Source organism: Gymnoscopelus braueri, assembly GCF_963280865.1.
Source record: "Gymnoscopelus braueri genome assembly, chromosome: 1".
NCBI classification, from domain to species: domain Eukaryota; kingdom Metazoa; phylum Chordata; class Actinopteri; order Myctophiformes; family Myctophidae; genus Gymnoscopelus; species Gymnoscopelus braueri.
The window spans coordinates 24,124,584-24,190,916 of record NC_137603.1 but is presented as its reverse complement, the minus strand read 5'-3'; the positions used below and the strand labels follow the sequence as shown (position 1 = coordinate 24,190,916).

The 66,333-nt window shown below is 40.6% G+C and overlaps 3 protein-coding genes across 4 annotated transcripts in view; 1 reads left to right on the top strand and 2 right to left on the bottom strand.

Annotated features, from left to right (window-relative positions):
- Positions 1 to 5,783: 5,783 nt before the first annotated feature.
- On the bottom strand, positions 5,784 to 17,624 carry nae1 (nedd8 activating enzyme E1 subunit 1). The gene is made up of 20 exons (XM_080435693.1): positions 17,506 to 17,624; positions 14,054 to 14,157; positions 13,629 to 13,689; positions 13,514 to 13,544; positions 13,242 to 13,313; positions 12,955 to 13,034; positions 12,541 to 12,650; positions 12,161 to 12,270; positions 12,014 to 12,076; positions 11,853 to 11,916; positions 11,552 to 11,643; positions 10,455 to 10,514; positions 10,117 to 10,250; positions 9,774 to 9,849; positions 9,647 to 9,686; positions 9,226 to 9,312; positions 7,778 to 7,870; positions 7,487 to 7,601; positions 7,284 to 7,333; positions 5,784 to 7,176 (listed from the first exon to the last, which is right to left on the bottom strand). The coding sequence occupies exons 1-20, from the start codon at positions 17,553 to 17,555 to the stop codon at positions 7,067 to 7,069; spliced, it is 1,602 nt and encodes a 533-aa protein (XP_080291819.1). The 5' UTR covers positions 17,556 to 17,624; the 3' UTR covers positions 5,784 to 7,066.
- A 1,786-nt stretch (positions 17,625 to 19,410) lies between these two features.
- ca7 (carbonic anhydrase VII) lies at positions 19,411 to 31,781 on the top strand. Of its 2 annotated transcripts, XM_080428521.1 has the most exons (8): positions 19,411 to 19,536; positions 20,205 to 20,402; positions 25,043 to 25,161; positions 26,462 to 26,557; positions 26,994 to 27,056; positions 27,152 to 27,307; positions 29,982 to 30,083; positions 31,120 to 31,781. In XM_080428521.1, the coding sequence occupies exons 1-8, from the start codon at positions 19,500 to 19,502 to the stop codon at positions 31,120 to 31,122; spliced, it is 774 nt and encodes a 257-aa protein (XP_080284647.1). In that variant the 5' UTR covers positions 19,411 to 19,499; the 3' UTR covers positions 31,123 to 31,781. The 2 variants fall into 2 exon arrangements, with proteins under 2 accessions (XP_080284647.1, XP_080284646.1); XM_080428520.1 differs by lacking the exon at positions 31,120 to 31,781 and having other exon boundaries at positions 29,982 to 30,494.
- A 20,643-nt stretch (positions 31,782 to 52,424) lies between these two features.
- cdh16 (cadherin 16, KSP-cadherin) overlaps positions 52,425 to 66,333 on the bottom strand; it is a gene marked incomplete at both ends in the record, with an annotated part of 32,038 nt that continues 18,129 nt past the window's right edge. Inside the window, 6 exons of the mRNA XM_080426342.1 lie at positions 52,425 to 52,525; positions 52,629 to 52,745; positions 54,521 to 54,637; positions 58,220 to 58,459; positions 61,081 to 61,211; positions 62,530 to 62,771. Coding sequence (XP_080282468.1) covers positions 52,425 to 52,525; positions 52,629 to 52,745; positions 54,521 to 54,637; positions 58,220 to 58,459; positions 61,081 to 61,211; positions 62,530 to 62,771 — 948 coding nt within the window. The remainder of the gene's footprint in view (positions 52,526 to 52,628; positions 52,746 to 54,520; positions 54,638 to 58,219; positions 58,460 to 61,080; positions 61,212 to 62,529; positions 62,772 to 66,333) is intronic.

Sequence of the window (66,333 nt, the reverse complement as noted above, 5' to 3'; positions counted from 1 at the left end):
AGGACAGCCTTAACGTGAGCCAACCAATGTTAGAATCTGTGTACAAGGCTCAGGTCGAGAGTGTGCACGTTTAACCTTACATCATGGCTTGGCAACATCAATTGCAGACTAAGGGGTAAGCTTGCCAGAATCATTGGCATGGCTGGACAAATAGTGAGGAATCCTCAGATCCAGCTGAGTGATTTAGACATCCTTAGAACCAGAAACAAAACCCTGAGCATTCTTCATGATAATTCTCATACTTAATTCACCTGATGTACTCAGGGGGCTGATATAGGGTGCCCCTGGGAACCAAAAAGTTTTTTCATTACACATACATACTGTAGTGATAGTATCACTGTTGAACTTTGATGTGGTCATAATAATATCTTTTGTCACAAAATTATAATTGACAGAAGCCTTGAAAGAACAAATGGCATAGATAACCTATTTCAGGAGTTCAGGGGCCATAACTCAATAATCTGCAAGGTAGCGCCATTGGTTTCATGTAGTGCAAAGTTTGAATGCAAGACACCCGCCTGCTTTTCAAGGGTTCAGTGTCTTGTTGACAGACATTTCAACACAATGGCAGAAGGAGCCATGGGATTGACCTGGAGACCTGTTGATGATCAAATGACTGCTCTACCTTCTGAGACAGTTAGTTAGAAATACAATGTTTAGGTGAATGTATGATTTCATTCATTTGCATTAAAACTGTCTGTAAATGTTTTTGTTCTTGTAGTATGAGCACTCTTGTCCATAACAAACTTTCCCATTATCTAATGCACCCATACCATATTGTGTTCAATTAGTGCTTATGTTTTCTATCATTATTATTATTTTAATTATCATTTATTCTGATGTATGTTTGACTGTGACCATTCATTAACTTTTAAAACACAAAAACTAATGAAGAGTCATTCCCAAACACCAACAGCAAACAGTATTCCTCAATAGTTCAGGGAAGACAGGAGCTTTCCATATTCTATCACATTTATTTATGGGAATGAAGGACTTATCAGTGTTTAATTAGATTAAAGAGGAAGTATATATCAAATCACACAGAGACACTAGCATAGGTCACCAAAATTGCACAAACATCATTGTTTCATGAAATCCTTATCCATTGGTTTCAACACAATGGTAATCTATGAAGTGCACTTTGCACTACTTTTAACCAATGGGGCTATCTTTCAGATTATGACAGATATTGTATTAAGGCCCTTGAAAGGCTGAAAAATCTTCTTTTTTTTCCTCCTTCACAATATTTGTTCTTTCAAGGCTCCTGTTAATTATAAAACTTGGACATTAATAAATGCACCAGTGTTCCTGAAGTCATCTTGTGACAAATACAACAGCAGTGATAGGTCTACTTCCTCACTGCATGTAGGGTTGTGAGTTCAAATCTCACTCTGTGAACAGCCAACTTAGGTTTTATTTTTTATTATGTATAAAATATATTTTTAAATATATTTTATTGTTTTTTTTGTGGGGTTTCTTTTCGGTTTCTTAATATCTTCACACAGTCATCATACAATTATCTAATCATTTTATTTGAATCTCTTATGCTCTTGTGTCCATGTCGTTTTGGACAGTTGTATGGTGTCATATCATAAATCACAGCCTCGCAGATAGCACCCATGGCTACATAACATTAACATGTATGTATTCAACTGAACAGCATGCAAACCTCCACTGAGGGGGGAGCAACTCATAAAGTTGTCACTGGATCAGATTTATCAACTGTTTTCTTGGCAAACAGGGTTCCCACATCAAAGACGTTTTGAATAAAAGAGCGGCACAGGATAGTTAATAACACATCGAAGGATATATTTTCAAAGTAGAACATGACAGATAAGAATATTGATGCATACTTGTCCATGCTGGTTGGATTTCTCAACAGAAATTTATGTGTGGTGTTTTTTTTTCATGTGACGCACCTAGCTGCATCATTTGTCATTTGTCACTTCTTTCTGTCACCTTAGTAATCACAGTGTGCGAAGGGGGCGGAAAATAAAACAAGCATCAGTCAAGAGACCTTGGCGAATGGCAGCGTGTGCGTAATAGGTTCTTCCTCTGTGAAGAGAACGTGTTCTCATTCCCCGCATCATGATCTTGTTGCACTGGTTATTGATTATTAAAGAGAGACTGTTCTGTCCGGCAGTCATGTTATAGCCATGTCAGTGGCCATGCCAATATGAACTTTACATCATCACTTAAGGCAGTATGCCTATTTTCCCTGAGCAACACGTTCATGTCACAGACGCCATTAGGCCACATTAGGCTAAAGGGCATAGCAGGGGCGGCCATTTTGTGGTGTCACAGATAGAAAACCCATTAATTTCCCCGAGAGATTTTTGAAAATATTTATATGAATTATTTTAAGCCTGGAACCAATAGCCATCCAGGCTCCTGGTGAATCATGAGCATAACATTTTATTGTCTAAAAAATATTTTTATATTTCATTATATTACATAATAAATACCCATTTTTTTTGCGGTTTTCAAATAATTATTTGACACAGAATCAAATGTTTTATAGTCATGATTCACCAGGAGCCTGGCTGGTTCCATAATTTATATACATATTTTCAGAAATCTCTATGGGGGAAATGAATGGGGTTTCTATCTGTGGTAACACAAAATGGCCACCACTGCTATGCCCTATCCACCTGTTTCCTAGGCTTTTCACTGTGTTCCACTTCCTGTCTTTTGATCCAATGAAATCCAATGAAACCGGTCAGATGACTAATGATATCCAATGAAATCCGACAGGAAGTGGAAAACACACAGCCAAGAAACAGGTGAATAGCTTAAAGTCTAATATACGTAGCCTGATTTAAACTCCATCATAGGCTACAGTGTCGCATCCCAACAAGAGTTGAAGAGCCGCTGTGACACCAAGCGATCAACGATGTATGGAGTATGGTGCAATATGGAGCCTCTGGGATTCAGAGAAATAAAATACATTCAATGCCTAAAACTGATTTTCCTTTTTTCAGGCACTGACATGGATGCGATGAAGCATTTCTTGACCATATGCCTTATTACAGCATGAATCAGCAGGAGTCTCTCTCTGTCTGGAGCTAATCTCACAAACTGCTGGAGTGATCAGCGCCAAATCTCCATTGCCAGTATAGGCCACGGAAATATACCTCCGTTGATTTCTTTTTACATAATTATGTGTTATAGGTTGTTAAATATTTAACTTTATTCGATAATGGAAGCCAATGGAGCTCTGATCGGGCTGACACCTTGCCCAATTTTTTTTGTCATAATATGACAGATTATTGCGAACGCGGAAGGAGGCGCGCCTCCGACCAAGTGGAGCTTACTATGTAACCGTGCTCGGGTTGTGTGTGTGTGTCTCTGTCCGTGTGTGTCTCTGTGTGCGTGCACTGCCTGTGTGCAGCCGCCAGAGTGCAGGAATGTAGACAATGCTCTGATTAAAATGCACAACAGCCTGCAACATGCCTATACCAAACACATTTCAACAACTACAAAGACAAAAAACATTCACACAAAAAAAAACACAACAAACAAACATAACCATTTAAAAAAGACAAAAACTGTACCACCCAGTTTCTTATTGTTATTGTTATTTTCGAGCTGCGTTCGCTTCCCGCGTTCGCGCGTCTTACTTGTGATATATGTCATACATAACTGACGTGACGTCACAGGTTGGCAACATGAAGTCATCTGGATGGTTCAATAAAGATCACTGAAAAAACATGACGAGTTTTAAGACAAAGCATTAATAGGCTTTGAATTCAGCACAAAGTGCACCATAACTCACATCTTTCACATAGCTCAACAACAATAGGACCTTGCCATAAAGAAGTTGTTGCTTCACAAAAGAGTGCCTCTTGTCTATTTTTCTGTTGTGTCTTATCAGTAACAATAGTGGCGCCTAAAGGGTATGGAAGCCTTTTGAAATAGTCTACATACACACTGTCAAGAGCATGATAGTATGAAGAAATGCTACACTATGGGTAATTAAAGCCAGTGTTTGCATATTTGTTGTGCTGTTGACACAGCTGTATATTATTATTGTTAGTTGCACACAATATGTCATGCTTCCCAGCTGGAAGTCTCAGAACACAGTTGGAAATGTCATTTTCTTAGAAAGGAAAAAGAAAATAAATAAAGAATCGTTGTTCCGGAGTCAAATTAAACACATTCAGCAGGACATGAAGTTAGTTAGTTGAGTTGGCTGGCAGACAGGTATTATACGTAGCTCTGAATGGCTGTGTCACTGGAGCAGAGAGTTGGAATAGGATTCAGGCCTGCATGCACCTGCACGCAACAGTTATCATTGTGGATTTGTGTGATTAGCAATACTAATAAGTAGAGTCTAGAAAACACAACACCGAAAATTCAGTTGTCATTATGGAGAAAACTAATGGATCCTGTCTTGGATTAGTGTATGACGTGTTCCAGAGAGCAATCTGTGTAAACAATATAATCAATAACATATTATGTTTGACAGTTTTGAGAACAGTTTTGTCTGTACTTCACTGTTTTTGTTATTGAGGATAAGGCTATGGAAGCTGAAGACTAAGCGTGTGTGTGTGTGTGCGGTACGTGTGGTTTATTTTACACACCCACACAAGATTTGCATGTTGTTACAGGTTTTTTTAATCAGATCTTTTTCAAGATTTCTGAAATAGCAGATCTACAAGCTCACTGTCTTTGACACATTGTGAACTTGTAGATCTGCTATTTTCAAATAGCTGATGTTTATAGGGTTAAAGTGGTTACATTGATTTTGATGCTATTCACAAATTTAGCTGGGGACCCCCTGGAGGACCCCACTTTGAGAACCACTGCCCTAGCCTAGACGACCACCTACATTATGTTGCCTATGCCTAGAAACACCCCTGAGAGAGAGACGAGACAAAATGGAAAGACAGCAGTTCTGACTTAATTAAAACCAAGACCAGTGGGGGTATCTGTAATGCCAGAGGTATGATGGGTCTTAATATCTACCCCACCTCTGAGCAAAACCTCATTATAATCTCATGTATTTCACTGGACCTTGAGATGTTTTCTTTCAACAGTCTTCTGTGATCCTTTTCCAACTGTACATGCAGACGCTCTAGTACCCTAGCTAATAAACCTGGCATTCCAGACATGATCATCTTAAGAGGCAGTAGATGAAATCTTCATTTAGGAAATGGTACAGAGTACTTCTTGGCAACCTGCTTTATCCTCAGACAGAAGAAGTGAAAGAAAGAGGGGAAGAGGGGAGATGGCAGGTCGGGAGGGGCTAGAGGGGCTTGGTTTGTGGGTGTCTTTCTTACAAGGAAAAATCTGCTGAGGGCAAATTTCCATTCAGCCAAATTCTGCAGGCAAAACAGAACAAATGAAAACCATGACAGTGCCCAACAGTTACATAACAATAGCCCTCTGTACACAAACATTTTCTAACAAAAGGACCCTGCAATAAGAATTCTGATCATATGTTAGCAATGAAATCCCCTCTGCATTACTGAGCAGCTGAGACTGGGACATTAAGAAACAGCTCGATGGTAACTAATCAACACAGCAAGCTTTTCATTGACATCCCACAACATATTATATCCCAGAAGCCTGTATGCTAGGGTCAGCATTCAGGAATTATTTACTCAGCAGTCAGATACAAACTGTGTGCTGTATGCAAAACCCATAAACACACAAACACGGAAAAGGTTGCCCTCTAGTGTTGGATATTACAACATGGCAAGAACTGTGTTTGTGTACAATATACATCTTTAAGTATTTAACAGTAGGAGCATGTATTGTTATCCGGTAAGTATACACATTGACATATAACCAATTAAGGGCACGGACACACCACAACACAAAACACAAAGACTTCCGGTAACAAAATGTACAGAGACATACAGTGTATTGTAGAAAGTCTACTTTAAATCACATTTCAGAACAAAATGTAATTCTTTACGGTCTCAACAGCCATACATTGGCTGTTGAGAACAGAGATGGGTTGCAATCAAAAATAGAAAACTAAACTTTACCTTTCGTGCTGCTCATTTTTATTTTGAACACGATGGCAGTGCATGGGGCCCATTTATAACATGACCATTCAACTCAAAAGAGTTGCATTTTCCAGCGTGAGAGGTGATTTCATTCAATTACAAAAAAGGGCCTCAACTTAGCAGTCAAACTAGAGGCAAAACATTTGGTACACTGCAACTTGTATTTCTCTGCTGTCGGGCAGAAACCAGCCATGTCCAAAATATGAACTTTTCAGGAAATGAAGAAAAGAAAACATGTTTTTTAGAATAACACAACTCTACCTCATCAAAGTTGGTATGGTGACTTTATACATTGTCAGATACTTGAACGTGTCCTTATATTATCATCGCTTTACCCAAATCTAGGCTTAAGTGGAGTTTTTGACCATTAATGTGGAGATTTTCTCATCTTTGTTGTCTCCAAAGTTGGAGTTAGGTGGTTTGACTGACAGTTTGAGGATCCAATGGAGTTAGGAGGTTTAGTCAGAAGCGCTTTTTAAAATACTTTTCATTGGTTCAATATTTGTATAGCTGGTTGCTGCCCGACAGCAACGAGTATAATGAAGACACAACAAAATACTCTGCAAGTCAGAAATTTTACTTTACAGGCTTGAAACCAAAACTAATCTCTGAGGTACATAATGAAAAAGAAATGACCCAATGACTAATTTCCTCTCCAGAATCTTCTGTTAGTTGTAGTGATAGCACACTAAAAGGATACAGAAATTGTGAACAAACGCAAGTACACAATTGCAAACACAGTAAGATACAGATACACATAACATTGTATTTCCTAAAATGCTGAATGGCTAATGAAACAGAGTCAGACTATTTGATTTTTCAACTAAGGATCTTCACTCAGAGATGGATGATAGGTGCATGTATTCAGAGGAAGTATCTCTATATTGTACTATCAAAATACTACTACTACTATAGTATCACCCCCCCAACGGAGCAGTGTATAATGTAGTTTATCATAACAACCTGTGACTCAAGTTTGTGCTACTCGCGTAGATAACCCTAACCCTTATTTCCCCAGCAGACAATGCTAGTGACAGTTTGTTTTTCTTCTATAGCTCTAAGGTAGCGCACGTCTGAGACATTGCGTTGTATATGAAGGTGTTGTTGAAGGGTACAAACTGGTGAGTGATGATCTTGATTCCTTCTTGAGCAGCTGAACCTAAACCAAGTGGTTAAAAAATAATAAATTTCCTGTGCATTGCCGCAAAAAGCGGTGAAGCCACATTAGAATCTTAGTTGATTTGAGATGAATACTGAAAGACCCACCTCCCAAAAACGCAGCGACTGTGTGTGGCTCTGCAGCACCATAGCGACAGCTACAGATTACAAAAAGAACAGAGAGAAAGGGGGGGTGGGGGGGTGACAATTTCATCAGTTTTGAGGATAAAATGACACAAAAGGGAATTTGCAACGTGGCACAGCCTACAAGGATTGCCCTATCCATAAATCCCATAGTGACAAGAACTCACAACTCGTGGACGTAATCATCTTTGATGTTAACGTTCAGGCTGTACTCCTGCAGCAGACTGTTCACGCACAGCTTCAGCTTGCTGATGTCCTCTTCCACCTGGTAATTGTAAACCCCTGGAAAGAGAGAACACATGTATGAACATCATAGCACAAATAAACAGCCAAAGTCTGACCCCTGAAGTTTCACAGTGTTGTCGTTGTGCATAGCAGCCCATATTTCTCCCTGTGTGACAATGTTGTAGGTGTGGAGTGGATATGTTTAGACATTAGACACAACACAGGAGTCTAACCTGGGTAGCGCGCATGCTGCTGGAAGAAGCGATCAACAGAGCGCAGCATGAGGTAGAGGACCATCTCACTGTCTGGATTGTCCATACAGGAGGCTGGGGAGACAAAACATACAAACATCACCCTATCCTGACAAAACAATATGTAGATATCTTCAGTGGTCTCTCTCAAACTGGTTAGGAGTAGGGTTGGGTATCGAAATTCGGTTCCAAGTAGGAACCGAATAAGAAATGGCGGGTACCGGGTACCCGTTAAAATAACTACATTTTGGTTCTGCATATCGGTTCCTAGACGCGCTAATACAAAGGCTTCATGATGACAAGTTGACTATCTGTCAGGGCCTGTCTGACTTACGTGACTATGTCACGCATTCACGGTGCGGTGCACTGCACACACGCTCTAAAGTGTGGCTTTACTATGAAAGAGACCCCGATTAAATGGGAAAGTGCAAAACCTGTGGAAAGTTAATTATGCTAAGACAGGTTGCACGTCTAATATGACAAAACATTTAAGACAGCATGGCATTCATCTGAAAGAGTGAAAGAGTTTGATGTGTTGCGGTCTCCGACCGATAACCGGAAGGCTCACCCCAAAACATGCTCGCCCCCATTTTTTTCCGCCGACCGCACGCTGGGGCGGTTCTTGTATTCTTGTATTTGTTTTACTGAGGATAAGGTTAGAAATACGTTTAGAGTTAGGCATAGTTTTACTGAGGTTAAGTTAAGGAATAGGGTTAGGTTTTGGCACGGTTTTACTGAGGTTAAGGTTAGGAATAAGGTTAGGTTTAGGCATAGTTTACTGAGGTTACGTATACCACGAAGAGAACGTTCCGAGGTCGCCGGATTTGCGCCCGGGGCAACAGTGTTTTGGGGCGAGCGTTTTGGTAATCCTCCGACCAATACGCCCATGTCTCAGAAAGAAGCTGACAAAAGAAAAAACGTAATAGTGTCACCAAATGGTCACAATGTTTGTTGTCAAAGGACTATGTTTATTTGGATGTAAGCAGCTGTTATGTACTGAATGCACTTTGTTTTATTCCTTGAATTATTTATTTAAGGGAAGACTATTTGCTGTTTTGCAGTGAATTTAGTTTACAGTAGATATTTGGCCCCAATGCTGCTCAGACAGGCTTTTATATCTGTTACTGTCAGTAGTAAGAGGTACAGCACTACTGCCCTGGGATGTTACTCTCTGTCTTAAATTGACTAAGGTTTAAAAGAATAAAGTTACTTTTGATAAATAAACATTTGACCGCTTATTTTTACCATTTTGGAACCGAAATTCCTCTCGATAAGCAGAACCGGAATCGGTGACATTAAAATCCTAACGATACCCATCCCTTGTTAGGAGTAATAGGAAGTGCAAAAACTAATGGACTGAAGCAGGATTGACTAAAAAGAAAGGCAGATGAACTGTGGAGGAGGGGGTAGGGGGTTACATTCCAACTTACTGATTTCATCTTTATTTACTGAATCCACGCTGTATTCCTCTGCAAGAGACCTGCAGCGCACCACCCTCAAGAAGGCTGCATTTTTACCTGGACACAAAAACATACTGTATGTACTATAGAGCCAGGCCACAAGCTGTTGTCTTCAAATGTACCGCAGCAGTTCTCATAGGAAATGTAAAACTTAAAAAAAAAAAAAACTGCGCCACTGCACTATGGAAATACCTGACTGAAATGGTGCTTTGAATTAGAGCTCAATCAATAAGATTTGATTTACATGCAAGGTGCAATGCAGTGGCAGTTTACATAATTCACAAAATGAACACGGTTGCGTGTGCATGCATGTCTGGAGAGTTTCTCTCCAAACATATCTGCACACACAAATGCAGGGGGTGGTTTGTTGGTGCATGCAACATTTCCTTACAAAATAGTTTGATGTCCTTTTCAGAGATGCTCTCCGGTGGCTAGTGAGAAAGAACGGGAAACCATTTCAATTGAAAATCATGTTTGTCCAAAACAAACTGAATCCTCAAAAAGGTCGGACAACATACCTTTCCCACAGACTGCAAGATACATTCTACATGCTTGGACACAGCAGTAGTATCCTGTAGGGCCTTTTCCCTGTAACTAGAAACACATGTCTTGATGTCAACACAGCAGCAACATATTACACACAAAGCATGTCCTGTGTTTGTCTAAGGGACACTGGCTAGTGGCTCCCCTGTCTAAAAAGCACAGATTTGAATCACTGGATCACTATTGCATATGAACTATGGCACTTCCCTCAACACAACTGTGGTAATAGTAATTTCTGTTCAATGATGATCTGATGCCTTCTGCAAAGGCTATCAATTGCTTTCAATCAGGAAAATATGTTCATTTGGACACACTTACACATTCTGGAGGTTGATGAACTTTTGGGAGTCTGCAATCATATCTGGGATGGTCCCTCTCATAGGCAGGTTACCAGTGCCTTCATTCTGAATGAACTCTTTGACCGCTCGCAGCATCACCCAGAAGGATGGGGTCTGGTATTTCCACATGCAAACATGCAAACAAAACAATACCTCTGCATTTACAATGTGCGTTTTGTGGTTCATTTATTGAGTAGAGTGGATTTCCCCTGCCAAAATCTTTATTTATCTACACTGTTATCTCAAGAGATGTGTTCATCCCCAGGCTGCTGTGGAATTTGTGTACAACTGAAAAATGTTGATGATCATAAAACGTACCTGTGATGTGATGCTATTACACTGCTCACTATTCAAGAGGTCATCCAAACCACTAGGAATCTGCAGAGATAAGATAAGAGGTTTGAGTGCACCGGTCTGATTTAACTTTAAGCATTAAAGAACTGTGACAACAACCTGGAGCCTGAGTTATACTTGATTGCACGGGCACTTCGCCGTGCTGTAAGCTTGTAGATCTGCTACCTTCTGTGTGCACCAACGGCGCGCAACCAAGTGCATGTCAGGATTAAGGAAACAGTGCATGCAAAGGTTTATGGATTGGTGAAGGGGAGCCATCCACTGTATATTGTCTGAAACATTAGATATTAGATGCTAATGCAGAGATGCAACTTGGTTAGTGGTGAAAAAGATGAGAAAGATTCATGAGCAAGGAAAAGACAGACGCTCCAGAGAGGTCCGGGGGTATCCTCTCTGGGTAGAAGGCTGCTGGCTAAATGGACATTATGGCTTAATAGACTTTCTTCCTGAGCATGTCGGTTTTGCAATATGTCAGCGAAGCATGGCTGCAGCACGATTGTTTGCATACCGTAGTTTATTTCTTTGTGGCAAAGAATGAACTTTGTATTAACTTTTTATGCATTTTCTCCATTCCCTACATAATTCAAATTCCCCTTTTCTTACCTCTTAGATTTTGTTTTTGTGTGTTTTTGTGTCTTAGTTTCTTAACCTTTTTAACTAGTTTTCTTTTCTTAATAAAGTTGTTTTTATTTTGTTTCTGTTTTGTAGTGACTTTGAGTATTTAGAAAAGTGTATTATTATTATTACTACCAATGCATAATGTTCTCTAAAATCACACATTCAGCATCCAAACACTCTTGTTTTGAGTTGGTACTGGAAGAAAGTCTATGATGTCATAATGACAAAGCCAGCCCAGCAGCCTTCTACTCAGAGGACAGTAGGCATGCATCTTTATCGCATCATCAGCTTTGTGTAGGCACACATCAGTCTTTCACTTTGATTGCCCCCCCCCCCCCCCCCAAAATAAATAAGGTGATGCATTTCTCATTCAAAACCGAGGATTTTGCCTAAAAGTGACACATTTGCCTGTCACCTAATGAAAAGGTATTGGATGTGGTCACCTTGGTAGGGTTTAAAGCGGTGTTGACGTTCTTTATAGCCTCCTCGAAGTTTTCTTCATCTTCAGGGACGCCATTCTCATTCTTCAAAATCCCTAAAGGAAAAGGCATATGCAAGTTAAACTGATTCAAAATACATGATACCATACCAATATGTGATAAATCCATGAACACGGCAATGCTGTGATGAATATATTAAAGTAGGAAGGAAAGATGGACAGAAGTCAACCTGTGTCACTATATTTTAGTGACACAAGTTGACAGCACCTAGGCAAATAAAGACTAGACAGAGCATTAACTATACCTCCCCGTATCAGCTTTTTGAAGGCATCCTTCTCTTCATAATTCTTTGGTGGTTGATAATTGTGCTAGAAGAAACAAAAGCAAAAATGACATGTCATTGTTGTATAAAGAAGAAATCAGGGTATCAAACGTTGATATGTTGCCACAGAAATATTACTATACCTCAGTGAGCCACTTCTCCAAGAATTTGGCGAAAATAATAATCCACGGAGTGTGACTATGATCCTATTGACCCAGAGAGAAATCATCAGTAATGTGATAAATTGTCCAAAATGTACTCAGACAAACACAGAAGACACAAACACATACCTTTTTTTCAAAGCTGTCCAGGTCATAGGATTGGATGTGGTTTTTTAAGGCAGCAAATGGCTGGACTAACCGCAGATCTTCTAAGGCATTGTCTGGGTGAGACTCAACAACTGAAGGAGGAGATGGAAAAATAAAACTTGGTGAACGCCAGTAAGATTTAAATACTCTAATTTGGTGAGTCAAAGATTAAGTTGATCAGGGAATGATATTCACCACTTTGAATGAATGAATGTAGTTTTCATGCGTTCATTGTATAAAGTGAATTAACCTTATGCATTTATATAAATAAGCAGTTTATATAATAAACTGAATATTCCATATCTTGAGACTAAAGATACCACCAAGAGTACCACTAGTGGTAGGTACTTAGAGCAACTCACCTGTGTGCTCTTGCACCACTAGTCTCATGTAGCCGATTAGGCCATATGTTTTACAAACTAGGAAAGGTACACTTGTGCTCCACAGAACTGAACCGAGCCTCAGGCATGTGCTGTTGAAATGATACGGACAAATAAAAAGTATTAACTACTCAAAGAGAACTTCATGTCTTTATAAAGCTTTCACAAAAGATTACTTACAAGATGACAATAATCTTCACTTTCATACATAGAATAAAATTATGTTTAAAAAAAGAAGGAAAAAAGAGCAGACACTCTTATCCAGAGCGACTTACAATAATAGTAAGTTGACAAATAAAAACAAACTACTGAGCTAGGCACTAAGGCACTTTCATTTCTCAAAGTGCATTGTATTAATTCAAATCATGAGAAGTATACAACAGATGTTTACAATACCTCTCTGGCAAATGAACACCAATAACCAGGCTGAACCTGTGAAAAAACTCTGGGTCATTGTCCAGGAGCTTATCTGGAGTCTGCAGGAGAAACAGGTTATAAACATGGCCATGAGTGTACAATAATTAATAAGCAAAATTGAAATTATGGTAACATGAAAAAGCCAATGAAGACATCTGCATAAAACAAATGAACGTGCATAAAACAATTTTCAAAACTGAGGATACAAAACAAGAGGGAGATGGCTGTTCACATTCATAAGTAACGACACAACAGAAACAACCAACCTCCTCTACAAAGTTTCCAGAGACGTCACTGTTCAGCTCTTGTAAGAGTTCAGTGGCAGCCTGTGCTCTGTTCTGAGAGATAAAAAGTAAGGTCGGCAATTAAACCAAAACTATGCAAATACTTATTGTGTCCCTGTTTTACTGATTATTACAAACAATGTTTATAACCAAGTCGTAGGAAATTAAGGGAGGAAGTATAGGAGAGAGACAGAGGGCAAAACAAAGACATGTTTAATTATCATAAAATGTATATTGATATCAGCAGAACATACCTTTCCTATACAGTTGTGGGTGAGGAAAAAGCTGAAAGTGAGGAGTGTAATACATATTCAGAGTCAGAACAACACACCAAAGTTGCAAAAAGTGACATCAAAACCACTGCCTTACTTGTTCCCAACATCTTCCCCGGAAACTATGTGTCCATCGACGATGGTGAAAGCTCCAATACCTGTGAACAACAATCATTTTACTGTAATCTTGCAAAAATAGTTGTTTTTTAAACACAGATGTGCATTTTGCACTTGATATGCATCTGCATTAGAAGGACAATATCAGTCACTAGAACCAGGGATGTGTGTTTTCAATGATTCTAACATTGTTGAAATGGAGTTTGGAAGTTCTGTGGGTTTATATATAATAGGAGGGGGAAGTGTCTGATGAAATGAATACAAATATCCAAATATTGAATCCAGCAACTTAACGACTGGGGGGTGCACACAAAAACCTGAGCAGTGCAGACCCTAAATGAACCGATAAGTGTTTTAAAGTGAAACACCCCTTTAAATGTATCATCAAATATAAACCACATTCACCTGGAAGAACAAGGTTCTTCAGTATCTCTGTCCCAGTTGCAGTGGCGTTGATGAGACACACGTGTGCATTCTCAAGGGCCTCTTGACCATGGTCACCCCACAGTCTGAAAGGACATAAAATATGTTATCATCAGTGATGGAAAGTAACAAAGTACATTTACTCGAGTACAGTACTTGAGTACATTTTTTGAGCATCTGTATTTTACTTGAGTATTTTTATTTTTGGATACAAAACTCCACAACATTTCAAAGACAAATATTGTACTTTTGACTCCACTAAATTTCTAGAAAAAGTATTTATGAATTAATCACTGAAGCCGCATTTCAAACACAAAGCGTCACTAAGTGGCACGTTGTGACATTGTAGATCTGTTAATTTCACTATATATTTTTGTACCTTTAAATACTTTATTTTTTAAAGCAAGTACTCCAGAACTTTTTTAACTCAAATACAAATTTGACAGAGCAACTTTCACATGTAGTGTAGTGATATTTGACAAGGAGTTGAGGAGTATCTATACTTGTACTGGAGTTAGTCCATTGATTGATTGATTGATTGATGTAGTTTATTTAGAAAGACATGAGAATAGTACATGACAGTACATAACAGTACATGGAAGTACAAATTCACAATACAAGGTCTACTAAACTGGAAACCCTCATTAAGCATTACGCTTGTTTAAGATGAGGACCCCATGCACACAAATCATGATGAAATATAAGAGGCAGGCAGATATACACACTACTATACCGAATGTCATACAATCAGCTTTCAGGTTACTGGTATGACGAGAGAAAAAAATATATATATATATATACAAAAGAGGAAAATGAAAGAGGGGGGGGGGGGGGTAGGGAGGGGTAGGTTAAGACTTAGACAGGGGCCATTTTCGAATTGCAGCCTCCTGAAGGTGTATCTTTAGGGCAGTTTTGAAAGTGAGTAGGGTTTTACACTCCTTTACTCCTTTTGGTAGGGCATTCCACATTTTTGATGAATAGCATGAGAATGAGTTCATACCCTTAGTTGAGCCAAATCTGGGTTGAACATGATCAGTGGAGCTGCCTCTGGTGTTATGATCATGGACTTCATTAACATTTTTGAAGTATTTTGACAAATACAGGGGGATCCCAATGTTGTGGTGTATCTTGAAGACCAGGCCCATAGCAAGTTGCTGTACTCTGTCCTCAACCCTAAGCCATCCAATCCTAGCAAAATGAGCAGGGGTTAGATGGGTTCTGTGATTGAGGCCAAGAAGTAGCCTTACAAGTTTGTTTTGGGATGTTTGGAGCCTTGTTTTTAAGGCCTTGGAGGTGTTGTGATACCATGAAGTGCATGCATAATCATAATGACCTTGAATGAGGGCCCCTGCAAGAATCTTCAGAGTATTCTTACTGACTAGGCGATCAATCCTCCACAAATAGCGTGTTGTTCGGTTGACATTTTTGATCACTTTTTCGGCGTTTTTGTTACCGGAGAGGTTTGCCTCCAAGATGGAGCCCAGGTAGGTAATTTCATCCTTTCTTTTGATGACATTATCACCCACTTTGATCGTGAAACTCTCTGCCTTGCTAAGGTTAGGACTGGACCCAAAGAGGATGGATTCAGTTTTACCCAGGTGTAATGAAAGTTTGTTGTCAGAGAGCCAGATGCAGATCTTGTTGAGTTCGGAGCTGAGAGTTTTCTCAACCTGCAGCCTGTCCCTGTCCGAGACTAGCAGGGCCGAGTCATCTGCGAACAGGAACAGCTTGCAGTCGCAGGCCGATGACATGTCATTCACATATATCAGGAACAGTAAAGGTCCTAGTATACTTCCTTGTGGGACACCACAAGTCACAGGGAGGGGGGGGGACTGGGTGCCGTTTACTTCCACCACTTGCTCCCTCCCTTCCAGGTAGGATCTCATCCAGTTCACTGACGTATCATCAAAACCTATTGCTTTGAGCTTATTGATCATAATTGGGTGATTGACGGTGTCAAAGGCCTTTTGGAGGTCCAGCATGACCATGCCGCAATATTTGCCCTTGTCGACATCTTGTTTGATAGAGTCGTTCAAATAGAGAAGGCATGTGTCAGTGGAGTGGTTTGTTCTGAAACCAGATTGGAATTTGTAAATTAGATTTTTTTCGGCAAGATACTTATCGACCTGTTCATAGACTATTTTTTCCATGACTTTCGAGATGGAGCTAAGAATAGAAATAGGGCGGTAGTTGCCAGGGTCTAATTTGTTTCCTTTTTTGTACAGAGGGGTCACCCTTGCTTTTTTGAAATCGTTAGGGACCCGTCCCTGTATGATGGAGAGGTTTATTATGTGGGTAATGATTGGAGCAATGGAGGCGGCCGAGTCTTTTAGAAATTTGGCGGGGATATTGTCGAGGCCTGTGGCTTTGTGTTGATGAAGAGCACTCAATTTTTTAAACACCTCTTCTGATTTCACAGGGGAGAGTTTAAAATCATCTTTCCGTACACCCTGTTTTTTGTAAAATGAGTCAACATGTTCTTCACCATAGCACCCAGAGTGAGGGGGAAGTTTTTCAACCAAATCTGAGGTTATGGTCGTGAAGAATATGTTGAGGATTTTACTCACTTCATGTTTGGATGTGATGAGAGTGTCATTCACCTTGAGGCTTATGTTTGTAAACCTGGTTTTACCATCATAACCATCACTGGTTGTTATGCATTGCCATCTAGTGACATGCAGTAGTTTGCACCCATCCATCACCATTATACCACAAAACACCTTCCATGCATCATACCAGGACTAGTAAAAAGGCCATCATGCTATTTGTAGTGCTATTAGTCAGAAATTGTCACGTTAAACTCATATGCAGTGGTGTAAAGTAAGTAAGCACATGTACTCAAGTACTGTACATAAGTACAATTTTGAGGTACTTTTACTGTACTGGAGTATTTCCAATTTTCAATACTTTTACTTCTACTCCACTACATCTCAGAGGCAAATATTGTACTTTTTACTTAATTATTTGAAGACTTTAGTTACTAGTTACTAGATTATTATTACAAAACATACATTAACCACTTCAGCCCCATATATACTTCGGCTATTTTCAAAATATATTTTATACATTTATGAACAAATGTGAAATGGGACATCCTGCATATTGAGTACTTTTACTTTTGGTATTTTAAGGACATTTTGATGCCAATACTTTTGTACTTTAACTCAAGTACATTTAGAATTCCGGACTTTTACATGTACCAGAGTATTTCTACATTGCAGTATTGATATTTTTCCTCAAGTAAAATATGAGTACTTCTTCCACCACTGATGAATGATGGCAAACCTAGCTAGTCATTCATAACGACGGTTAGCTAGCTAGACGTTGTCCTGGGCTGTCAAACCAAATGTCCAGCAATGGTAACGTTATTTAATGGGAATGCTTAGTACATTCATCTAAAAATACATCAAACCAACCCCGTTATTTAATTGTACCTCAGTTGTCTGTCGTATTTCTGTTCTTTTGATGCTTTGGTGGCTGCCATGGTAAGCTCTGCACAGGGAAGCCTTACAGATGCATTTTACCGTTCAAAACGGTGGATTCGACAACCAGCGTTGCCAGGTTTTGCGAGAGAAACAAGCAACCAGGTCTAGGAAAACAAGCCCAAAAGAAGCAACTATGACATGAGCACTGAAAACCTATATGCATCAGATATTTGATGCGACGAGTTATGAGCTTGTGGATCTGCTATTTTCAAAAACTCTTGCAATAAAATAACCACTGTTTAAATAATAACTAAAACATTTGGAAGCAAGCCTAAATAAGCAAGTACACTTAAGAAACAAGCCCAAAAAAAAACGAACCTGCAACTAACCAATTTTTACAAGGAACTTTACAGAAAAATAAGCCAAAAATCGCTTATAATAAGCGGACTTGGCAACGCTGTTCGACACAACATGTGTTTCTAATCCGTAATTTCGACACAAAGTTTGGCCACTAGGGAGCGTAGTTAGACCGTTTTTAGAGTCAGTATATGAGACCGGATAAGACCATAGGATGAGACAGGTATCATCAGTGGTGGAAAGTAACTACTAGTACTACTAGTAAGTACATTTACTCAAGTTTTACAGTACTGTACTTGAGTAACATTTTGAGGTATTCTTACTTTACTGGAGTATTTCCAGTTTTCAAATATTGTACTTTTACTACACTGCAATTATTTGAAAACTTTAATTAGCCTAGTTACTTTGCAAATATAAATGATTATATTATAAAACAATGCATTTACCTCATCTGCACATGACATATTTGTTTCATAAGCAGAAAGTAAGTAGGCCTACATAAATATCACATCATATCATTATCACATCACATCACATCACATCACATCACATCACATCACATCACATCACATCACATCACAGTCACAGTCACTGTCATGTCATGTCATGTCATGTCATGTCATGTCATGTCATGTCATGTCATGTCATGTCATGTCATGTCATGTCATGTCATGTCATGTCATGTCATATAGGCTAATGAATTATTAACGTTTTAATGTGGGTTGGTGGTTGAAAGTTCATTTGAGTCTTCTTTTGTTTTCTGTGTCATCTTTCAAATTTTAATCTGTTCTGTATATATATTTTCATTTCATTTATTGTAATTCTGTTTATTTTGCTCTGTATCATGACGTCTTAATGCTTAATGTTTTATTTATATAAAGCATTGTGAATTGTCTTGCTGTTGAAGTACAAATAAATGTGTCTTGCCTTGTTACCACAAGATGTGTGCAGTGGTGGAAGTATACTCACATTTGTTACTTAAGTAAAGTATCAATACCACAATGTAGAAATACTCTGTTACAAGTAAAAGTCTGATAATTAAAATTCAAAGAGTAAAAGTATAAAAGTATTGGCATCGACATATACTTAAAGTACCAAAAATAAAAGTAGGCCTACTCATGATGCAGAATGTCTCATTTCACAATGTATAAAAATCATTTGAAAATAGCAGATCCAACAAGTTGTGAGCTTGTAGATTTTCAAATAGCCAAAGTATATAGGGCTGAAGTGGTTAATGTATGTTTTTTTAATAATAATCCAAATCTACAAAGTAACTAACTAAAGCTGTCAAATAATTGCAGTGGAGTGGCACAATATTTGCCTCTGAGATGCAGTGGAGTAGAAGTAAAAGTACTGAAAATTGGAAATACTCAAGTAAAGTAAATATGTCTCAAAATGTGTTTTTAAGTACAGCACTTGGGTAAATGTACTTAGTTACTTTACACCAATGGGTGTATGAGCAACAGCAAGGGTCAGATCAGGATTTAGATAAGGGAATTACAACTAAGGGGCGTGGCCATACAGCCTAATTGGCCGTCCCACTTCACCACCACTAAACTTCATTCATCAATAACAAAACGCACGACGCGCGTCAATCAACCTGTGAGTGAGATCCGCACAGATCAAGTCATTTGAAACACGCTACTATGACAGGGAATCACTGGGGATACGGAGAGGAGAACGGTAATACGGTTTGATCAATCCTAGATATAATATGCAGATCTGGTACTTTATTGCTTAATTGTTTACTTTGCACTCATGCCAAGTTACTGTGGAAAAGAGCGTCTGCTAAATTCAAACAGCCGTGCATCATTCATTCATTCATACATTCAAGCTGCTATGGTTGTACGGTTGGGTGCTGTAGTGTAGATGTTAAATGTTAATGCGAGATTAGCCCGATTATCCTTAACAAATCCGGTCGACTTCTAAGGTCTCAGGCAACGTTTGCAACGCAACCTGGTGGACCTAATTTTAGAATGTTTATTTTCTGTGATAAATTCAAAGCTTACAGGCTATATTATCATACAGCAATTGTCATTTTTGGGGGTTTTGATTACTTTTTTTTTATGACCATGTATGAAATCAAGAAGAAAATGTATTGAGGTACCTGCAGGTCTTGTTGGTAGCCCTAGCTAGAATATCTGTGATCTTACATACATTTCATGTATTTGAAATACATGAAATGTATTTTAGATCACAGACATTCTAGGGCTAGTGCTTTTTGTTTTAATATTTGACCAGCTTACTGACCTTTCTGATGATTTCCTTTTAAAACGGAAAGATGTGGCATTACTAAACATACACAGATGTTAATCAATATACTGTTCATCACTGACTCTTCTCATTTAAAGGTCCATCAGCATGGCACAAAAACTTCCCCATTGCCCAGGGGACAAGCCAGTCTCCCATTGACATAGTCCCTGGTGAAGCTGTGCATGATGCCACCCTTACACCAGTTGTCCTGTCCTATGACCACTGTACCTCCATCAATATTGTCAACAACGGACATTCTGTAACAGTGGATTTTGATGATTCGGATGACAGATCAGGTGAGCAGAAATATTTATTTACTTTGTGTGTGTGTTGACTTGTATGAACTACTCAACAAGATGCAACTTTTGTCTGTCCTCTGAGAAATACCACTGAATGGTTATTGCATCCCAAATCTTAAATACGATTTTTTAAGGTTACGCTATTTCTAATTTCAAAGTTGCTTCATGACTAAGGTAGTTGATATTGGCTTGTGTATTCTCTGTGATTAAGAGTAATTCCTTGGAAATCCCAAACGTTTTTTATCCAGTCTGTTCATGCATGTGACAATTTGCACATCAACTTTAACATTTTAGGCATAATTATACTACTGAAAGCTTGCAGACATAAATCAACTCCCAAAATGGAGCTATCTATCTATGGATTATGGATTAGGAGCTTTATACACAGTGGTTGACAGAGGTCACAGGTTTGGGATGCATGCTTATGTACTATAGACCTGGCCTGGAGGAGGGGGGGGGGGGCTTAGATAAACCTCATATAAAATCAGTGTCTACAGAATATCTGCCTGAAAGGTGGGATTAGCAGTGTAAGTTTAGAAGACATAAAGTGCATGTGCATAACCCACCCTAATCAAAGGGTAAAGATAACCCTCTGATTATGATGGAGGAAAGTGAAGGCGGCAGTTAACTCTATGAGAGTGTGTCTGCTGGGACAGATGTATAATAACATGAGGTGATCTCCATGGTTATTATGATCCTATTTGCCCTTATCATTGGGTGGATCCATGTCTACCACCCAGTCATTACCATCAATGATAAGCCCTGAATTGTGAGTCTGTTTGGTTAAGACACTTGTCGCTGAGTAAGCAAATTGTCATTCACTAAAGCTCAGTGGTAGAAGAAGTATTTTACTTAAGTAAAAGCATAAATACCCTGACACAACTACTCTGTGATTCAAGTACCTCGCCGACATTTCTACTTGAGTGAAGACTACTAGGTTGATGTAATGGTGGGCAGATAAGACTGTATATTTTTTAGCTTGCCCACGAAATGCATAAATGGGTAACGTAGGAACACAGAGAAAGGCTGAACCAGACATAAAGAGGAGTGTCTATAGACTATGATACCTATCAACAATGAACTGAAATGCACATCAAATACGTGACAGTGTGCCTTTAAGTCACCACCAGAGGTAGGTTAAAGTACTACAAAATAAGTAGCACGGAGAAGACTAGCAGGCTAGCAGTTGAATAATTTCATGTGGCTAATAAACAACTTTTGTAGTTGGAAGAAGTCATCTCAAGATAAAGTTATATGTGGCAATATTTTCATTATTCCTTATCTAGTTTTTTGACGGTATTGAAAATCATCCCTTCTGAATTTCTAAATACCCTGGCATACCATAATACCCTGATACCGCCCAAGCCTGATGATCGGTAAGAAAATCACACTCTTCATAATAAGGAAAGACCATGGAATGTAAAGTCAGTTATCAATTGATACCGAACCATACATTTTAGCTTGTGACTAAAACGTGTGGTACGCCACGCACTGGGTGCTTACGTACTTGGTGTTTCGCTCCACCTCAGCGATCCATCTCCCAGGGGTCTAGCGCATTCAAAAGGGGATAGACAGACACCCTCGTTCTCGGTCGATGCAGACAATAAGCCTCCTATTTACTTACTTATAAGAGGTTGGACATAGGCAGGGCAGGAATTTCTTGGACGCCATGAAGACCATGGCCACCGTGCCCCCTCAGTTTTGGCCTTATGCCTCTCAAAAGTCAAAAGGTTTTACGCCCTGGCCTGAGGCCACAGTGGCCTTGACTGCACTGCCCCAACTGATGTCACTATTTTCTCCTCTACGTCCTTCCTGTCAATATGTTTTTTTTTAGACGCCAGTGTCTTTTGTTTGAGATTCTGAATTTGTAACTCCCCTTGACTCCCCATTCCCAGCTTGAAATGAGTCCAGTGACTGATTTAGTCTAGGGTTGAGTTTGTATGAACTTTTGAACCAGGAGTTTGTACAAATATTGGTAATTTGTGAATACCAATAATACCTTATTTTGTGAAAGAAACTGATGGTCAAACTGGAAAAAAAAATCATCCTTAGGCCGCGCTCCCACCGCACTTTTATTTTACCTCTGGGGCGGAATCTGCCAATGCTTTGTCAATGTAAATGCGTGGATTCACACAAGAGTGGATCTTTCCGCATGTCGCGCAGACCGTGCGTTTATCCGCTCTACACGACTTGTCCATTTGAAGCATATAACTGCTGGAGGCAGGAGCTGCTTTTCCCCCTCTGTCCAATCGGGTGAGTGGAAGGCGGACCGTCCCAAGACTCAGGGAGGGTCCTGAAAGTGAGTGACAGGTGTGTCACTCCCGTTTTTTAGAATCCGCTGGCAAAAAAACTGTGGCCGCGCACAACCTGCATTTAACAGCAGCCAAACATGTTTTGGTGGGAGCGCGCCCTTAATCCATATATTCAATTCTTAAAATCATTACCATACTGCCCTGGCATTTGGCATTTGTGCCCACCAAAGGACGAGTGGCCTTGCCCCTAAAATTATGAAATTTCAGGCCTAGTCATAGGTCTGATTGGCTCTGCACAATAATGTGCACTTTAGTTTTATTCCAATACACCATGCAGGGCAATACAGCTGAAATGAAATGACCTTTGTAAACTCATGAAATGTACGTTTTAACAAAGATCTGACTGTCTCAAACTGAAGCTTGTGCCAGAGAATTTCTACTGACTGGCTGGTATATGTGTCTGTCCAGTGTCCACTCATAATATGTCTCTGCTTAGTGCTTAGATAGTGGGATTTAAATGTAGTCCACACAGGGTGGTGTGTGTGTGTGTGTGTGTGCCCGCCCCACAATTTTAGTATATTAAGCTGTCTGGGTGATACCATCCTTATAAGATGCTTTGTGTTCATTGTGGGGAATAGCCTGGTAAACCACCCGGTCACGGAATTCAATTTCATTTATTCGATTTCCGCGATGGGTGGTTTACCAGGCTAGGGAATAGTCCCCACAAGTATAGTATAAATCAACAACCTTGTGTGGATATTTCTTTTAGGGTTGGGAATTTGAGGTTAGGTTAGGTGATGTTGTGGTTACAGACAGGATTAGGTACAGTAATATGCTGTCACCCGAGTCACTGTGACAAAGGCGCTTTGTCAATAACGACCATTGACCTCTAATGAATGGCGCATGGGCACATGACAATCATGATGATGCCCTGCTGTGTTGACTGACTTGAGACTTACTACGGAGAGGAGAGAGAATAAGGTCAAGTCCAGTGTAGTGGCGACACCACAAATCTCTTGCTGTTTTGTTATATCAATATTGGTGACCGGAATGTAATCCTTTGATGCTGCGATTGTTTTGACAAATAGAAAACAAAAATCATGCTGTCCAAAGAGGAAAGGAAGGCTGTTTAGGAGTGTTTGTGGTTTGTTCATGTCACATAATCCTCAAGTCTGTTATTGAAATCTGGGAAAAGGCAGTCCTATCGAGTCACAGAATACTAGTCTCGCGTAGCCAGACAACTATCCACAATCTCTGAATGCTATATAGAGTCTGGAACTACACCTCCCGAAATCCGAACACGGAAGTTGGCATCTGTTTGTCATTTCTGTTCACGAAAATATATATTTGAAATATCTTTACAATTTATTATTTTATTTCCATTTCTGCTAAGCAGCAAGCTATATATGCCTAGATGATTTCGATTGATATTAGGAAAAATGTGCGTGACTGTAAAGATGAAACGGAAGCGGGGAGGAGGCTTCACTTCTGCTTTATTGCTTGCTCATGAGCAGAGCTTCCGGGCTCCAGACTGTAAAATTGTGGGAGGCTACAGTCTGGCCACGCGAGACTACAAAATACACACATTTACAGTAGATCACAAATTTCAGTCCAACTTCTGTACTGGGGGCGGCAGTGGCTCAGGGGTAGAGTGGCTGGTAGAGTAGCCTTATGGCAACCGTGAGGTTCCCAGTTCGATCTTGGGCACCTCCAGAATTAGTGTCGAAGTGTCCTTGAGTAAGACGCTGAACCCCTAATTGCTCCCGATGAGCAGGTTGGTGCCTTGCATGGTTTCCTCCACCATCGGTGTATGAATGTGTGTGTGAATGGGTGAATGTAATGCACAATCTATGTAAAGTGCTTTGGATAAAAGCGCTAAATGCACCATTTACTGGTCACAGAGTCAAAAGCCAAAGTGAGTCTGTAACACTTTAACAAGTGTTGGAGAAAAAAAGTGTGTGTGTGCATGTTAGGTTGTTGAATTCATTTAATTGTTATTATAACCTTTATTTAACCAGTAAAACCACATTGAGACTGACGTCTCTTTTTCAAGTTGCTGAGGTCAAACCTGTCATTCATTCCCTGTAATAAATAATAAAAAATGGAATACAGTCCAACAGGTTTATTTTTTATTTATTTTTGGGCTTTCTATGCCTTTATTATTGTTAGGACAGTAGGCTGACAGGAAATGGGGAGAGAGAGAGATGGGGAGTGACACGCAGCAAAGGCCGTCGAGATCGGGACCCGAACCTGTGACGCGCTGCTACATGGTAGCCTAGGTACCCGGACCGCTATGGCAGCGTTCCGGGCCTAAGAATAAATGCTTTTAATGTCCCCACAATGATAGTAATACTGTATGTATGTGTGTGTGTGTGTTATGTGCAGTGATTAAAGGTGGTCCTCTTGACAACGCCTACAGACTGAAGCAGTTCCACTTCCACTGGGGTGGAAAGGGTTGTCACGGCTCTGAGCACACCGTAGCCGGAAAGAGTTATTCCTCTGAGGTCAGTGTGAAAGCTTTGAGTCACAGTGAGTTTGTCTCTTATGTGTTTGACCAACCCGATCTCCAGAGATATACGTAACATTGCACGGATCCAGTGCACTTCATTCCGTGGATAGTCGCCTCGAAACCCCGAAATTGCGTGCATATGTACGGCGCTCCCTTTGTGACAAAACCATTTCGGAGGCGCGCAGTCACAGGCGAACTGTCACCCCGTGAAGGACCACCGAGGGAGCTAAGGCGACGAGTTGCCGTCCTGAACGGTGTGACGTTCGCCTGTGCCTACTCAGCGCCGTTTGAGTTATGTACCGATAGGCACAGAATCGTACATTTTGTTGTGGGGACTGCTCTGCTTCCGGGTTTTTCCGGGTTGCGACTGGTTACGCCCACCGTGGGACTCGCCGTACATATGCACGCAATTTCGGGGTTTCTAGGCGACTATCCACGGAATGAAGTGCACTGGATCCGTGCAATGTTACGTATATCTCTGGAGATCAGGCTGGTTTGACAGAGAAGTCGCATGAATGCAATGAAAACAATGCAAAGTCCACTGCCAATGAAGACGATGCAAAATTTGAAAAAATAAATAAATCTACGAATCAAATAATGAAAATGGACTGGAGGTGCAACAGTTAATCAAACTAATCCCCCCACCGTGAACCACTTTCATCCTGGCATCCCTATTTTGGGCATATCATTATGGGCAAAAATCTTGGAAAATAATCGATCTACAGGCTCACAATGCGTAATACATTGTGAGCTTGTAAATCTGCTATTTTTCACTATTTTGCATGACACAAAAAATGTATATTGATAGTAAATCAATAGTTGCAGTCCTAATATAGACTATTAGTCTATTTTAGCGTTGAATGAGAATGTACTTGGAGGTGCAAACCCTGCCCACACAAGTTGCACAACATGTCTTGCTCTACACCTGCTCTATGACCAATTATATAAGTTTAACCTGATTGTGATCTCCCACAAACTCATGAAAATCAGCCGATCCGTTCTTGAGTTAATTTGCTAAGAGACAGATGGACATATACACATACATACACATACGTGTGCGACTAAATTTCCCTTGTGGATCAATAAAGGCCTATCTATCTATACAGAACTAATTAAAATACCAACATATAAAACATGGCGCCCTTTTTCATAGGTACAAATTGTGGTATTGTATCTCATTAGTTATTCTTAAACTCCGGTATTCTTGGACACTTGATGTAGATTAAGAAGAGTAATGGAGCTCAATTGTAACAATCCACTTTTTTCTTTCTTTGTTTCCATTATTCTCACTCTAGCTTCATCTGGTACACTGGAATGCAACCAAGTACAAGTCATTTGGGGAGGCAGTGTCAGCCCCTGATGGTCTTGCTGTCCTTGGCATCTTTTTAGAGGTAAGAGGTTCATCTGTATGACATCCCACTTAATACCTGTGTCCTACTTCCTGCATCCATCTACACTCAATGGGACGCAGCTGTGAGTTTATAGATGGAGAGTGGGCCAAGCATTGAGCCCTGTGTAACATTTTCAATTAAACAAAAGTTAAAGTTTTCGATATAATCTTTCACTTAAACATTTATCGCAATAACCATTCCAAATAGATGTGTTTTTTGACAACTCTAAACACTATTTTGATTTGCTGCTAAGTATACCTTTATAGTGTTAGCTGCAGGCTGCAGCTAACTTTCATATGTTACTACTATGGGCTGCTAATTTAGGTTAAAAAAAACCAATTAGTTTTCTGCTCTGTAAAACAAGCTGTTATCAATAGACAATGAAATGAAATTAATTATCATATAAAAAAACTAAACACTGGTATTTTACTGTTAGACAGGAGATGATCACAGATGGCTCCACAAGATAACAGATGCATTGTACATGGTTAAGTTCAAGGTGAGTGAGCTTTTAATCTCATATTTTTATTACCATGCCTATTATGATCAACTCTATTGCATGCGCATAAAGCTTTTGTTGTTTTTCCACCACAGGGAAGTGTCGCAGATTTCAAAGGCTTCAACCCGAAGTGCCTCCTACCCAGCAGCCCTCACTACTGGACCTATCCAGGGTCACTGACCACTCCCCCGCTCCATGAGAGTGTCACCTGGATTGTCCTGAAGGAACCGATCAGGGTGTCTGAAAAACAGGTCAGTGTGTGTCATTTTGTCTGCAATGAAGATGCAGCAAATTTTTGGTGGGCATTTTAAGCCGTTATTTGACAGCGACAGGAAATGTGGAGAGAGCAGGGGAATGACATACAGCAAGAGTGGTCCGGACGGCCGGGAATCGAACTGGTGACTTGCTGACAAGGGCATAGCCATGAGGCATTGAAGCACTTTTTTTATATATAGTTTTTATTCAGCATAGGTAATAGGGAAATTATAGAAAGACCATGTACAGCACTGAGTACGTTTTTTCTTTTCCTACATACAAATACAAACAATACAGTACAAATGCAAACACCTGACATAACATTTAACACCCAACATAGAGAAAAGGATGGTACAATTAGCTTTAAGTTAACACTTAAGACTTGACATGAAAAAACACTCAACAATCCCTATACCTGTCCTCCCTCATGGGTCTTTAGTCCCCGTTCACTTCACCACATAGACATATAAAAAAATGATCCTAAAAGAGGTCAAGTTAAATCAACGTAATCCACAAAAGTTCTAAGAAAAAAGGGCATTGAAGCATTCTTGTAGCTTATGAAAAGCAACAGACAAATATCTGTGAAATTGGGTCATTTCTTTGGCTTTAGTCATGAAGAAGTCACCTAGACATATATTTCATGAATGATCTATAGAAAGCCATAAATATTTTGATTACTATTTGAATCCAATCACTGCTCTTTGTAAACTATGCTCAGTTTCTTATATTCTCCATATTTCAGTCTAGGGAGAACTGAAACTTTCCTAAAAATATAACCGTTCTGTGAGAGATCAGAGACAGTGAAAGAAAGTATGGTGGAAGTTCTGGCTTCCTTTAAGCAGCCCTTTCCACACTGCTGACCAGAAACTCTCTACAACTTAACTATACAAACACCACACCTACATTTAGGCTCACACTTAACCCGCAGTATCTCACCCCAAATCTCAACCTCCCACAATCTCAACGGAAAAATAATGGCGTGTGTTGAAAGGGCCCACTCAGCTGTTCAGAACACACAGTTGTTCAAATGATCATAAAATAAAGGGATAACAGACTATTATGGTTTGAAAGAGCCTCATCAGCAGGTCAGAAATGCCATTATGTCAGCAAAACAACCCATACCCGGATCTGAGGATGGTGTATAACTACTGTAACGACTTTCTACCATACCCATCATGTCTACTTTGGAGCTCAGTTAATCACACGCTACTTTTTGGTATTTTCAGAGAGCGCATCTCTGGCACTGACGTGCTTTAAGCCATTGGCCATATTCACGTGGTGGCCACAGTTAAAGGGACACTTCACCCAAAAAAACCTTTGTTTCAATGGATTAGTCACCCCATGGAGACTTGAATTCATGGATATTTTTTTGTTTTTGTCTCATTCCTAAGACAATAATTTGATGACCAGCGGACCGGTAGGCAACGGTTCCGGTAGGAGACACAACAGAGACTCGTTGTGTCTCCTACCGGAACCGCTGCCGGTCATCAAATGATTGTCTTAGGAATGAGACAAAAAACTACAAAAATATCCATGAATTCAAGTCTCCATGGGGTGACTAATCCATTGAAACAAAGTTTTTTTTGGGTGAAGTGTCCCTTTAATAACTTATTGCCTAATTAAACTAGTGAATAGCCAACACCATTCTTCCTCTCATATGCCCACCCATCAAGTCTTCCGGACACAAAATTAGCAAATTATAAAAGAAGTTAGAAAAAGTTAAAATACTGGGTAAGGAAATATGTTGAAATATGTCTATTTGTACTGTTATGCTTTATTACGTGCACGACACACGCAATGTTTTACTGTACTCTACCGTCTACTCATTCGTCAGTGTTGCCAGAGAGCGTGAGAAAGTGTGCAGGCCATCGAGTGAAGGAAGAGAAATTATTCAGTGAAAATTCTCAATGTTCATTTAACTCTGTGTACAAATAAAACAGTTGAGAGCAATCAAAGCAGAGCGCACTGCAGGCACGCGAGAACACGGCAGGGCAAAAACTAAAACCCATAGAGAGAGAGAGGGGTGTAAAACCCATAGAGGGAGAGAGGGGTGCATTTTATTTTGGTAAAAAACAAAAACTGCTCTTTAGTATTTTGTTTTATCAAAAATGTGTAGATTATTTTATTAATTGAATAAAATAAAAAATCCTGTCATAATGCCCTAAGTGACTGCCTATCGGGCCAGCTCTGCTCTTTGTCCAGCTTTCTCTCCATGTTTGTCCATTGGGAATGGGACGTTTTAATTACAGAGTCACCTCGGGCACAGCCATAAGCATGCTGTCTGCATACCCATGTCCCTGTCGTGCCTTGGGATGGGGGTGGGGAGTAAAGCTAGGCGACTGGGCCCACAACCTAGGACTCCAGGGCTGAAGCTTTTGATCCCCTCCAGCTGATTATCCTGATGGATGGATGACTGAATGGGTAAAAGTGTTTTGCTGGGGTTTAATTGAGAAATGCTTCCAAGAACACTCAGCAGGGGAAAGCCTTTACGTAACAGGGTTGTTTTTGGATTTTTGCAGTCTTCACACAACATTGGTCTGAAGGAAATTCTAAAAGGGGTTGGAAATGCTTCAACTGTGCAGACTGGTAGAAGTATCGACATGTCCAGAATGGGCATAAGGGGACCCACACCACCCATTGATGCTTAAACATTTTTGTCTCCTAACTCAGATGGGCAAGTTCCGAATGCTCCTGCTTAATGGTGAGGAGGAGGATCAGAGGATACGGATGGAGAACAACTTCAGGCCCCCTCAGCCACTGAAAGGCAGGACGGTGCGTGCCTCATTCAAGTAACCTGACCATGTGTACGAGGGACCTATAGAAAACACATGAGAATTTGACTGTACTGCTGACCTTAAGGTAGCCTATTCCGGCCGAATTGCTGATTCTGTAAATGGAAGCAAGGGAAAACATGAAGTATAATTCTCATCACTACCATTATATTGACATGCATTACCCTGTACAGGTCACAAACTTTAACACTCAAGTGCAGAAATCAAAGCTTTTGAATCGGTCCTGATATGGTCAGCCTTCCTCCCCTCCCCACAAGTGTTTCTAAGATGACAACAGTTGCTATGCTATGCAAGGTGCTATTGCCTTTTTGCCACACGTCAGATCTGGCTAGTTGGTTCATATCTCCTAGCACAGTGATTCTCAAAGTGGGGTCCGGGGACCCCCAGGGGTCCTCGGGGGGTTACAGGGGGTCCCCAGCTAAATGTGTTTACTTCATACAGCATTAAAATCAGTTTAACCACTTTATCCCTAATCCCTAAAAAATCATGAGATTTTTTTTTTTAAGATTTTGAATGTTTTTGAAACATTTTAACAACTCAAATCTTGTATGGGGGTCCCTGGCACAAAATATTTTTAGAAGGGGCTCTGTGGCCAAATACAGAACATGTTAATTTGGGAGTCCTTGACATGACAAAGTTTGAGAAATACTACCCTAGCACAGCTGCTTTTGGAGGGACGATAACCCTGTCTGTTGGCGAGTGGTCTCAATACATCCAAGACCTCTCCCTCCTTGCTTGATCCCGGTTGATCCTTGTTTATCCAGCCTATTGCTGGTGGATTCCCAATCCTAGTGGCCGCAGATCCCCTCCACTCCCAACAATCTCCAACTGGAGGTGGGATAGGATTAGTGCGGTGGCTGCCTAAGCTCCTCTACTAGCCCCATGACAGAGAGTAGGGCTGTGAGAGTCAGGGCTCAAAGGCAAGGCTGACTGGATCAGTGTTTCTTTTTTTTATTGTTTTAGCATTTGTTACCTTTTATAACAACAAAAAGGCCTTTGTGTTTACTTTGTTTCAGTGAATTCAGCATTATCTTGGAGAAAAACACACACACACACACACACACACACACACACACACACCCTCTGCAGACTGACTGTATGTGACCTGCTTTTTCATTTTATTTTATGTCTATTCAGTGAGAGAATACAGCTGTCTAAATATGTGGTTTCAGATTTCTTGGCCCAGTTCCTTTACACAGTCAAATCCTCAGTGTTAATTTAACTCTGAGAGGGTACAAATGAAACCAAGGGCCCATTTGGTACACATTTGTACACACTCGGTTTGAGTCGGTTACAATTGGATAGATCAACACTGAGGATTTTACTGTGTATTGCACTGGCAGGTATCAGAGGGTGAAACGGATGGTAATCAATGGCTCACCACTATAGATGCAGTTGTAGATGGATGGCTCTCCGCCCCCTATGTAATTCCTAATGGAAGCCCTGGCCTCTTGCTTTATGAGTTATAGCGTATCTGCATAATGCTGTTCCTTATTTAGACTGGTTTGGATTCTGTGGTCTCAGAAAATGGGAGGGGGAAACGTAATTTACATAATTATGAGCTTTCAATGAAATGCATATGTAAGAAGTGGTACCTCACGATTTTTGTTTTTGTATTCAACAATGACATGAAAACAAACATTGGTGGGTGGTTAAAAAGACAGTATTTTGTTGTAAATGGTATGTTTGAATAAAATAAAGTTTGAAATGGATTGGACTTAAAAGTGCTCTAAACATTTTCTTCAGCTGAAGGGCCTGAAAGCTGTATTCCATACAGTTAAAGAATAGATGGCATGCATTGCCTGTCTATCAACAATTTACTATACTAATACATCTTACTCAATGCTGCTACCTTGTGGGACTAAAAAGAACTGAAGCAAACCTAAAGACTCGCAGTGAGCTTGAATGAGACTGATTTGAGTTGAACGAGACCAGGGAATTAATCTAGTCATGGTTTTCCATCCACATCAGATCTAGTTTGGGCTCACCTGAAAAGTTCTGTGGTGGTTTGTGATAGGAGCATAGTCCTAGATGTCAACAAGAGTGGGTAAATTAATTCCATTACCTGTCTAATGCACAGTATTTCAAGAGGGTGCTAGAACAACTTTATCACTTCCTTTGTTCAAGTTGGAATAATTGAACCTTGGACTGGGTATCTGTGTTTCCAAAGGCGTCATTCAAGGGAATTATTAAACTCCCCCTCACGGGTCAGAAGCAGTACAAGGCTTAGCTCAAGGTAATCAGTACCTAGCCAGTAGCCCTGGGGGCAGAGGGAATCAGAGCAGGTAGGCGGACTGTGATTACGGTCAATAATTGACCACCTGTGTTCACTTATGTTTTAGAAAGAGTGTTGGCTGAGAAATGGGGAAGGAAGTCGGCAATGTATTGGATGGTTTGCAGGATGTTTGGAGTGTACACCCTCAACATCACATCAACATAAAATTGGGACTCCTACTACCATTAATCTAGAGCTGTTGCACATCCTGTGTCTTTGACCAGCGTTGGAGACTGTTTGTACACTGTTATGGGTGGATGAGTGAAGCCCGAAGGTGCCCTTGGGCACACCCATTGTGGGTGTGAGTGTGGGTGTGAGTTTTGCTCTCTGATTCTCCCTCTCTCCTTTTGCCTAATATAGGTATGCAACACCTGTGACCAAAGACTAAGAGAGACGCCAGGCTGGAGACACATTGTTTGTTTTCACATCGTTTGCTTTTTCACCTGTGTTTGTTGTTTCTTTATTCTTGTTTTTCTTTCTTTAGTTTTCTCCATCGGTTACTTTAGGTATTACCCTGTACCAATTAAGTTATGTCTTGTCTTATTTTAGTTTTGGGCACTGGCTTCCGGTAGCCTAGTTTTCAGTCTTTTGTTTTTGGTAAAAATCTAAGTTATGTTTTGGTAGGTGTAAAGGCAGCTGCATAGTCCACCAGAACAGTTTGTTTCGAGAGGGCTCCCCTAACCAAACTGACGTCTGACAGGCAAATGGCATTTCATACTGCCAGACCCCGCACACCACTGCTTGCGCTTTTGGTGGCAACTCGGTCGAGCCAAGCGCTGTGTGTACACTAACAAGTCAGCTCTGCTGGAACAGATGGTTAAATTAACACCTGGATATGTGGGGAATTTCTGATGGCGGTTGTGTTTATGAATGGTCACTAGAGGGAGATGTCAGAGCTGTTTGTACCTCCTGAAAGTTGTCTTGTGTCTCTTTCAAACTAACGCTGCTTTTCACTCGCTTCACTGCTAACAGAATGAACTTGAAGCTGGGCTGAATGCAGAAACAATGCATCTGATCAATCACAGTAGCCATCCAAACAAAACAAAACATGGTTTGACTATGCAGCTACCTTATTCACATGCTCCTTCCGTCTGAACTCTTTCAGAAAGGGGGTGATAACAAACAAATTATAATTCAGAACTTCTGATGGACTTTTTTTTTAAATTTCAGACGCTCTTGCACCCCCAGATGTATTGCCTGTCCAAGCTATAGTCTCTCTGACATTCTTTTCTTTTTTTTTCGGTTCGGAAAATCCGTCCGAAATAGCAGGTTTTTTTTGGACCTCGGAAGGAACATGTATTGACCTTTTTTAGAGGGAAGCGCTGGGTCCGTCGGCCCAACGCAGAGTTGGCCAAGTGGCATCCTCTCCTTGTGTCATGTTTGGCCGGGACCTTCTGCCCCTTTTGTTTTGGGTTATTGTTTTCATGATTTATTAGTTGAGTATGGTATATTTTTAGTTTCAATAAAACCAGTTTGTTTGCAATTCATGGTGTGGCGTCCTTTCATATATGGTGCGGTCTCTGGTGAGCCTTTTAGGAATAGAGCGGCTGTAACAGTCACGTATATATGCAAGTAGATTAACATAATGAAGACATCAGACCTAGGCTCATTTGTCCCTCTCTGACAGCCTCCAGTGTGAGGGAGCTCTCCCTGCTCACCCAGCAATGGCACTGCCACCTTGCCCATGTACTGCAAGTACAGTCTTTCATGTAACAGGTGCCACATAATGGTACTGACACACACACAGCATACATTATTAATGGATTATGCCTGATTCTTTCATGTATCTTTTCTAACTCTCTATCGTGTCTTTCCTGGATGTATTTGTTTTCTTTTGTGTGTGTATGTGGTACAATTGCAGTAGATTCACTGTATATCATCCTATATTATGCAGTCAAACAAGCAATGAATTGCCACTGGGTGGCAGCATCTACCAACAGTATTCTTGCATGCAGGGATAAATCCTGATGGTCCTCTTCCTTGATGGGATTAAATATACCATATAACTGATAATGAACACAAGGACAACTGTTGAAAATGTTTTATGGCATGTTGGCAGGTGATGGATGCTGTACGCTGTCGTGGTTTCGGTGACAGTTGTCACTTTACAAGGTTATCGCAAGAATTTATACTGTAGAATATGTCTTGGTTTACAGAAGATGGGGCCGCCAGGTCTCAGTCTGTTTGTTGTACAGTATATATGCACACTCTGACCTTGATCATGTTTTCTTTGCCTCAGCGTAAGAAAGGGTTGAGTCAGGATTCAGGAACTTGCACCGTCCTGTCCGGTTTCATTTTGTCTCACTGCTGATGACTATGGAAACTGTTCTTTTTGCAGTTTAATGAATAAAGAATGAAAGTGGGTGTGTGCAGAGTATATTTAACGTGCATTCTGAAATGATCCTCCCAAGATAGCATTGTGTGAGCTTTATTGAGACTGAAGACACCTGAGTAAGCATCATCCATGGACATAATCAATGTGCCGTGTAATACGAGACTGCATCAGGACCTCAGGAATAGATCCAGTCAGAATTATTTTTGGCATCAGGATAACTATCTGCTTGTACTGTTTTTTTTTTCTTTTTCCAGACACAGCAACATCTTACCCATTTGTGAAATTTAAATCCATGGCACGCCTGAGTGCAGGGCAATCTATTTTTAGTTTTTCTGTCAGGTCTGATTAATAACAGTTTATAACCCACCCAATCTGTTTTTAACTCTAAAAGAACATTGTAACCGTGACTAGTCTTTTTTTGTTTGTTTTGTTTCTTTAATGAGCTAATTCTATTTGAGCACAATTTATTGAGCCTACACAGTATGCACTTTATATATGACTGCCACAAATCCTTAGATGAAAAAGCTTGCAAAATGCACCAGCCACCGTTTATTTGTCATTAAACAACTGTATTTGAGCCTTCTGGTACAAAGTTAGTGTCTATCTAACTTTTGCATCTTGTAACCCTTACAAGGACATTGTCTAGAAAGACTGAATTATGTCTCCTATTATACTGGTAAGATGGAAACAGGAGGCTATGATCGTAAATCACTTTAAGTTTCTCTGTAAGGTCGAGGACAGCCTCTCTACCTTCCATCATGTGACATGGTGCAGTTGCCATGGTTACAAACAGCACATGTAACACAACACAAATCCTCAGCCAGCTCATATCTCCACTACTTCTCAATGAGCCAGTGATCTATCGCCGTCACCTTGTCAGAAAATAAACCATACCCCAAATATATCTCACGCCTCCTTCCCCAGAATACCCCCTTTAGTGACACGTGTGCCTTTTTGCATGTGCTGGTGGCTTTATTTAGCAATATGCATGTATTGTAGTCCGCGTGCTGGCCACTGTATGGGGTTGGTTTTTTTTCGGGCACCTACAGTACTGTCATAGTCATAAGTCTACATCCCATAGTCTACATCCCATACTAAACTTGCACTAGAGCAGTGGTTCTCAAAGTGGGTCCTTGAGGGGGTTCCAGGGGGTCCCCAGCAAAATGAGGAACAGTTTAAGCACTTTCAAACATGGCAAAAATAGCAGATCTACAAGCTCCCAATGCGTCACAAATCTTGTATGGGGAGTCCCTGGCGGGAGAAATTTTCAGATTGGGGGAGCTATGTGAGCTTTTGACATTTTGAAAGTTGTTGCCTATTTTATGGACAGAATTGAGGCTGAAAGTGGTTAATTTCATTGCAATTTCACCAACTAGAAGATAATCCAATGAGAGAATAAGAATGCATTTTAAGATCATACGTTTCTCTCTACCCACTAGACGGATGTAAAATTCTGTTCTTAGTCTAATCTAACGACTGAGATCTTCTCTTATGGGGGTCCCTGGCACATAACGTTTTCAAACGAATTTCTTCGTTCCCGATACTGATTCCAATACCTGCAACCTGTGTATCGGTCGTTACGGAGTACCGATCCGAGACCAATGTGTAATTCATCTAGGAATAAATAGCAATTCCATTAATAATTGTTAAAGTGTAACCATAAGTTAGTAAAATAATCATGTAAATAGTACAGTAAGAGTATAAAACAATAGTGCAACATCAACTGAAGCATTCAAAATACACAATTGTTTACTGTAAATGAAATATGTGATACATTACATGTGATGGCATAGACTGGTATACTTGGCGATACTGATACCAGCATTTTAGACTGTATCGGCAGCTTTTCCCCGATACTGGTATCGGAACAACTGTATTACGGCTTAATGCGTGTCAATATGGGGTCCTTGACATGAACATGTTTTAGAACCACTGCACTAGAGGCCTGTCTCCTCAGAAAGCGGGTGTGGAGCCTTCACCCAAAAAGGTGCAAAAAGTCCCAAAACGTGACATTGTTTGTCTTGGGTTACGTCACGGACGTAATATGCCCATATATGAATCTGAATTTTCAGGCTGCTTAAGCAGCCAGGAAATCTAGACCTTTGGAGGCCACGAACGTCTAGTGGTCTGTATGCACGATAAAACATTCAGGAAACAGGCAATGAATGGCCTTGGTTGTTTAAGTGGATTCTCGATGAGAATCATCCCCTTTATAGTCATCTCGGATGACTATAGATGGGTTTCCGCGCGACGTCATCACAGAGCAGAGTGTGCGATCTGCGCATGCGGGAGGTAGAACGACCCGGAAGTGCCATTCACTCTATTGTTATTTTCGGGATTTAGATAGGCATAATGCTGCTATTATAGGCATAATAGGCATAATGCTGCTATTATATACAGACAGATCCAACTTCCGACAAATCATTTTTATTGAGTAAAGAAGATATTACAAACTGCATCATTTAATCTACTTTCATTAAACCCGGTGAAGACCATTTATTTTATCAATGTGCAATGGCCAGAGCTGCTGCGGGTAATAGCGCCCTCTACAGGCTCTTCCCTCCACTGCGCGCGCATCATCCTCTCATGTTTACCAACGGGAAACCCATCTATAAAGGGGTGAAGTTTCTTCATGGTCGTGTTATGATAACAAATGATAGCACGTTGTGTCATTTTTTAAGTCCCCCCCACACACAATATCAACCATGATTCCATCCTTGGCTGCCAACATAATAGTGTGTACACCATAAAACACTTTGATGTGGACTATTATATTTTAAGAAAAGCATGTGTCATTTATCGGTGGCTTCACCTTGGTGATATTCCATCCTTTTGTTTACCTGTAAAAGTTACTACTACACAGTAAAATCTGGGGGTGTTAATTTAACTCGAGAGTGTAAAAATAGACTCAGGCCATACTCTTCAGTTCAGTTAAAACTTTGGATTTAGCTGTGTTACTCACACAGGGCCGGGCAATAATTATCAATATCAGGATTATTTCAAACTTTTTCCTCGATATAAATTATATATAATATATATATATATATATAAAAATAGCAGATATACAAGCTCACAACACGTTGCATTGCGTGTTGTTAGCTTGTGAGTTGTGAGCTTTTCGTGTTCATTCATTGATATATAAAACAAATTATAGAAAAGAAACCTGCTTCTTGACTATCTTATCTTATTATTATTATTGTTATTATTATCATTATTACTACTATAATTGGGAGGTTGGGACTAGAGGTTAGGGCCCAAACCTCTAGTTTGATTAATGAACAAGATTAAGTCGGTTGATGGTTCTAAATGCCGGTTTGGATATATTTTCAGTTAATTGCTCAGCCCTAGTAGGCTAGACCTCAGGTATGTCACTCACACACACTGACCCCTCACATGTGGCACCGGTGGTGTTGTGTTACCCAGCGTGGGCATGTGTTGGCTTGGCAGCAGACATCCAGAGCATTGGGAGAAGGGAATGACAGAGGATTATATAGACGGCTTGACCCTAAAATCTGTGACTCAGTCTCACATCCGCTGTTTGCATGAGGTTTCTATGGCAACACATTCACATTCAGCACTACATCATTGCTCGGTAACCTCCCCTATTTACTTCATACGCATCTGTTTAAAATCACTGTCATAATCATGGCCTGCTGCTGACTACATAGGTCTAATGGTGTTTAGAATATCTGAGATTTACACCAAAAGCTATTTCAATAGAGGTTTAAGCAGGTTATAAAATGCTCTGCCCCAAAGGTCCATCATTGTAATTAGTCATGAGGCATATGACTGACTAGACAGGTTACTTGTACCCAGATGATGGCTGTAATCTACTGTATCTGTTATTTCACAAAGCCTGTGTGTGCGTCTGTCCATAACTCGGCCGCCGTCCGACTGAACGGCCTCAAACTTGGCGTGTGTGTCCCATATGACGCAAGGGTGTGCAGTGCTGAGTGACAATTCGAGCGGACCAACGTTTTTTTTTTTAGAACGAAACAACAACGGATAGAGTCTGTACCCAGCTGTATCAGAGTTTGTATCAGCCCACTGATCCCAGAGTCTGTATCTGTCTGACCACAGGCCTGCAGAGGACGCACCAAATCTCCCATTTGTTAAGGGGAGTAGTCCTACTGTATATGCATTGGCTTCCCTGATTGGCCAACCTGACCTGTCAGCTTCACAGACTGGTAAATCTCTGCGTCACGTTTGTGCCGCATAGTCAATATAATGCCCCATTCACACCGAGCAGCATGACGCAAAAGATTAAACAGAGCATAAGTCCCTGATTGGCCAACCTGGCCAATCAGGGTTATCTGATTGGCTGAGCTTTGCATCGTTTGTGCCGCGCTGATGTAAGTGGCAGTGGCAAAAATGTATGCTCATGGAGCTGACAGTAGCTACAACGAGTACTTATCAGACAGTAATTACGTTGGTGAGAGGTTCTAAATGTCGGTTTTGATTAATTTTTGGTTAATTGCCCAGCAATAGTGGGGCCTGTGTTGAGTGTTTTTGCTTTGTTTTTTAATGAAATAAATAAAAGCAAAATGTCAAAAATGTCGTCAAAGGATACAGAGGAAACACTGGCTCTGTTTATCTCCCCTTTGACGGAGCTTATTTATCTTATTAGTCATCATGGTTGAGATAAAACAGGAAACAGGATGGGGATGGATCAACACAAATTCAATACTTTTGCTTATTTTAGCTGAAATTAAGATCCTTATTTATCTACTTCTTTATTTTCATTCCAACTCAGCCTCAGTATAGGATCCATTCTAAGTGACTGGCCTGCTGTCTGTCTGTCTGTCTGTCTGTCTGGCCTGGCCTGTCTCCAACACATTGCAGACCTTTGGCTGGCTCGCTCTCCTCGCCACATGTGCTATCTTGCCCGACTCCCTCCCTCATCCCCGCTGCCGGGCGGCCACCGCCAACACATTCAAGTCAGAGGGGTCAGTCATGCAACCCAGAAGCAAGCGCAAGTTTCCAAGACCCCCTGTCCCCCCCCCCCCCAACCCCCAACCCCCAAAGGATCAAAAATAGCCCCCTTTAGCCTTTTATAAATAAGTGTTTCTATAAAAAGCACTGGGCTGACCAGAAAACGGCTCTGTGTGACCACGTCGCCACTATCTTTAGCTTTATTTATGTCCTGGTGTTGACAGCGCTACTTGCAAAGCTTTCCAGTCACCCGTTCAATAGGTCACATGCAGTGGTGGACAGTAAAGAAGTGCATTTACTCGAGTACTGTAAACATTTTAGGTACTTATACTTTACTGGAGTGTTTCAGTTTTTTGGATACTTTATACTTCTACTCCACTACATCTCATAGGCAGATATAGCACTTTTTAATCCACTACAATTATTTAGACAGATTTTGATCATTATTACAAAACATACACCAATAAAGGACAACTTTGTTTTTTTACAACCAAGGTTTATGTTTTAGCTTGTAATTAAAGTAAATAAAAGATGAGCGTACATTTTTTTTCATTTACTGCTTTCTTTAGTTTTAGCAATTTTTGCGATCTTTTTTTACAGTGGGCGGGGGCATTCGGGCAGGTGGCTAAATATGCCTTTTTTTACACAACCCGGCGATTTCTTTATTATTATTTACAGTAGCTCTTCTAGCCCCCAGTAACTCACATCTGGCCATCAAATACCTTTTTATTGTGTAAAAAAAAAGACACATTTAGCGCAAATATGTCTATATAGGCTAAATATGTATTTGTTTACACAATAAAAAAGGTCCCGTTAAAAAAACTAAGTTGTCCTTTAAGCCCTTCAAAAATAGCAGATCTACAAGCTCACAGCGCGTTGCATCGGGGCACGTTGTGAGCTTGTAGATATATTATTTCCGAAAAAGTTTGACAAATCTGGGAAGATTTGAGTACTTTTACTTTGGAGGATATTTTTATGTCAGTACTTTTGTACTCGGGCAAAACCTTTAATACAGGCCTTCTACTTGTAACAAAGTATTTTCATATTGTGGTATTTCTACTTTTACTTAAGTAAAAAAAGTAAACTTCTTCCACCACACATGTCCACCGTCCTGATTGCTGGAAAGCACCGCCAAATAAAAACAAGTCACCAGCAGCCAACAGGCCTACAGTTCAGCATCCCTTGCAGCAACGTAAATCCCCTAGCAGCCGTTGTGTTAACGGCTTGATGACTCTGGTCCTCACATTCTTTCCATCCACACAGTAAAATCCCCAGTAATGATTAAACTCTGAGAGTGTAAGCAGTTTTTTTTTCTGGGTTAAATTAACCATGGAGTATTTTACAGTGCTGAGATGAGTGATAACCGTATCCACTGTTGTACAGTAAGGATTGGCAGCATTACTACCATGTGACATTGTTGATAAAAAAGGAGTTACAAAAGCTTTGTATTATTTGTTATTATACTTGTTGCAGTATCTTTTGTTTGTATGTAGTTCATTCTTTGTATGGTGCAAGCAACTCTTTAGGCTAAAAACAACTGACCACATCCTCTGAGCAAAGTATGTATGAATAGAAGAGCTACTGTATATGCAGGCTTAAGACGGCAATCATAGCCTACGCACATTTCATAATGCATCTACTATTAACCACTTGAACCCTCAGTCTATTCTTAGTGAAACTGACCTGAGTTGCAAGTGTACAGAACTACAGATCTACATTTCAAGTGAGCATGGATTAGGCTCTGCGATTTAACTAGGCTTAAACGTTTCATAGTAATGACTTCAATTTGTTGTGTGTTCCTGACATGCAGTAGGCCACATTTTGGTACAACTTTTGGAAATCAAATTAGTTGATTGGGGATGCATGTCTAATTGAGGGACAAAACTGGACAAAACTCCCCATTTAGCTCAGTAAGGATCGGATTAAGGTTAGGACTGTTTGGGTTAAGGTTAGGCCAAGGGTTAGATCGGTTTAGTTTAGGTTAGGGTAATGGGATATGAAATTAATGATGTGTGCGTGTGCGTGTGCGTGCATGTGGGTGTGTATGTATGCGAGACTGCGGGTGTTTGTGCTTGTGCTTGTTATCCCCCATCTAATGATACATATGACAGGGCCATCACTACTCTATGAGCCAGTAGAGGAGAGAGAGTGGCAGGATTTGCAAGAGATCTGCCATTCAACAGCTGACAGGCTAAACATATTGTGTCCAAGTGAACTACTAAGCTAAACATCTAAAGGGAATAGACTGAAAACGCAGTGCTCTGTGAGCCGTTCTTCCTGGGAATGACTCTGTCAGATTGAAACCACTGATTGTCCACCTCCTGGGGGAGGCTTAGGTCAGTCAAGCCTGCGTGCTTCACTTTAAAGGAACAGCACTGGAGAGAGATGTGGTCATGGGTGAAACGCGATTTTACCGCCTAGGGACATTGTCAATGGAAAAACTGAAAAAACTCCCCGTCTCTTTGCTCAGGATCTCCTCGTTGGTCAGTATAGGAATGCGGAATGAGGACACTAGCTGGAGCATTCATCCAATGTCGTTTTGACTATGCATGCACCTCATGGTACTCTACTCCTCAAAGGCACTAAAAATGTAAAAACTACAGACCTCTCGAAACGAACTAATCAGACTACTACTAGACCTCACACCTAGGACACACCTAACCCCTGCTCATTATGCTACAGTGGGATGGCTAAGGGTAGAGAACTGAGTACAGCAACTTGCAATCGGCCTGGTTTTCAAGATACTCATGGGACCAGACAGTGCCCATGTACCTGTCACACTACTTCAAAAGAGTGAGAAACGCCCACAGGTACAACACCAGAGGGAGCTCCACTGATCTCATTCCCCCCAGATTCGGCACAGACATGGGGATGAAATCATTCTACTATTATGCCACCAAAATACGTAATGCCCACCAGCCATCACAAAGTGTGACTCCCTACTCTCCTTCAAAACCGCCATAATAGAGTAACCGTCTGCAATTTGCAACTGGACCTACAGTAGACAAGTCTTCTATCTTGCCAAAATAAATTACCCCCCACTGTTTTTCTGTAAATATACAGTAGGCTACTTTTATTGATCCTAGTATTGATGATTTATGGTATAGTATTGCATGTTTTTATGTCTTGATGAATTGAATACATGGACCATAATGGAAACAAGCCCTCAGTATAACTGTACCGCTGCACTTTTTGCAAACTGTTGATAAGGTATTCAATCAATCAATCAAACTCAGGGGCATCATTTGGGGTCCCATGGGATGGTAAATACCACTCCCTACAATGAACGTAATGTGCTCAGGTAAACGCTATGACTATAGCATACGCATTTACCCTCAAATTCAGTTCTTTTATGCGTATTTTCTCCAACTATCTTTTTATCAGATTTTAGATTGGTGCTGAATGCATCTCAATCCACGCCCATCCATCTACATGTGACACACCTCCTTATACACGTGTTTTCTTGTCTGCAACCATCCATTCATCAGCCACCTTCTCCCCGGTTGTCCCTATTTTGGGCATGTCATAGTGAAAATAGCTGATCTACAAGCTCACGACGCGTCGCAAGCTTGTAGATCAGCTAGTACCACTTCAAACAGGCTTCAGTGTACGTGCTGCACATGTTTTTTTTTAGCCAACCCCTATTTTTTCTGAAATGACGCCTCTGTCTTCACTCCATTTTCTCTCCTCCATCTTCCCTTCTCATTTGTTTCCTTTGTCTTATTAAACGCTTTTTTTTTTTTTTTAATTACAACTGCATTGCCCACACGAGAACAATAGATCACTACTCAAGCATCCTACTCAAATGTCACCCTGGCAGAAGAGCATGTACTCTGCACACTCAGACATATGAGTAGGTGTGTTAAAAGTGTTTGTGTGTGTGCACGTGTGCGCGTGCGTACGTGTGTGTGTGTGTGAGTGTGTGCGGTGGTGCACAAACATGTCTTCATGTGACTACTAAAAATAAACTAGTAACTTATTGCTCTACCCCAGGGGTCTTCAACGTTTTTCAGACCAAGTACCCCTTGGCTGATAGAGAGATGAAGCAGGGGCCCCCACTACAAATCGTATAAAATTGTGTTAAACCTTTTCATAGATATAGATAGCTTCATAGACTTGTTTGACAGCACTGCCATCAGTGTTGGATTCATGTGTATTTTCAGACCGTTACCTTTTAAACCCTGAATATTTAGTCAACTTGACCGTTGGCTCTGAGTCTGTACTTAGTCTGCACTTTTTCCCTCTACAGTACGCCAATTCTCCGAAGATAGCCGATCTACAAGCTCACTGTAGATCTGCTCTTTTTCGGCTAATGTTCCCCATCACGCAAAGATTTGGCGGACCCCCTGTAGTAACTCTGTGGACCCCCTAGGGGTCCCGGACCCCCTGTTGAAGACCCCTGCTCTACCAATACTTTTGTGGGGGGAGAAAAAGTGATTTAACCAAACTAAGTATTTTTAGCATGCGGCCTAAACATTTACATTACATCTACATTAATCAAAAGATTGTGTGTCTGCAGATGAAGTGCCTACATGTCCGGAGGTTGATTCATGTGCAGAATACTAAACTTCACTGAATCCTCCATTTCGTTGCTGTTGGGCAGAAACCTTGTATCTCCGTGTTTCAACTTTGTATGTTTTTGGATCATTTCGTACCATACTTCATCGTACAGTGTCACGCAAAAGTAGCAAAAATAGCCGATCTATAAGCTTACAACACATCGCATTGTGATGCGTTGGGAGCCTGTAGATCTGCTATTTTTGCTTTTTTAAGTGAAAGGGGTTAAGTCTGTCTGTTGGTTTTATAAATATTGAACCAATTAAAAATATTTACAAGAGCTTGTGACTAAATAACTACTATTGGATCAATTGGAATACAGATTATTATTTTTTCCATTCCCTTCTATTTTCTGAAAATGGACGGTTTTGAACATACAAGGTTTCCACCAGCAGCGATTTGATCATTTGTTACTATAGGAACTGGAATGAACAGAGGAGAAGATGGAAGTGCCTTGGTCAATGTTTTGTGCTTGCCTTTCAGATGGCACTCACAAGCATCTTCTCTTCACGTGTGTACTCTTGTACACACTCTTGTTCTCATACTGCACATGATGACTATCATGGTATATTATGTAATAGTTTTCACAGCGTGTTTGTTCTAGATTCTAGAGCCCCGGCGTGACACTGTGTGAAACGTTTTGTATCTGAACAGCCTCTTCACTGTCGCTATCCACTCTTGAGCTGCAAAGAACACTTTGCTCTCATGCAGCCCCCTATAGCTGTGGTTCTCAACCTGTGGGTCTGGATCCCCAGGGGGGTTCCCACATGACTTTTTGGGGGTCCCCAGATGACAGTGAAGTGACAATTTAAGGACTTTGAAGGCCTTTTTAATACCTAGACAAAGACCATTACTGTATAACAAAAATGTATCAATGTATCAATGTAATCAACAAACTAATCAACAAACTATACTATAAAACATTGGCCAAATTGTCAAATAATATAAGAAAGAGGCAAACATTTTGAAAATAGCCGTTTTACAAGCTCACAGTGCCTCACAAGGCAGGGCGTTGTGAGCTTGTAGATCTGCTATTTTCACAATATTTATCCGTGGAACGGAGTCAAACAAAATGGGGAGTCCCCAGTTCAAATATGATTATTTTGGGGGGTTGCGGCCTGAAAAGGTTGAGAACCACTGTCCTATAGCTGCCTCGCTGTCACGTTGCTCTTTCACAAGTGGAGTGTAGAATGAATACAAGCAGCTACAGTACAGAGTTGTGTTCCTCTTTATATATTAATTATTAAGTGTTACAAATCACAAATCAGACTAGGCCTATATATGATCTCAGGCAATACTTGAATAAATTGGATCCGATCTTAATATTGACTTACCTCCCACTTTTTTGGTGCCGTGTTTGTAGCCTCCAGCTGTCGTACAATTAGGGATGGGGATCGTTATCTGTCCTGCTTATCAATCCGATTCCTTATCGATCCCACTATCAAGCCTTTTTTACTATTCGTTGCTGTCGGCCATGAAACCTCTTATCTCCATATTCTAAACTACGTTTTGAGCTTGTAGATCTGCTACTTTTGCTATTTTTTTATTTGAATCCTAAAAAGTGAAAAGTAACTGTTTTGGGCATATGAGGTTTTCACTAGTTGTTGGCAGATTGGTGCCAATCTGGGGCACTCTATCACTTTCATAACATTTTCACAGACAATAAAAGGTAGAGCATGTTGGCTTCAACTGGTGCACAACATTGAAACAATATGCTCACGTGCAAGCCATTAAATTCATGTTCCTTGTTTGTACCGGTAGTTGGCAGGCAATTCAACATGAATCAAAAGCTTTGTTATAGAACTACATAATGTTTGTGCCAGTGATTTCATTTCAATGACGTGACTCTTGCCTCTGGAGAAATTACACATTTTATTGATTTCCGATTCTCAATAACTTCGGAATCGATTCCGAGATAGAATTAGTACTCGATCCTTATCCCTACATACAATCCAGCTGATAATGAGTTTTGCACTATTATATGCTTTATTGTAGGCCTTTAGTATGAAATGGTTCCTCGTCTTCACAGGATCGGTTTCCACATATTTTGGACAAGTAAATATGTAAAATAATAGAATCATTTTATTTAACTAAAGCTACAATCTGGGACTTATTTAAAAAAAACATTATTTTAACCAATCTGTATAGTAAAGTATGTTATTACGATATAGTTAGCACACACCGGTATGTTGTTGGAAATGGTCTCCCTACTCTTCCATTGAGAAATTTCAATGCTGGTTAACACTGTTAATAAAGTTATAGGTAAAACAATGCTTAAATAATGTATTAGTTAATCATAAATTAAGGGTTAATTAAGTGTTAATTACATGTATGAATGTGCCCTAGATAAGTGTTACCGTCGCAATTACCCTCTCGGTAACCTCTCTCTGTCAGAAGAGGAAGACAATGGACGTACAACGTACGGATTGTGGCTTTAAACATTATGCCAATTATGTTTTTGTGAAACACGAGAAACAGTTGCAGTTGATGGAGTGAATCGATGATAAGTGGCACTAATGCAATCAAAGGAAAGGTCTCCTCCAGTAGCCTGTGGTTCCACGTGGCTGTGGAAGGGGTAAATTAATGAGTGGAAATCTGCCACATACTGCATATTGTAATTGAGATGTCCAGCTTCGTGTGTTGATGGTCTAAATGCAAGCAATTACACTCTGGAATGCCATAAATAGCATGAATGATGACGCACACACTCTACCCTGTCAAAAGTTAATTCCATGTTAGAGGCAGTACGACCTGTTTCATGCTCCGAATACCAAAGCTGCATAAAAGCTAATGGAGAGGTAAAAGTGACCTTGCTGTACACATAGCTATAACAATAGCGAGGGGCTGGGAACCTGGACATGATCTAACTTTGGAACAGGCTGTAGTAAACAGAAGATTAACACCTTCTCAAGCTGCCAGCACAAGGGTCAGAGGTTGAAGCGGCATTGCAATCTCTTCCAACCATAAGGGCCTTTCAAATCACTGCTGGCAAGGCCTGACCATGCCAAACGGTCTATTCTTTGTTTTCATTACCCTGTGATCCCCCTGAAAATTATTAGCAGTGTTTTCACAGCATGGTGCTGAGGGGGCCTAGCCATCAAAACAGGGTTTGTCTATAGCTTTGCATGTACAGTAACTCTGTATCTCTGTTCCCACAAAAGTACACGAATCACAGCTCATCCCATGCTGCATGCATACAATGAACCACTCAGCTCCGCTGATGCTGCTACACCAATCACAGCTCAGCCTATACTAATTCGTTCTCCTGCTATGCAACAAAAATGTGGAATGCCCTACCAAAAGTAGTGAAGGAGTGTAAAACCCTACTCTCCTTCAAAACTGCCCTAAAAGAGTCATAACCTAACCCCATCCCACCCCCTTGAACTTTTTACTGTACATATTTTTTTTCATTTCTAAACAGTTTATATGATGTTCTGCACAGTAGTGTGTGTGTATCTGTCTGTCATTTAATGTCACTATGAATTGAGTACAAAAGGACCCCATTGAAACAAGCCATTAGGCTTTCATGGGCTTTTTAATCCTATTTAGTTGACCTTGTATTTAAACTGTACTTGCATGTGCTTTTTTCTGCAAACTTCTAAATAAAGTATTCAATCAATCAATCAATCAATATACATCACTGCTACACCAATTGCAGCTCACAGGTCAATCATTCACACACTTTGGCAAATCAATTATAGCCTATATATTTTAAATGAAAGCTACAGTATTATCAAAGCTTTTTCTCCCTAAACTGTGTATACACAGTATGTCAGATCACAGACAATATCTTGATGGGTTACATTAATGAAGACAGATGCAGCAAGTACAGTGCACAGTGCTACAATGACGCCATGTAATGACCATGTGGGTTTTTTTTTTCTTTTCATTTGTTTTTTCCAACACTATTCCTGTCACTGCATCCATTTACTGTGTAGATGGAAATCCCTAATGGTCCCTGACCTTTCCCAAATGCCAGTAATTGCAGGCAATTTATATTTGTCAAACATAATTTACTGAAAGAGCAAGCAGGGCTATTAAAGCCTGATAACTAACAGTGAGTTCACTCCTATGCTATTCTCCTGTAGTTGCAACTTCTCTTCAGGTCATTTCAAGGGGGAAACCTTAACTCTTTAAACAACAAAGAACTTCCTTATTCAGGAAGCAGGCTTCAGTGGAAATTCTATGATGCTCAACATGGTTAACATAGCATCACAACATACTGGGTAGAACATTAAATGAAGACCATCCCCAGAACTCTAAAGTATATGCATTTATGTATTAAATAGGCTCATGACAATTGCTTCTTGTGGAAATGTAATTGAATGGATAAAGGTTGAATGTTCTGTGGTGACCTTTTATTCAGCCTTAGAGGATCGGAATCACAACAAATTGAATTTCATGCCAATCATGCCTCTAGAATCCACAGCAGGCATGGGTATTATTTAATTAATGCTTAAATTCCAACTACTGGATAATGGAGGGAAACTTTCCTGACTCATATTTTTACATATCTCATGCCTGTAATCTGAACAGGACTTGGCGAGATGGCCACTCAAAGTAGGAGCATTCTACAAAATGTGTTTTTGTAGAATTTAGGAAATAAAATGACCCCTTCCCCCCTCTTCTTCTGTTTGGCATCCCTTGGGCAGAAATGTAAACAAATAATGTATTTCCTTTTTAAAACATTAAAAAAGTGCTACCAAGAATTTCTAAAATAGCTGATCTACCAGCTCATAACACGTTGCATCTATTATAGGACTTAAGTGGTTAATAGTAGGGGGTTATTTATGGTGATGATAATGATGGTGGTGAGTTCCTTCCAAGTAGGCAGGTTTGGGTGCCATCTGCCTGGCAGCTTGGAGAGAGCTGGCTGTGTGTTGATCATGCTGCCAAACACATGAAGTGCAACAACACACACACACCACCTGTCCTGAGTCCTGACCCAGCCGAGCACTAACCATATGCAGGGTCATGTACTGTGTCCTGTTAATGAACACAACCAGAGCCAGCTTAATCACTCTGAAGTTAGAAGTGAAACAAACTGTTTCACAGTTCCTGTGTGTGTGTGTGTGTGTGTGTGTGTGTGCGTGTGTGCAGAGCCGTCTGGGAGAAATGCGGGGCCCTGTGCGAAGTCGTGTGCGTGCGCCCCCTCCTCGCGCGCCTTTCTTTTGCGGTTTTGGGCGGATATTTCCGAGTTTTTGGTGGTTATTTGCGGTTATTTCTTTTTATAACTCTTAATAAATGTGATTCTGTTCACCTTTTATTTTTTTGCGGGGCTCCCCAAAGTGCGGGGCCCTGTGCGGCCGCACCGCTCGCTCGCACTACCCTTTCGGCGGCCCTGTGTGTGTGTGTGTGTGTGCGCGCGCAGTATTATGGCTAAATGTCCTCACAAGTATATTAAAACTTGAGAAATAGACATTGTGAGGATGATTTTTTTAATATATATATTTTTAGGAGGTTTTTCTTTTTTGTGAGCCATACAATCAGGAAAAGATTCAAGTTGCCTATATATGTTATCTGCTATTTGTGGTGTGCGATTCACCGATATTCATCTACATATATCTACATATAAATCAAATTTAAGCTTCCGAGTGGCATTTGTAAAATCCTAACATGTTGATGTCCTCACAAGTATAGTAATAGAAACGTGTGTGTGTGTGTGTGTGTGTGTGTGTGTGTGTGTGTGTGTGTGTGTGTGTGTGTGTGTGTGTGTGTGTGTGTGTGTGTGTGTGTGTGTGTGTGTGTGTGTGTGTGTGTGTGTGGTAAGTATACTGTATTATGATTATGAAGGGGTAATAATCATTTATCATGAATCAAAATAATTTAATTACTGTATCATGTTTGGAACCAAGGTGAAAGTGGACATTACTGAGCTGTCTTTCTTTGAAAGAAAGTGGAGGGGGGGAGGGTGTATCACAGCCAGGAGCACTCTTCCATGTAACCTGCCACTGGAAACAGTTGGGGAAAGTCCAACCGCCGTTCCACTCTTCCTGGCTCTGAGTGTCTGTCTGTCTATGGTGAATTGCTTCTCATTTCCGTATCTACTTGATGCAATTGAAAATCTCACCCCTGTTCCTGTCTGTAGAATTTTTGCCAGTTGAACCAGGCCTCCGTCGCCTCCCCTCACAGAGTCGGTTGGAACACAATACCAAATGAGTCGCGTACCACAGCAGATCTACAAGCTCACAACGCATCGCAAATTCAGCAACACATGACACAAGGTCATGCTGTTTCACTGTGTTCTCTCTCATCCCACTCAGAATCCAGGATCATACCGGGATCACAGGATCACTATACACCACAAAATCCTTTGTGTCAAGGTTCATTGTGTCAAGGTTCATTGTTTAATGTTTGGTATAGTGTCACAGATTGTTAATTCGATGTTACGTTGTTATATATTACTAGATCCTAGTTTCTTGAGGCACTTCCAAAATATATGATTACCTTGCTTATGCCTAAATTGTAATTGAAATGGTCAAATTTTGAATACATGTTCCTTTAGGCCTACTGCTGAACTGTTTTGAGATTTTTAAGATGACAGTGGCTATCAATAGCCTACTACTTTTAATTGAACGACTAATGTGTAGCCTACTAACAGTATGCCTATTGGCTGTTTGTAAACGTCCATTTGAGAGCACTTCTCTACATTTATATTGAATTTAGATGGTGGAAATTTAAACAGCTCCAGATAGATCCAGCTCATTTCCATTGTGGTGCTGTGTTTACTACCCCAGTTACACTGCCTGCTGGAACATTAAAGAGGTTAGTGGCTGATGCTGTGATTGTGTTCTACTTTGCTAAACACCAGACTATTACCTCAATCATGGGAAATAATAAAGCCACAGCTGCTAACAAGCAAGTAGATGGGATCCCGTGCTAGGCCATATATATAGCCAGCCTTTCCAGTCTATTATCACTGGTTGTGCAAGCAACTTAAATATAATTTCTCTATGCTATAATACTTTATAAATTGTGGATCATAATTTGCCTCAGAGAGCTTTGGCAAGGGGTTAAGTGAGAATGCAAAGGCTTTCCCTGTGAAAACATTTCCTTGTAAATGTGAAAGATGACAAGTTCATTGGCGGACACTACTGGCATTCAGTGGACCTTCTGTTGGCGATCTATATATAGCAACACTTTGGTCTGAATATAGCCTTGCCTGTCTGTTAGGTCATCCAGATCAGCATTCATTGTGTTATCATCCCTGGAAGACTGGAGCTTGACTGATTAATGCGATTTCAAACAGATAACATCAGCCAGTCATAAATTGCAGAGGTACTTGCTAAGCATAGTAGCTATTAGTACAGGAGTGGAAGGAGGCACTTCTACCTTTGGTTAGCCAGCAAGACATCAAGCTCTTTTTGCACCTGAAAAGCCTGTATTTTCAACCTGGTGTCCCTATTTCATATTATTATATCATATCATTTGCACACATTTTCCCCACACGACACAATCGTACGTAAAATAAACAGGGCTTAATCGATAAGAGGAAAAAAAGAACACAATGATTTTTTTTCCCAATTTGGACAAATTGTATGTATTTACAGAAATAATGTGTCGCTAAGGATATATCTTAAATGTTTCTCCGCTTAATGTTATAGCATAAAATCAAACTTTACAATACATTTTCCCACAAATTCTAATGAAACTCAAGCACATTAATATATCAAGGCCCAATGTACCCCCCCCCCCCCCCTCTTTTATACATGACTATCCGGTGTGCAGTGTAGCTTCAGTAATTGATGCCAAAAATCGGTATAATTGATTGCAAAAGCCATCTTAACTGACACTATCAAGCCAAAAAAGTAAGCAGAAATAAAGTACAAATAATAACAAATTGGGGCACCGCTGTCCTAGCGATTAAGGCGCAGAGTCGCTTACCACTAGGCTCTAATGCATTCTGACAGCAAGTCGTGGGTTTGATTTCCGAGCACGATGACCTTTGCTGCGTGTCACTCCTGTCTCTCTCTCCCTGTTTCCTATCTCTCTCTACTGTGTGCTATCAATAAAGGCCCCAAAAATATATCAAAACAAATTCAGCACATCAATTATCGTATGTTTACATGACTACACAAAACAGTATGTTTCAGACACATTACCAACACAGAACACATCATGACGCATTTAAAAGTTACACAGTGCTGAATCAGATCAAATTCCATTTGAGCACAGATAGGCATAACATTTGAAACACTGACTCTCAGGACCGTGCTTTGTGGTTACAATGAGATCTTCAGTGGCACTCTCTCCTGGTTAGTTTTGCTGGGTGGTTTGGGGTTCTGGTAGGACAGTCTCACAAAAACCACAATGAGTATAGTTCCTGAAATGAAGAAATAAGAGAAATCCAGTCTTACTAATACCTCAGTTTGTGCTGGTACAGTATTAGAGACTCTTTTTTTTTTTACATAATCCCTTTATCTTACCTATTACCGCAAAGGTGCCAAGTAGAATACCCACAGTAGATTGGATAGTTGGCATGCCTTGTAACTGCTTTGCAGCCATCTTGCAGTTTCCTCTGATGTTGCAGGGACATACTGTCACTACAGTGAGAAGAGATTCAGGTTGTTTATCATGACCCATCACTCAGAATTCACCTCATTCAGAATGACTGAATGGGGAGCAGGGTTGACACCAGAGAGGACTTGTAGCCTGATTTATACTTGGTTGCACTCCATTATTGTGCACCGAAAATAGCAGATCGACGAGCTCACAACCCATCTCTGCACGACGCGCTGTGAGCTTCTAGGTCTGCTATTTTGGTGCCTGACACGACATGCAACCAAGTATAAATCTGGTATTATAATTCTGACAGATTTAACCCTCTTCCTCATTTCATTCTTATATGACATCATTATGTTAATTGAGAGTCTACAAACTGGTCAGTCTTGTCTTCTGGCAACAGGAAAGGAAGAAGATCATGTTTACCAACAAAAACTAAACTGGGGCATAGGTATGGAACGTGTGTGTGTGTGTGTGTGTGTGTGTGTGTGCGTGTGTGCGTGTGTCTGTGTGTGTGTGTGTGTGTGTGTGTGTGTGCACGCGCGCGCGCAAGTGTGTGTGCTTGTAGATGTCTTGTGGGTAGATTGCATTGCACTGGCCCCAGGTTTAGAAAACCTTCATTACTTTAGGCCTGGAAATAGCTTCATTAATAAGCTCCAGCAGTGCTTGTGAACATGCACACATTAGCTGGTCTGTGATTGGCTCCCATCATCTTGTATTATACCATACCTTCACATGTGCTTGCTTTAGTGCAGCGATTCACAACCTGTGGGCCGGGGGTCCACTGGTGGGCCGCGAGGGTATTTTAAGCGGGCCCCCAAATTACACAACACAGAATGTGTTATAGAAGATTTTAACGATAATGTAACGTTAATATTCAAAATAATAATAATGTGAAAAGAAATGTCATGGTATTTCTTTCTTTAAAACCTTGGAAAATTTGTTTTCATTGTGTTACGGATAACTTAAACCACGTTAGTTACACTGGAACACAATCGATTGACTGACCATTAAAATAAACAATTAAACATGCTCTGAAGATGCTGGTGGCCCACCCATCTGACTACTTAACAAAGCAGCTTTTGGGCTGCCGTGATAAGTGGTCAGATGGGTGGGCTGCGAACAATTTGAAAATGTTCAAATTGTGCGCCTTGAGAGTGTTTTACGCTCTCAAGAGTTGAATTATTGTTAAGCATCTGCATTTACTTGATTAAAAATTTGTTATTTTGATCAACGTTTGTCTGTTATCCCTCCTATTGGTACCAACATCAATACAGCATGGAATTGTGGACAAATCTTATCCAACGATAACAAAATATTGTATTTTTTGGGGTCTTAGAGGCAAAATCTCATCAAATGGTGATGAATCTGTGGCTCAAATGCCAAACAAATAATGGATCTTTATATGAAAAGGGTTGAAAACCACTGCTTTAGTATGTGTGTGCTACCTGGCAGGTTAATGAAGGTGTGTGTGTGTTACCTGGCAGGTTAATGAAGATGTGTGTGTTACCTGGCAGGTTAATGAAGGTGTGTGTGTTACCTGGCAGGTTAATGAAGGTGTGTGTGTTACCTGGCAGGTTAAGGAAGGTGTGTGTGTTACCTGGCAGGTTAATGAAGGTGTGTGTGTTACCTGGCAGGTTAATGAAGGTGTGTGTGTTACCTGGCAGGTTAATGAAGGTGTGTGTGTTACCTGGCAGGTTAATGAAGGTGTGTGTGTTACCTGGCAGGTTAATGAAGGTGTGTGTGTGTTACCTGGCAGGTTAATGAAGGTGTGTGTGTGTTACCTGGCAGGTTAATGAAGGTGTGTGTGTGTTACCTGGCAGGTTAATGAAGGTGCTCCTGGGAGGGGAGCTGCTGTCAGAGATGGTGAAGGGCACGGTGTAGACCTCAGGGGCCAGGTATGGGATGTTTAAGGACAGGTTGGTGTGCGTGTCTGGAGGACAAAACATACACGTTGGTTGCTAAGAAAATGACCATACATTTTGTTGTTAACCACTTGAGCCCTATACTGTGTATGCCTGTCGCTGTCGGGCAGAAACCTCGTCTCCATATTTTTAACTTTTAAACATAGTCCAAAAATATTTTTAACTTTTAAACATAGTCCAAAAATAGCAGATCTACAGTACAAGCTCAGCTAGATCAGATATTTTTACTATTCATCTCATGAGAAGTATATAGGGATTAAGTGGTTAACATGTTTGAAAAACACGTTTGTTTGTGTGCATGCAAACGCATGGTTGTGTGCGCGTGTGCGCGCGTGTGTGTGTGTGTGTGTGTGTGGGGGGGTGCTCGCTTGAGTCAAATGTAAGAAGGGGGAGCTCTGACGGAAAAAGGTTGTGAACCACTGTTCTAACTTCTAAATGCACTGACCCTTTATCTAATCTGCACAAAAGGTTACAAAATACACACTAGGCGGCGTGACATAAAAGTGGGACCCTCGTCCCGTAAATAGTAGGGTTTTATCAAGCAGGGTGAACCCTTATCTAAAGGGTCTAACCCACAGGCAAGCCCATTACCAGGCCTCCCCTTGATGTTCAGTGTATTAAGAGGCTTACTGGACATCTCTCTACTTTCTTCTATCATCACTGTTAAGAGTCAGGCGTGATATGCTGCATGTACACAAAGTCCACTGAAAAGGACCCCCCCTGATTTTGCTTCATGGGCAGCCACCAGTGAAGAAAAAAAAAGATCTTTAGAAATTAGTACATTTATTGAAAACATATTTTTCTCCTATTAAGGTATTGTACAGATATTAACTGTGGCCATAAAAGAAGTTGGTGGCTTTATCACGTCTATACTGCATATTGCAAATGACCGAAAATGTGAGCAGGTCACAGTGAGAAGTTCTCAAAGATCTGACTGGGTAGCCATGATGACACACATCATGGAAAAAGAGGTAGCTAAACTATTCGCTGTGTCCTAATTCAGGGGCTGTGTCCTTCGATGGCTGCATTTGAAGACCGATTACATCACAGCCCTGTGAACAAGGCTGTCCCATATCCAAGGACACAGCCTCTGAATTGGGACACAGCTTTTTGTCTGGTCTGTAAGAGATTATTGTTATTATTGTTGGTACTGTATAACTGTGACCAGGTGCAAAAGTATTTTGGGACCTTCCGCTTATAGAACTCAATAGTTGGCAGGAACCCAGCTGTGACATCACTGAAATTAGATGGAGGATATTGTTGTTTTCAGGCAGAAACCTTGTACAGTATTTCCATTTAAACTTTTTATGGTTTCTTTTGTAAATTAATGCCCTACTTTGTCACACAAAAGTAGCAAAAATAGCCAATCTACAAGCTCACAACGCACCGCGATGTGACACATTGTGAGCTTGTAGATCTGAAATATTTGCTATTTTTGAAATAAAATAAAAATAAAATAGAGTTAAAGTGGTTAAGTGTGAGTCTGGGTTTTATAATTATTAAACCAATGGAAAGTATTAACGCTTGTGACTAAATAATATTAACTACATTGGATCCATTGGAAATGGAATACAGGTCCTTTTTTCCATTTCCTGAAAAGTAACCGCTTGGACATTGATGATATAATGTTGGCTTACATCAACTGGAACAAAGACTGCGTGGCAGCGTGGATAGAGGGGGGAAATTGCGAGGGAACGGCTGAGTTATTAAAAAAAAAAACCACAATGACAAAATGTCACAGCAGTGACTAAAGAATGGAGACATTAACTTGACACTGACAATTTACAGCTGCAGAAGAGCGTCGTTATATAATGGTACTTCCGTTCGAGACATCTCTGAAGGAATAATGTGGGACTAAGATAGATAATGGCAATTTTCAAGTCTTCAACACCTGCTCACACTGTTCATCTGCACACAGAAGCAGATCTATTTAAATTCACATTAGCCGACTCACTGCATCCAACACAATGTACAATGGCAAACACTCAATGTGCAAATTATTTCCAAGGTAATTTCATTGTCCCTCTTTCAGAATCCAATTGTCAGAGGTGTAGCACTTAAATTATACTCTGACGCACGACAATGTCACTTGTCAGAAAGAGCCGGTGTACAAGCTCACAACGCCACACACGACAATGTATAAATCAGCTTTTATGGTCTGAGGCCTGATGACATAACATCTACTCAGATTCTGCAGGGATGTTGCCAAATAAACGGGTCAGGAGATTGCTGAGGGAAACACCAGGTTGAGATTATTGTAATGATACAATGGCCATTTTTAAATAACAAATCTGATTCCAGTGTTTAGTAAGGATCTAAACACCTCTAAATACTTTTTTGGTATTGTGTGTGTGACAATGTGTGTTCAACACACATTGTCTTGCACTTTTTCTAATTGCATGTATTTCACAATGAGCTTTTTCATGAAGCAGGTGCCATTTCAAACTTCAGTCATTGTCTCCATGAGAATAAGTATTAGCTGTGATGGTGCCCTCTCACAACCTCTGACACAAAAGTTTTGGTAACACTTTCTATGCACAATCCATAGGTGTATAAGACTCACACATTTATTATCAACTGTAATGAGGCATTATGATTTAAATATTTTAAGTCAAGCATTACTCTACCCATTTTGCAGAAAGCAAACATTTTTTTTCTTCAAGTATAGCAGACAATGGCCATTTTATAATGTCCTAAAATATACATATGAGTTAAATATCAAGACCGATAAACAAATGATTGATATCAATATGCCCATACATACCGTCATAGAGATATCAGGTCATGCCATGACCACGCACTCGGTCATTATGGTTACAGAAAGCACCCTGATGTTTTTTGCACTGTATAACTTTTCATGCAAAATGGGTTGAGCAAGCAATTATGAGCATGCATACAGGCATGCATACAGCAACTTAAGACACATTATGATAGAAGTATAATGCATTATGGGAAGTAATTTGTTGATTATAAATACAGTATACTGTATATATGGGCTTCATTGTGGGTGCTACCAATGTTTCCTCCAGGTTAATAGATAGATAGAGAAACAGACAGACAGACAGACAGACAGACAGACAGACAGACTGTCACGGCAGGAAGCAGGTGAGGAGGGGCATGTCTTGAAAAGTTCTGCTTTGTCTAATTTTGTATAATAAGCGTTGACTCAACCTTCTGTATGAACCACTGTGATTACAAAGGACCCCTGTTGCTATGGCAATTTATGAAAGAATAACCGCTGTGGGGAACTAACGTCATTGATTTCCAATCAAGTTCTTTCAGTCTGCTTGAGATGTCACACGCAGAGCCACACATAACACAAAACACTCACTCACTCACTCACTCACTCACTCACTCACTCACTCATTCCTCACTCTCTCTCTCTCACACACACACACACACACACACACACACACACACACACACACACACACACACACACACACACACACACACACACACACACACACACACACACACACACACACACACACACACAGTGCACAAACTAACAAAGCAACTTCACACAAACTAAATGGTACATGCCATGCATGCCAGGTTGTTGACATGCAGACCGTGTTCAACCTCACCATTGATGGGGGTCAGCTTCCAGTTGCGTCGGACGGTGGCATCGCTGCGTAGAGAGAAGTTGAGTCGGCCTCCATGCTGTGGCCCGTCGCTGTCTCGTGACGCCAACACCAGCGCCTGGTCCTCCCAGCGAGGGGTGCACAGGTACTTCCAGGAGTAGTCCCCCACCAGCACCGGGCTGTTGTCATTCACGTCTAAGATTTGGACAGTCACCAGGGTGGAAGCAGACAACGAAGAGTTTCCTAGGGTGCAAAGAAAAACGTCAATACACAGTAAAACCCCCAGTGATAAAGCTACCCTCTGTAACTTTCCTGTTCTATACCCCGGATTTGAACCCTGGTCTCCTGCGCAAGTGCTGACATTTTAACCACTGAGCTAATGGAGCTAGATACTAGGCTGTTGACACTGAGGAGACCATAAGGAAAGGAATTCAGGCATGTATTGATTGTCTGGTTTCATTCCAGATGAGAATATAATCAGCTTTTCACCCAGTTCTACTTCCCAGCATTCCTCATTTCAGTTCTCCTGCTGCCCTCTATAACAATCCAGTCTTTTATCACATTCTTCCCAATTATATGTCTCTCTATGTGTCTAGCTGCTTGGCAGATTCATATGTGCATATGTGTGTGTATATGTTTGCTGAAATTTACTTGGTTGTTCCCCCCTCCTCCACCCCTGCAGAGAGTGTGTGTGTGTGTGTGTGTGTGTGTGTGTGTGTGTGTGTGTGTGTGTGTGTGTGTGTGTGTGTGTGTGTGTGTGTGTGTGTGTGTGTGTGTGTGTGTGTGTGTGTGTGTGTGTGTGTGTGTGTGTGTGTGTGTGTGTGTGTGTGTGTGTGTGTGCGGGTGGGTGGGTGGGTGGGTGCGTGCGTGGGTGGGTGGGTGTGTCAGAGAGAGACTCATAGCTGCTGTTGATAATGGTCTGGTATGGATTGGAATGGATTTCTTCTCCATGTCGTGACTATGTGGAGCACAGCAGCATGCAGGTACATGAGGTGACACATTGCATTTACACCGTGTACTGCCTTTACGATGCTCACATGGAGTAGCCTAGTGCAGTGGTCCTCAAGCATTATAATTTCAAGTACCCCCATAATGATATGTATTAGGCCGCGGATCCCCATCTGAAAATATTTTGTGTCAGGGATCTCCATAAGAGAACTTGTGTTCAAATGGTTCAAATGATTCCAAATGTTCCCACACATTTTCTAGATTTTGATGTTTTTGAAAACAGACAATGCGTTGTGAGCTTGTAGAAGGGCTATTTTATAAATTGTTTGATTCTAACTAATTTAGCTGGGGACCCCCTGAAACACTTTCAAGTACCACTGGGGGTCCCTGGACCCTACTTTGAGAAGCACTGGAGTAGTGACAGCCGAGTAACTTTCCATTCAGTGGAACTGTATACGTTTACTTAGATTTGAATACCTAGATATCTAATATCTAGATGTAAAAATGTGTGCATGTTGTTGTGTTAGTCTGGCATTAAGACTGTACCTACCTATAATGTACTACATGACATACTGTAAAATGTAAGAAATGATTGAGCTACATTGACTGGTGCTAAGAAGGGAGATTTAGTCATCAATCATAGTAATTAACTTGTATTAACCCATTAAGACCGGGAACGCATTAGATTTCTTTAGGCTATTCAAAAATAGCAGATATACAAGCTTGTAGATCTGCTATTTTTGTAAAATCGTGAAAATGTGTGCAAATCTTTGAATATATATACATTTTTTGAAGCGTTAGGATTTAGATTTTTTTTTAAAAATCGGCCTCAGGTCTTAATGGGTTAATTGCTGTTATTACTTTTCTCTTCAGTGCGGGTCATGACCCGAAAGAATAAGATCGCTGATACAAGCGAAACAAAATGAGTTTTCTCAGACGGGTGGCTGGCGTCTCCCTTAGGGATAGATAGGGTGAGAAGTTCAGTCACCCGTGAGAGACTCTGAGTAGAGCCGCTGCTCCTTCACTTGGAATGGAGCCAGTTATGGTGGCTCGGGCATCTAGTGTGGATCCCTATGGGAGGTCCTCACTGCACGTCCCACTTGGAGGAGGCCACGGGGCAGACCAAGGACCAGATGGGGGGGGATTATATCTCCACGCTGGCCTTTGGAACTCCTCGGGATCCCCCAGGAGGAAGTGACATGATTGTCCGGGAAAGGGGGATGTCTGAATGCTGGAACTTGTTGCCCCCACGACCTGACTCCGGATAAGCGGTCGAAGATGGATGGATGGATTGATGTATAAGCAGCATAGTTCAACTGCTGCGTGATGGAAATATCCTCAGATTGTCCCATGGGGGTCACTCACTACATCCTTTGGGGTGTACAAGAGCTTGTATTAACAAGACTTGAGCTTTCTGTGAACCTATTAAAGGCATTAAAGTTATGAACCTTTAGTTTTTTTTAATCATGTCATTTTTTTTGTCCTTTCTATCTGTGGCATAAGACATAGCCATTCCATGTTATGAAGTTTGATGTATGTATGTATGGGGTGTCTGCCCTTCTCAGTCGCTGTCGCTGTTGTTCAACCAATGGGCTCGATCATTGCATTTGGAATGTATATGTCGAGTTTGTAGTAGATAAACCCACTGCAATGAGCACCTATCACCATAGATGTCGTTCTCAAACTTTTTTATTTCAACGCCCCCCGCCCCCGGTATGCATTAGTACCACATACCCCCCCCCACCCCCCAAACTCTGAGGGTGTTCAAATGGAACCAAATGGACCCTTATTGGTCCATTTGGTTCCATTTGTATACTCTCAGAGTTACAGACCCGTAAGGGCTCATTTGGTTCCTAACTACGAAGTGGTTCTTGAAATAAAACATATCAGGAAAGAGTTTTTTGTGGCCGTCTTACGTCCGTCCAGAGCGACGACCTCCATAGTGTAAGTGCTGTTCTCCTCTCTGTCCAAAGCCTGCACAGTCTTCAGCTCACCAGAGTACTTCCCTATTGAGAAATACCTCTTGGTGTCTCCTCGTAGAGAATACCTGGCCAAGACACATACAGGCAAGGGGAATCGTGAGGCTCTTTAAAAAATATAACTGAAATTAATCAATAGGTCATCATATCGGTATCGGCAATATCGGCCTTAAAAATGCAATATTGGTATCGAACTGATATCAAAATAATATATTGGTTTTAGCCTATATCTTATCCTATCCTATCCTACTATGCTACTATATAATAAGGAAACCTCTGTCATCAAAACCTGTCTGTCCTGCCCGTTTCTCCTGACTTGAGCAATTGATCTGAACTTGCACACGGCCATTGGCTATTAGCATATGCACACAACTGCAATGTCTGTTTTTCACTTTCCCAAAATGTTAGCTGTTTATTAGGGTTTTTGTGTAAACACCAGCGATTCAGAGTTCAGGCTATGGGATCTGTCGTTGCCCTGGTTACAGCCCTGCAAGCTATGGGCTCATCTCTAGCTACAAACGGCCACACAGACAGAACGGTATAACACACACGCTGCAAACTTATAACAGACTTTCATTTACAGCCTGTGTCCATACACACTGCGTTTTATGAGTGGGAGGGCGCTTTGGATATCATGTTCATAGCACTAGCATGCAGATTGACACGTGCACTGTTCGAATCCAGGTTGTGTTATTAGCACACATAGCTTAGCTCAAACAGCTTAATCATCAACTCATGGTGGTGGCAACGATTCCACATCAGACCGGGTTGCCCCACATACACACCGGTCACACCTGGGGTCCGCAGGGGGTCCGCGGACCCCCAGCGACTGCTTCGTCGAATCCTTCGTGGACCCCCCGCAGACCTCAGGTGTGACTGTGGCGACCTGCCTCACAAAAATGATTGAAGTTAAGAGTTGGGTCATATCCATGTAGCTTAACATTGGCCTTCGATCGTCACTCTTAACAACTCTCTCCCCCACACTGTCTGTCTCACCAGCTGTGCTCAATCAATACCATTAACATGCAACACCACAACAAACTTTGTATGGAACCCTTTGTGATGTTGAAGGCTGAAGATTCAATCAGTGTTTTCTGGGGAAGCTTTCAAAAGGGTCAACTAGTTGGAAAGTGGTTTGAACTAATATGTGCATCAGTTGACCTAATAAATCAGGTAATAAGAATGTACAGTTTTTTAGAAGTCTTCATCTGCACCCAAAATCACTGTTACTGTGACTTGTATTGCAATATCGGTATCTGTTGATTTCAGTTAATTGGTAATCGGATATCGGCCAAAGTTTCAATATTGTGCATCCCTATTTGAAATACCATGTTTCTCAGGGCAGCTGTTAATCTCTCCTTTTACTGTAAATATTACTTGACTTACCTGATTGGGTGAGAATCGGGGTCATAACCCCGAATAGTAGCTATAACCCGTCCCGGTTCCTCGCCCTCTCTGACTGTGACCTCATAGTGACTTTGAGAGAGGATTGGACCTTCATTCACGTCATCAACGTAGATGGAGACGGTCGCAGTGGATGCAGGACCGTAGCGACCACGCACAAGTGCTACTGGGTTCTGAGCACTGAGGACAAGGATGTATTCACTTTCACGCTCAAAATCCAACACCTGCACATGCATACACACTCTCTCACACACACACACACACACACACACACACACACACACACACACACACACACACACACACACACACACACACACACACACACACACACACACACACACAATAAGTCACAATCATCAGAAATCGGCCTTCCAAAGACAGCTGTGTTTAAACTCTCACTCATGGCCTGCAGGAAGGCTCGAAGTGTGTGGATGTATTCCTGGAGGAGAGCCAAGATTAAGATGCTACTAAAGAATTACAATCTTGAGACAGCGTTATGAGTCACGAAGGGTGATATCGTGGGCTGAGACAAATTTAACTAGACGTGGTAGGTTAGCCAGGAATTGTATTACACATGATAAAACACACACACACACACACACACCTGCATGAGAGGAACTGGCTGTTACTGGCAGAGCTCAGCTGTATTTCCAATCTGAACCAGACACTGGACTTACTGGTAAACGGTCCTTTGATTCACTGTGTCACCAACAAAACATTTTCCGTGACGAGAAAATGCTGCTTGTGCTAAATCCGGCTACACTAGTCACTTAAAAAATCCATCGCCTGCAATGAACAATCATTATTTCTTGATATTCAGAATTAAGTAAATTTAATAATAGATTTTATTTGTAACGCACTTTTCATTTACAGGAAATCTCAAAGTGCTACAGAAATTTGCATTATTGTTTGTTCAATGTCCAATTTTTACGTTTTTAAAAGCAATACAAATGAAAGTGACAGTAGTCAGATTACATCACTATCCAGTACTGAGTAATCTCATCTGTAACCATTTTCCTTTTTCTTTTTCAAATAACCTCACCAAACCTACTCATTATTAGCTCGTATTTAGAATTTTTTAATTAAAACAAGCTTGTCGTTTGTTGGTTGGGTAATGTCTGTAATATATCATCATAAATTATATAAAATGACAGCTTTGTTGTCTGGCACGATGTTGCTACACACTAAAAACCTTGAACTCAGAGAGCGTAAAAATGGAACCAACTAGACCTTGTTAGGGTCCATTTATATACTCTTTGAGTTCAGTTAACAGTGAGGATTTTTTCACTGAGTGCATCTCTGTTGCTAGGGAGAGGAAAGTCAGACGTGGGGGAAGTGGGTGAGTAATGCTGATGACTGGAAGTGATGTATCAAACCCTTTTGTCACTGTGTATACGTATGTCAGTGTGTGCACATGTGGTACTGGAATGGATATGTGCATGTACTGTATTCTATTCCATCATAAATTACTAAAACAATAATTTACAACGCTGATTACTAATTAGACAATTAATAAAAAATGCATAGTCATACACCAAAATCTACTAGAACAAACTTAATAATTGATTGACTCAGTTCAGTTATTTGAATGGTGGAAATATTGTAACTGTTAACAGTTAATCAAATATTATGTTTAATTAAGCCAATCATATATTTATTTCTGATATGCCAGATTCATCATATTTATGCCAGTAATTTTGTATACTGCAGATCACACTTTACAAATAATGATAATAAATTTTTTTTTATCTGTCACTCCCAAATGACCACGTAATCTTAATACCCCATGTTTTTCAATCAGACTTCATTATCGTCATTATCTCCGTAGTGTGACGGCATCCATCATGATTTCTCCTGAATCTCTGTAATAACCTCCCAGCCCTCCTCCCATGTTTCATGAAGATAAGATAAGATAAGATAAGATAAAATAAGGCCTTCATTGATTGATTGTTGTCAAACTGACTTGATCATGTGATTGTATCACACACACACACAGCATGGTTCATTCTTCCTTCTCTTCATCCTATATCAAAAATACAGTGGTGGAAAGTAACTAAGTACATGTACTGTCTTACTTAGTTACTTACTTTGAGGTATTTTTTACTTTCTTCAGTATTTACAAATTTCAATGCTTTTACTTCTAGCTCCAGATCTCAGAGGAAAATATTGTACTTTACTCCACTGCAATTATATGAAAACTTAAGATACTACTTAATTTGTAGATTTTGATTATTGTTACAAAACATACAGTAACCACTTCAGCCCTACAGTATATATAATTCGGCCATTTGAAAATAGCCGATCTACAAGCTCACAATGCGTCGCAATGGGACACATTGTGAGCTTGTAGATCTGTTATGTTCAAAATATTTGTATACATTTTGAACTTGTGAAATGGGACATTCTGCACAATGAGTACCTTTACTTTTGGTACTTTAAGTATATTTTGATGCCAATACTTTTGTACTTTTACTCAAGTACATTTTGAATACGGGACTTCCACTTGTAACAGAACAGAGTACACCTACATTGCGGTATTGATATTTTTACTTATTTTTACTTTGAGTACTTTTTACACCACTGCAAAAATACCTTGGAACGCTAAACTGCCATGTCTGTTCAGTGTTCACACAATCTAATGATTCACTTGGACTGTGAGCAGTGTGTACTAGATAATAATGAAACAATCCATCTGTCTTCAGACACTGATCTCATATGCTGAGGCCATGAGCATTTACGCTGATGCCCTTTGATCTGCTAGGGCTATTCTTGCAAAGGATTTGAGGTGGAATTATTACTAAATAAACTCTGCAATGATGCTAAACATGTTGGAGTGGAATTTCAACATGCCAGAGTCAATCTATATGTGTTTTGAAGCAGCTGTTAACCAACTGAACCCCAGCATCCATTTTCTGGGGGGAACGCTAACCAAAAATAGCCTATCTACGAGCTCGTAGATAGGCTATTTTTGGCGAAGAGATATGGTGTAGACCAAAAAGAGTGGTCCAAGTACAGAGCCAACTCTGGCCCGGTTTACTAAGTCTAAAGAGGGTTTAGTGGTTAAGTGGTTGAAATAGACGAGAATTCAATCTGTGGGATTATAATTTCTCGATTTGAAAGTGTCAGAAACAATGGGTTAAATTCTTGGCCTTTTCAGACATCTCCTGTTTTAACTCAGAGCAACATGCGTGCAATGCACGATTGAACTGCATTCATCAATTCCCACTGAGAGGTTGAAAATAATAGTCTGTCTCCTGCATTGGCCCACTTACAGAGAGCACAGTGTCAAAACACACAGATATACACAGCCATCAGTGGTGGACAGTAGCGAAGTACCTTGTCTGCTTGTTGTTAACTAGTTGTACGAACTCTTGTGTTATTATTGTATTGTTTTATTGGATCTTGTTTAGTCGATACACTTATTTGTTTTAGCTCTTGCTCATTTGATTTTGCTATTTGTATCATCTGTTTAAGAAAGTAGGTAGCTGATATATTGCACTTTTACCTTAGCGCTAGGTATACTCTTAGTTGCTTGTCTTAGCAGAAAATGCACTTAGGACTTCTGGTGATTAGTAGTTTTGTTCCCTACCTATGTTGAATGCACTTATTGTAAGTCACTTTGGATAAAAGCGTCTGCTAAATGACTGTAATAATGTAATGTACATTTACTTGAGTACTGTATTTGAGAAAATTCTTTGAGTATCTGTACTTCACCGTATTTTTTGATTACTGTATGACTTTCACTCCACTACATTTCAAAGACAAATATTGTACTTTTGTCTA

What these genes read in the sequence shown, in the direction of transcription:
- nae1 (XM_080435693.1), bottom strand. Translation starts at nt 17,555, where the DNA reads ATGGCAGCCACCAAAGCATCAAAAGAACAGAAATACGACAGACAACTG. An exon ending in CTGGAAACTTTGTAGAGGAG is followed by an intron (nt 13,035 to 13,241) that starts GTTGGTTGTTTC and finishes TTTCTCCTGCAG; the next exon opens with ACTCCAGATAAGCTCCTGGA. An exon ending in CCGCTTTAAACCCTACCAAG is followed by an intron (nt 10,515 to 11,551) that starts GTGACCACATCC and finishes TTATCTCTGCAG; the next exon opens with ATTCCTAGTGGTTTGGATGA.
- ca7 (XM_080428520.1), top strand. Translation starts at nt 19,500, where the DNA reads ATGACAGGGAATCACTGGGGATACGGAGAGGAGAACG. An exon ending in GGGATACGGAGAGGAGAACG is followed by an intron (nt 19,537 to 20,204) that starts GTAATACGGTTT and finishes TCTCATTTAAAG; the next exon opens with GTCCATCAGCATGGCACAAA. An exon ending in TCAGGGTGTCTGAAAAACAG is followed by an intron (nt 27,308 to 29,981) that starts GTCAGTGTGTGT and finishes CTCCTAACTCAG; the next exon opens with ATGGGCAAGTTCCGAATGCT.